This window comes from Malania oleifera, chromosome 9 (assembly GCF_029873635.1).
Source record: "Malania oleifera isolate guangnan ecotype guangnan chromosome 9, ASM2987363v1, whole genome shotgun sequence".
In the NCBI taxonomy this organism is placed as follows: Eukaryota; Viridiplantae; Streptophyta; class Magnoliopsida; order Santalales; family Ximeniaceae; genus Malania; species Malania oleifera.
The window spans coordinates 82,350,388-82,422,476 of record NC_080425.1 but is presented as its reverse complement, the minus strand read 5'-3'; the positions used below and the strand labels follow the sequence as shown (position 1 = coordinate 82,422,476).

The 72,089-nt window shown below is 36.9% G+C and overlaps 2 protein-coding genes across 4 annotated transcripts; one reads left to right on the top strand and one right to left on the bottom strand.

Moving 5' to 3' along the window:
- The first annotated feature begins 15,108 nt into the window (after positions 1–15,108).
- Positions 15,109–60,511, top strand: LOC131163864 (U2 small nuclear ribonucleoprotein B''). Of its 3 annotated transcripts, none has more exons than XM_058120670.1 (10): positions 15,109–15,467; positions 29,052–29,114; positions 29,725–29,806; positions 29,943–30,017; positions 30,269–30,347; positions 30,494–30,536; positions 56,980–57,089; positions 57,265–57,334; positions 59,947–60,029; positions 60,159–60,511. In XM_058120670.1, the coding sequence occupies exons 1-10, from the start codon at positions 15,261–15,263 to the stop codon at positions 60,187–60,189; spliced, it is 843 nt and encodes a 280-aa protein (XP_057976653.1). In that variant the 5' UTR covers positions 15,109–15,260; the 3' UTR covers positions 60,190–60,511. The 3 variants fall into 3 exon arrangements, with proteins under 3 accessions (XP_057976653.1, XP_057976652.1, XP_057976651.1); XM_058120669.1 differs by having other exon boundaries at positions 30,491–30,536; XM_058120668.1 differs by having other exon boundaries at positions 30,491–30,536; positions 59,947–60,511.
- Positions 60,512–63,065: 2,554 nt separating this feature from the next.
- On the bottom strand, positions 63,066–70,776 carry LOC131163863 (inactive protein kinase SELMODRAFT_444075-like). The gene is made up of 10 exons (XM_058120666.1): positions 70,125–70,776; positions 68,895–70,020; positions 68,128–68,282; positions 67,950–68,044; positions 66,688–67,724; positions 66,018–66,178; positions 64,983–65,059; positions 64,679–64,826; positions 64,259–64,408; positions 63,066–63,614 (listed from the first exon to the last, which is right to left on the bottom strand). Exons 2-10 carry the CDS (start codon positions 69,076–69,078, stop codon positions 63,381–63,383), a joined length of 2,241 nt encoding a protein of 746 aa, XP_057976649.1. The 5' UTR covers positions 69,079–70,020; positions 70,125–70,776; the 3' UTR covers positions 63,066–63,380.
- Between the last annotated feature and the right edge of the window lie 1,313 nt (positions 70,777–72,089).

The following is a 72,089-nucleotide window of genomic DNA, read 5'->3' as shown; positions in this document are numbered from 1 at the left end:
GGGTTAAATCTTTTGCATGTGATTGATTAGGTTCAGATCATGGTTTCAGTATTTATGATAATGTTTTGCAAGTGTTATTAAAATGATATTTATAAACGTTATGTTAGCCACACGCTGCTTTTAATATATTGTTTCTTCCCTTACTATGATGTGTCTCACCCGAATATGATTATTTCTTTTTCGGGACATCCTTGAGGTCAAGCTTAGAGAGCTCGAGGGTTTTTAGCATTTTTTAGGATTATAAAGAGAAAGGGTATATTTTTTATAATATTTTGGGGATGTAATATTTTATGTTTTATGTTTTTATTTTAAGTCTGTTGAGAAAGGAATGATTGTGAATATTGAAATGTTTTGGAGATATATGTATATATGGAAATGCATGTGATGAATGAATAATATGGATTGTAGATAGGAAATAGTAGACTATGGTATTATATGTATGGAGATTATATTTATGTTTTTCGCTGCGTATGTATTGATTTATGGATTATCAGGATTTTATCAGGTATAACGCACCGAACCGAGTTCAAGGAACATCCACTAGATCCCCTAGAAACTACTCAAAAATACATCTCCCAAAATCACTTACCCTACAGACAGGGCAGTACAAGGGTCTCCTCTATCTCCGAGCCTGATCTGCTCGTCTAACCAGATCACCTGAAATGTTTATTAATACTGGGATAAGACAACTCTCGGTAAGATGAAATATGTTATTACCAGTGTGTGGCATATGAGTTTATGTGAGCATTATATTTATTAATCAGGTTATAACTAAGATGACATATAAAGATAAGATACATCATAACTCACACCTATGTCACTTAAAGTACAAGTGTTTATTAACTTTCTACTTAATCATACTTTTAGCTACTTTATATATATATATATATATATATATATATACTTTCTATTTTTATAAAAATCTATATATATATATATATATATATATATGTAACTATAAAAACTTCCTTAGATGAATAATTGTATGTCATGATTTAACCCCTCATGAAAGGGTTGTGCAGCCTGTGGGTTGGATTTAACACTAGCTGGCCTACCAGGATAAGTCAACTAAAACCTCTATCGTCAGATTGGCCGCCTCAACCTCGACTACCAAGGAGTCTTCGTCTCTCCCAAGGCACAATCGACTACTCATAAATTCCACACTCTATTTGAGATGTGTGGTTGCACTCTGAACTATAATAGCTACGGTACCATGCTCTGTAATTTGATTTGGTCCATCAGGGCCTAATACCATATTATATTGTTATATATATTTACTATTTTACCATGATTCTATTATAAACTGTGATAACCATGATTCTGTAAAATTGTGTTAACCATAACACTGTAATCAACTAATCTGTATAAACTATAATATTTGTATGTTATGATTTTGAAATATCTGTATATCATGGTTCTATAATCTGAATATCATGGTATTGTGAAAACTGTATATCATAGTTCTGTATAAATAAATTTGTATAATCTGTATATCATGATTCTATAAAAACTATATAATCGTAGTTTTGTAAAAGCTGTGTAGAATTTTGTACTATACCAATATTCTCATGTCACACAATAATTAAAACTCATTAAATATAATCTATAAAAACTGTATAATTTCTTACTCTGAATTATTTAAAATCTTACACTAGAAACTTATAATCATATACTATATTTTACTGGTAAAAATCTCTAATTTAATTGGCATAACATATTTCTCTTACCTGACTAACTGAGACTCATTTATTATTTACTAATTCACACCTACGTCATTTGTGATTCCAAAACCCCAAAATTATATATATATATATATATATATATATATATATATGTATTGTTCCCATCCAATCAACAGAATTTCCCAGAATAATTATCCAATTCACATCTTTTCCGAACCGCATATTCATAATTTCCTAGACTATAAACTATAATCATCTTTACCTGAGTTCCTGAGGAAATATCCACTAGGATCCTTATCTTGTGCCGGCGATGTTTGCATCAAACCTTGAAACCACATTAATCCCAATTTAATCAACTCAAACTCCAATATTTTGACATCTAATACATTTCTTGGGCCCAGACATACCTAATAATCATGAAAACTTTAAAATAACCCACTTGCCCTGATTTTGGGATGATGCCCAAGAACTCCAAACCAACAATCTACTCCAATAGTCTTACAGAGAATCTCCCCACGAACCTCATGGTTGTTCCTGATTACGCGTCAAAAGTGCATAATTAGGCATTTAAAATTATTAATTAAATATTATGATTTTAATTAAATGCTTAATTATATTCAGTATTTCAACATTGATCTCAAATTACAATATTTGATTTTTATTTGATAAATTGCAAATTTTTATACTTAATTATTGTAGGGTTGTCTTGGACAATTAAAGGAGAATCAAGGAAAAGAAAAGAAGAAGAAAAAAAGAAAAATATATTGTGAAGCCTTGCAAAATCGAGTGAAGACGTGGGTTGGCTGTGTGCATTGTAGAAGGCCGCATGTACGTGGGCTTGGAGTGCAGCACAGGCGTATGGGCTTCACGCTGGGTTGGGTCTTCACAAATGGAGGGAGCAAGTGAGAAGCAAATGAAAAAAAAGAGAAGAGATTAGTGGGTCGGGTCTTTGATGTGATCTGGCCATGCAAGGCTACAATGGGCAACCCATGTAAGTGTGTAGGCGCTGGGAAAAGGGGCAGCCCGTGAGGCTTGGTTGCATGCGCTGAAGCAAACCCAAAGACAGTAGGTGAGCTGGAAGGATGAAAAGATAAAGAAAAAAAACAAAGAAGGGAGCTGGCAGTGTGGTGTGTGTGTGTTGGCCGTGTGAGGCGCTGGCAGTTTGGGGGAAAAGCCAAAAGAAAAGGAGGGTTTAGCTAGGGTTTTAGAAGGGTCTTTTTAGGTTGTTTTTAGAGGACTTTTGGGGGGCTGCTGTGGGAGGTATAAGGAATGCGCCGCAAGAGGAAAAAACGCTGCAGCTTTGCTGCTGTGGAGACCCGAATAGCTCATTCTCTCTCTCTCTCTCTCTCTCTCTCTCTCTCTCTCTCCTCCATTGATCTCCCTCACTCTCCCTCATTCTCTTTTTGAGTTATTTTATTTTAATATATGTTGGAGCATATTAAATCTAGTTGTCTTTTTATTTAATGTCACTATTGAGTTTAAATTTCAGTGGAATTATTTATATTAATTGCTTTAATTCTCGCTTTTGTTTTGAATCTTAAGTGTTTGGTTGAGTTAATATTTATTATTAAGTTTAGTTTGTTTCTTTATTTGAAATCTTTGTTGGAATGAAATTTTATTTGAGTTATTCTTATTATTAAAGTGAATTTGTTTCCCTTTTATTTAATGTTAGTAAATTTAATTTAAGTTAGATTATGTGTTAAGTTTCTCTTGCTGCGTTTTACTTCATTATCATTGCCACACTTATTTTAATATTTACTTTGGGTTAGATATTGAATTGAGCATTTTTGTTTGAGTATTGTTAGGCTGTTATTTCATTATTTTGTTTAAGTTTGTCATATAGCTTAGTTTATTTTTGTTTAAGATCTTGTTTGCTTTATTTCTTTATGTAAGTTATCATCATATTGAGTTTAGTTTGTTTTTGAATGAGTCATATTTGCTTATATTTTGGCGGTCAAGTTATCATTGTGTTGAGTTGGGTGTTTAATCTTAAGTCATTATTGAGGTTTAATTTTAGTTTATCTTTGTTTAGTTAGTGAGTTGTTTGGTTGGTTTTATGCGTGTTAAATCTTTAGTTTAGGTTTTGCGTCATTTCAATTTCATAACAAACTTTCAAAAATCCCAAGATCTCGAATCTGAACCATGTTTAGTAAAATTTGTTTTCTTATTTTCTTCTCCTATTTCGCACTAGTTTAGAACTAATCTACATTCCCCATAGAGACTATCTGGCCTATTTGGGCTAATTATTACACGATGTAGCTCCTAATGCTACTCTTTTTTAGAAGTGAGTCAAGTTCTTGGCGCCGTTGTTAGGGAATGTAAGTTTTAGTTTCAAACTAGCGTTTTTCCTGTTATTTTAATTTTTCTCATAAAAAAAAATTAAAAAAAAGGGAAAAAAAGAAAGAAAGAGTTTTGAAGAAGAGACAACTGCACCTGCACAACACAATCTTATCGATTTTTTGCAGCCTACATGCACCATTACACCATCTTACACCGCTTTATCTGATAACGCACTTAATTTCATGACTTAGCGTGGGAGGACGTCATTGATACCTTAGTTCTATAGGATGGAATCCAAGTGTCCTTATCGACACCCGAAGGAGTTTGAGTTGACCTCCAATATTTTTTTTCCTAGTGCTACAACTGATGAATTTACTAGATTTCGTTTATTTACTTCCTTTTTGAAGGATGGAGCGAAGATGTGGTTTAATTATTTGATGCCCAATTCTGTCTCTAGTTGGAATGATATGGAATGTGAACTTCTACATAAATTTTCTCCCTTACAAAGAACTCAATTTTTTTAGGAATAAATCAGTCATTTCAAGCAAAGAGCTGGCGAGAAATTTCACGAAAGCTGGGAGTGATTTAAAGATCTAGTCAATATGTGTCCCTACCATGGATTTGAATCATTGCATCTAGTCAACTACTTCTACACTGCGTTGACTCCTAACTTGAAACAGTTCGTCCATACTATGTGTTCAGGAGATTTCTTCGACAAAGAGTCTGATGAGGCATTAAGTTTTCTGAATCATTTAATTGACTATACTCGGCAGTGGAATACTAGGATTGACAGAAGACCAATTGCAGCTCAACCATTGAGAGCAATACATGGTGGAGAGTGGTATGAGACACCTAAAGTTACAACGGAGACAAATGAAGTCAAAGAAAAATCAGAGGAAGTAAGCCCAGAATTGAAGAAGTCAGTTGATGTGGAGGCCGAGACTAGTAAGGAGTACCAACTTGTGGTACCTTATTCTCAGAGATTGGCAGCCATGGAACCGTCTCTCCCTACTAAAGTAAATGCAAAGGAGTGCAATGCTGAAGCAAATCTCTATAGATGTAAGGTGACTGGTATACTAGATAGGGAGGATGAGCATAATGGTGAGAGCTTAAATTTCAAAAAACTAGGTAAAAATTCTAGTGTTGATGTTTCTAAAGAACTAAAGGTAACTATTCCGACACTTTTTCGTCAGAGACTAATTCTTAAAGAATTGAATTTCCTGGAAAATATACTAAATAAAGATAATTTCTTATTAAAACAAGGAAGCCAACCTACACATGTTTTGTCTTTTACCTTAAAGAGCATTGATTTAATTGAGGCTAACTTTTACATAGGTAACAAGACTGATTTATTGTGGCGACTCAAATTTGGAGACTCGCCAATTCAATTTATAGACTTGCACCCACCAAATGAAATTCCTCCCAAGCCTCCACCGGACATACTGTGATGTTTTTCTTTCATTTGTTTTTCATTTAGTTTTATTTTGTCTTATTTTAGTTTATTAGCAGGTACATTTTCCTTTAGTTTCAGTTTTTCTTTTCCCTTACTGCTCTACCTAGGTACTTTTCTACTTCCCTTATTATCATTCTTTTGCTTCTCCTTTCAAATATTGAGGACAATGCTATATTTTAGTTGGGGGAGAGCATTTGTATATGATATTGTGTGCAATTGTGTGCTTCCATGTGATAAAATTTCAATGTGAAAATTGCATGTAATGTCAGCATGTTAGTTAGGTCCACCTTTTGGGAAATACTGTTATTGAGCTTAGAGCATGCTAAATTCCTCATTTGTGAATGTTACATGCCAATTTTTTTTTTTTTTTAGGATATGGAACATGTAGGATGTAGTGCAATCAAAGTTTGAATCAAAAGAGAGTTTTATCCATTACATATAGTTGTAACCAAGAGAAGGATGTTGAAAGTCTTGCTACATACACTTCACACGTTAGAAGACCTAGGAAGACTACCTTAGATCATTTCTTGTTGATATACACTTCAGTTGTTTAGGACTCTAATGATCCATATCCTATTGGCTTAGAAAGAAAGAAAAAAAAAGTTTGAAGCAAATGAAAACAAGAAACAAACTAGGGATCAGTTGCAAAAAGAAGAAAAAAAAAAAAAAAATTTTAAAAAGGGAAACAATTGTGTATTGGAAATGGCTACCTATTACTGGGGGCCCAACTAAACAAAAAAGTGGGTACCTTTTAAAGTGTAGTAGCGTGAAAGTCATCTTTGTACATTCATGCATTGGAAACTGCTACTTACTACCAGGGTCCTAACTAATCAAGAAAGTGGGTGCCTTTTAAAGTGTAATAGTGTGAAAGCCGCTAGTACAATGGTTTTGAATTAGAGTAAGATCGTGCGGTTGTCTCAGACTAATTGACTGTGTTTGAAACCGTTAATGTTTGCTAGTGGTCAATCTTAGAATTCTAATCCTCTCTTGTACACGTGAGTTTTGTTACACTCCATTATCTTGGTTGTTTTACTAAATGGTGTATAAATCTTCCAATTGAGATTTAACTTGGATTAATCTGTGTCCTGTGTTCCTAAACTCATTAAGCATATTTCATGGTATATAATTTTCATAAGTATTGAAATTTAGTCCTTCTCCCCTAGTTTGATTGCATTCACGTTATTTGCTAGGGACTAGCGAAACGTTAGTTGGGGGGTGTGATTACGCGTCAAAAGTGCATAATTAGGCATTTAAAATTACTAATTAAAGATTATGACTTTAATTAAATGCTTAATTATATTCAGTATTTCAACATTGATCTCAAATTACAATATTTGATTTTTATTTGATAAATTGTGGATTTTTATACTTAATTATTGTAAGGTTGTCTTGGACAATTAAAGGAGAATCAAGGAAAAGAAAAGAAGAAGAAAAAAAGAAAAAAATATTGTGAAGCCGTACAAAATCAAGTGAAGACGTGGGCTGGTTATGCATTGTAAAAGGCCGCATGTTTGTGGGCTTGGAGGGTAGCATGGGCGTATGGGCTTCACGCTGAGTTGGGTCTTCACAAATGGAGGCAGCAAGCGAGAAGCAAATGAAAAAAAAAAGATTAGTGGGTCGGGTCTTTGATGTGACCCGGCCATGGAAGGCTATAATGGGCAACCCAAGTGAGTGTGTAGGCGCTGGGAAAAAGGGCAGCCCGTGAGGCTTGGTTGCATGCGTTGAAGCAAACCCAAAGGCAGCAGGTGAGCTAGAAGGATGAAAAGATAAAGAAAAAAAAGAAGAAGAAGGGAGCTGGCAGTGTGGCGTGTGTGTGATGGGCGCGTGAGGCGCTGGCAGTTGGGGGGAAAAGCTTAAAGAAAAGGAGGGTTTAGCTAGGGTTTTAGGAGGGTTTTTTTAGGTTGTTTTTAGAGGAATTTTGGGGGGCTGCTGTGGGAGGTTTGAGGAGTGTGCCGCAAGAGGAAAAAATGCTGCAGCTTTGCTGCTGTGGAGACCCAAATAGCTCACTCTCTCTCTCTCTCTCTCCTCCATTGATCTCCCTTTCTCTCCCTCATTCTCCCTTTGAGTTATTTTATTTTAATACATGGTGGAGCATTATTAAATCTAGTTGTCTTTTTATTTAATGTCACTATTGAGTTTAAATTTTAGTTGAATTATTATATTAATTGCTTTACTTCTCTTTTTTGTTTTGAATCTTAAGTGTTTGGTTGAGTTAATATTTATTATTAAGTTTAGTTTGTTTCTTTATTTGAAATCTTTGTTGGAATTAAATTTTATTTGAGTTGTTCTTATTATTAAAGTGAGTTTGTTTCCCTTTTTATTTAATGTCAGTAAATTTAATTGAAGTTAGATTATGTGTTGAGTTTGTCTTGCTGTGTTTTACTTCATTATCATTGCCACACTTATTTAAATATTTACTTTGGGTTAGCTATTGAATTGAGCATTTTTGTTTGAGTATCGTTAGGTTGTTATTTCATTATTTTGTTTAAGTTTGTCATATAGCTTAGTTTATTTTTGTTTAAGATCTTGTTTGCTTTATTTCTTTATTTAAGTTATCATCATATTGAGTTTGGTTTGTTTTTGAATGAGTCTTGTTTGCTTATTTTTTTGGTGTCAAGTTATCATTGTGTTGAGTTGAATGTTTAATCTTAAGTCATTATTGAGGTTTAATTTTAGTTTATCTTTGTTTAGTTAGTGAGTTGTTTGGTTGGTTTTATGCATGTTAAATCTTTAGATTAAGTTTTGCGTCATTTCAATTTCATAACAAACTTTCAAAAATCCCAAGATCTCGAATCTGAACCATGTTCAGTAAAATTTGTTTTCTTATTTTCTTCTCCTATTTTGCGCTAGTTTAAAACTAATTTGCATTCCCCGTGGAACTGATCTGGCCTATTTGGTCTAATTATTACACGACGTAACTCCTATACTTGGGATAACCCTAGTGTTACTCTTTTTTAGAAGTGAGTCAGTTCCTGATCGTCAAATCGGGCTTGAATGAAGTGAGGATCGTAGAGAGAAGGTGTCCAGGCCTAATTTTAGAGAGAGAATGAGAGAGAGATTGTTGTTCTCTTGTAAAAAAAACTGATTTTCACATATATATATATATATATATATATATATATATATATATATATAGATGGTTGGCCACGTGACTTCGTCGATGAACCCAATAAGGGATTTCGTTGATGAAGGTAGCAAAATCATCAACGAACCATTAAGGTTTGAAATCCCCCTCTCGGTATCTCTTCGTTGATGAAATTCAGGTACTCGTCCACGAACCATACAAGTAAGTTCGTCGATGAAACCTAGGGGTTCGTCGGCGAACCCTGATTTTGCCTTTCTTTTGAATTTCTTTTCTCCCATTTAACTCCCTTTTCCTTATTATTATTTAATTGCTATTATTTTTTCGGTCTCTACATCAAGTTTCTCCTTCTTTAGGGTACGTGTATATGTCTGAAAACTAACCCTATTCTATTTTTCGAGTATACAATCCTCACACATGTCAATCTTTACTAATCGTAGATCACTCAATTTTCCCTTTGAGTGCATCACCCTGAGTCCCTTCTCACTCATGTGACCGAGTCGTTGGTGCAAAATGTTGTTATAGTCATTTCCTGTAGCAACTGAAATAGACATGCAGATATTAGAGGTCACATAAAGTGTTTCACTTTTCTTACCTCGTGCAATCGTTAGTGCGCCCTTTGATATCTTCCATTAATCGCCAATGAATGTTGTGGTGTATCCCTTAAATGCCAGTTGTCCAACTGAGATCAAGTTCTTTCTCAAGTCTAGAATATATCTGACATCCTTCAACTTTCATACAGACTCGTTCATCTTGATCTTCACAATTCCTTTACTAATTATGTCGCAAAGGTTGATCATTGCCAAGGTATACCTTACCGAAGTCACCTGGTGTATACTCCTCTTGGCAATCTCTACTGCAAGTGGCATGAAATGAGGCTCCAGAGTCAAGAGTCAAGACTCCTTCTTACTCTCCAAAAATCATATCAACATATCACTTTTTTTCTGAAATAACATTGGCTTTTGTCTTTGCCTCATATTATTTCCTTGAACCTTTGCACTGATTTCTGTAATATCCGGTCTTTCCACAGTTCCAGCACTCAGTGTTTTTTGTACCCTGAGAACCTCTGGGATTTCTAGATCTAGACTATCTGTCCTAAATTTGTCGCTATTGTTTGATCGTCCACGCCTACTTCCTTTCCATTAATCTTTCCCTCGACTTTCCACGTTCAAGGTTGAATCTTAAGTGAAAGCATTGTTTGAATGTATCCTGATCTTTTCCATCACAATCATACTAATGACCTCGTCATACTTCAGCTTTGATTCTTTGTAACGAACCCTTTCCAATTATCAGACAACTGACTAAGAATCAGTAAGGCACGAATTTCACTGTCAAACATGATTTCAACTGTGGCGAGTTGATCTGACAGCTCGTTAAAATTGTTCAGATATTTACTAAAACTTTCACCTGCAGGCATGTGTATGGTAATTTTTTTTTTTCATTAAGTGTACCTTATTGGCGGTTGATGACTGCTCGTACATGTTGGAAAGCGCATTCATAAATGATTTGATGGTTGTCATGTGCTTGATGTTGAAGGCAATAGACTTTGCCAGCGTCATCCTGACAACTCTAAGAGTTTTTTGGTCAAGCAACCCCCACTCGTCCTCCTTTATGGATTTTGGCTTTCTATTCAGTGGTAAGTGTAACTCCTTACCAAACAAGTAGTCCTTGATTTGCATCTTCTAGAAACCGAAATTGGTGTCGTCAAACATCTTGATCTTCAAGTTCTTTTCTTTTGACATCTCGATTCGCTTATCTATAGATGGAATTAGCTCAAATGGACAGCACGATTGAATCCATAATGGTCAAAAACCTTAAGAATGGTTTGGCTCGTTTGAAAACGGACCTGAAATGACTCCAAAAAGCCTAGTCAAGCTTTCAGGTAAAACTTCGTTAAACTTAACGGAATATCCTCTTTTTTAAAAGAATATGCTAACGTTGTTTGCTAACGTGGAAAAGTGGGGCCCAGATGATGAAATGGCAGCTGACATGGCAAAGTAGGTCCCAGTTACTGATGTGGCAGCTGACGTGGTATAGTGGGCCCCATCAGCTGACATGCCAGCTGGCTGGACTACGATTGCAACTACTGACGAGGCGATGACGTGGACGCTGATGGGGTTGCACGCTGACGTGGACTCTGATGTCGGTTCTTCTTCAAGCTGCAATAGGCGTGTGAGAGACACGACGTGGGCTGGTCGGTGCATGGGGGTGCGTGAGGTCACGTGCTGGTGACTTGGTGGCGCATGAAGGTGCGTGACGACGATGGCGAACTGTCGAAAGTGCGTGTGGGCTTGTGGAACCTTCGTTCGAACTTCGATTTGCACCGTTGGCTTTGTCTCATTGAGAGGAACATGCTGGTGTGCTCAAAACTTGATTTTGAGATACTGGGCAGAGACTTTGATTTGGTGATTTTGTTTTGATCTGACGGTTTTGCTCTAATCTAGCTCTGATATCAATTGTTGGGGATCTAGGAGCAACAATCACACCACAAGAAAAAATAAACAAGCAAAAATGAACACCAAGATTTAATGTGATTCGGTCCAAACTGACCTACATCCACGAAGCACACCAAACTTCACTAAAACTGGTAGAAAATGCAAGAGGAGGAGGAGGCAACTGCACTCCACTCAACTCAACTCACTCTTTCCCACACCTCTCTCTCTCTCTCTCTCTCTCTCTCTCTCTCTCTCTCTCTCTCTCTCTCTCTCTCTCTCTCTCATCTTCAACTCAATTACACTCACACATCATATTTCATGCACACACATCTCCATTTATGTAGATGGATAGGGATGGATATAAATAAAAGATGGTAATGAGGTTCAATGAGGTGATTCAATGAGATGAGCTGAGATTAGCATCGACACTACAACACATCAAAGCCACCATTCTACAGCTCATCAAACCTATCTCTTTACAGCTCATCAAGGCTTCGTTTCCATTACAACTCAACACAAACCTAGTTATTTGGGAACGCATCATTTGTGTCTTGTAGGTGCAAAATATATATTACCTCAACAATATTTGCAAAATATGTAAACTAAAAGGTAAACTTGGTGGGGGTAGGGGGTTGTGGAAGGGGCGCCGGGGGGGGGGGGGACTAACAATTTCATTATGATTGTCGTCATCATCATTTTCTTCTTTTTCTTCTTCTTCTTTTCCACTGTCTTTCTCTCTCTCCATAACTAATCATGATTCTCTTCAAGCGACACGTTTGCTATTTCATTTAGCATACCAAAGCCATCGAGTCTTATTATTCTTGTGCAATAAAAAGGTTTGGTATTAGGATTCTATGGCCTCATCATCTTGTTGGGACTAACAATTTCATTATCATCGTCGTCGTCGTCGTCATCTTCTTCTTTTTCTTCTTCTTCTTTTCCACTGTCTTTCTCTCTCTCCATAACTAATCATGATTCTCTTCAAGTGATACGTTTGCTATTTCATTTAGCATACCAAAGCCATCGAGTCTTATTATTCTTGTGCAATAAAAAAATTTGGTATTAGGATTCTATTGCCTCATCATCTTGTTGGGACTAACAATTTCATTATCATCGTTGTCATCATCATCTTCTTCTTTTTCTTCTTCTTATTTTCCACTGTCTTTCTCTCTCTCCATAACTAATCATGATTCTCTTCAAGCGACACGTTTGCTATTTCATTTAGCATACCAAAGCCATCAAGTCTTATTATTCTTGTGCAATAAAAAGATTTTGTATTAGGATTCTATTGCCTCATCATCTTATTCCAATGGCAGCTTTTGATTATTTTCATGGCAATTAGTTCTAAATAATTTGACCTCATATATATCATAATGACACAATTCATAAGTTTTTAGCAATATATTTACATACCTTTTATCATATTTACTTAGTTTTATTCACATATTGTCTTTTTTATTTGGCTAATTGGATCATTAGATGTTATGTGCTTTGTGATATGAGTCAATTAAGTTGGAAGAAGGAAATTTGTAATGAAAATTATTTAGATTTACAAGTGAATTCACTCACTAAAGTCACTTATCTAGATGCTTTTCTAAATTTTGATCTCAAAAGACTAGTGAATTTGGTTGATGATATATAAAATGATGATAAATACATGGTATAATTATTTAGTACTAGAATCTAAATAATTAGCTTTGTGGTTTACATTTATTTTGTAGTTAATTTGTCTTTTCAAGAGATCAGGTGTTGCATTATGAATTTAAGTTAGTAGAGCTAGCTAGTTGCACCAATAATGTTGTAATTCCAAGTTACAACAATCTCATTGCACCAACAATGTTACAAATAATCCAAAATAAAAAATGGCTAGTTTCGTAATCTCATTTTGATTTAGGTTTCAATTGTTTTTAGTATGTCTACAGTACTCCCCCCCCCCCCCTCTCCAAAAAAAACAAAAATAGCTAGTTCCTAGCTAACCATGTTCCCACTAATCTATTTTAACTAAATCAAGCTTAATCTTAAGGTTTCTTAACTCAATTTTATCCATTAGTTTGAATTGAACTTCTTATTTTCCTTCTACTTTTTTTTTTTTTTTTTTTTATAAAACTGGCAAAGGATGCTATATAACTTTCATAATATTACTATAGTAACCTTTATTATTGCACATCATATATGTGTATGGTGGGGATCAACATGCCTTATGTATCCCTTTTACTGATATGATGACACATGGATGACCTCTCGATGTCCACTCCTTTGCTGACATGGTGACACGTGAACAACCTCCAGATGTCCACTATTGTTTATATCTATTTTGCGAGAAAACATGAGATTAATTGAAGATCTTCTACTTCTTTGATGGAAGACTATTTTTATATGAAGACTTTGCTATTGTGTTAATTTATATTTTTCGTGGATATGTTATTTCAAGATTATCAGGTGCTTAAAGGCCCAAGTGAAGTATTGAAGTAAAATCCAACTCAAAACCCATGTGGGCCCCACATGGCTCTAATGGGTCCCACACGGTTTTGGCCTTTCTTTTGGAATATGTTTAAATTTCAAATTTGAATTGTAATAATACAAGACAACTAAACTTGACTTGTGTGCTTATAAGTTAGAGTTCCTTGTTTTTTTAGTAAGTATTAATTGTGTTAAGTTAATAGTTGTTGAAAGTTGTTGAGAGTTGTTGTTGAAAGTTGTTGAATGTTTAGTGTTTTGTCTCCTAGGCTATGCTTATAAATAACCTTCTTATTGTAAGAACAAAAGATATGAAGTTGAAGTTGAATATTGAAGAAACATCTCTTTGCTTGAGCTTGTAAAGCTTGTTTCTCTCCTTGTGAGTGTGTGAGGCTACGACGTTCTCTCCAGAAATCAAGTGGTGAGAGACACTAAACTATCCAACGACTCCATCAACCCTTCCTCCATCTAATACTCTCACGGCCCCCATCAACACCACATGGCCAGTATCTTCATACACCCACACGACGATCATCATCTACACTTCATTGCTGTATTCATCTTGTGATTCAAAGCTTGTACGAAGGACCTACGGTGTAACCTAACTACGTGTGGAACAACGTCAAGTCATCCAAACCAATTTCTTGGTAACTTCAGTACTTGTGCTTGAATCTTTTGCTATATCTTGTGGACCCTTGCTAGTAGATTAAAATCACATCTTTGAATAGCCCATTTGATCCATAGATTATAATATTGGTACTTGCTAGTTAAAATTAATTGTATGAATATTAGTTTGCTAACATAAAACTTTTATTCTTGAATCTTTGAAATAACAACTTTTCAGCATATAACTTTATTCCTTTGTGAAAGAACCAATTGAGACTTAATTGCTGGACAAGTCATACACCTTTTAAAAATCTTTGAACATGTGAAATAAATCATGATTTATTGTGTTTATGTTCAAATAATTAAAATTTTAAATTAAAGTGTTTAAGTGTATGTGTTTGTGTGAGGGTTGAATCATAAGACATAGGTCGACCATTCCCGTCCTACATTAGTGCATATATATATGTAGCTTTAAGAGCTAACTATTTTGTCATAAATAAATTCCTTACTTCATAATATTGTAAAATTGAATGAGAATTTTTCTCCTCCTTGAATATATGTATTTTTTTTGCAATAATAATTAAGGCAAGCAATTTTTGGGTGAAGTGGCTTATGTGATTATTTAAATTTTACTTTTTTATTAACTAGTTTCATTTCATTTCCTTCTTTTTAATGGCTCATTTGGATAAAAAAATATATTTGGAAAGGAAAGGAAAGGAAAATAAAAATGAAATATATATTTTATTGTACTTTTTCTCTACATCAAATAGTATTAAAATAAAATTTGATTGTAATGTTATTAAAAATTAAGGAAAAAGTAAATGTTAATCATATATAAAATAAAAAATTTATTAATTGATTTTTTTATATATATATTTTATTTTCTTTACACTTTCATTAATAAAGGCCAAAAAGACTTACTTATCAAAATAAATATTAATTATTCTTTATTACTAGATATTAATAATTATTTCAAATTAATTGTCAGTACATTTTCTTTTTACAATTATTTATTCAAAATAAATATACAATTTTAGATGTAGTAAGAATGAAAAAAAATAAATAAATAAATAAAAATCAAAACTTATGGTTTATGTGGAGGTGTAACAAGTTAATAACAACACCGTATAGCATAGTTCCAGTTTCCCTTCTCATCCCCCCTTTCCCCCCACACCCTCTCTCCCGTCGCAAGCCACTCCACGGTCGCGCCTCCGCGGCCCCTCCTCCGGTGATCCTCAATCTTCGCCGTACGCGTCGCCTCTGCAATGGCTCAACAGCCTTACGATCCCTACTACCTTCATCACCAACCACCGGAACCACAAGAGTACGGGGGCTTCCAAGACAGGAACATCAGCACTCTCTTCGTGGCAGGCCTCCCCGACGACGTTAAAGCTCGCGAAATCCACAATCTTTTCCGCCGCCGCCCCGGCTTCGACCATTGCCAGCTCAAGTACACTGGCCGCGGCAATCAGGTCTCTCTCTCTCTCTCGCTCGCTCGCTCGCTCTCCTCCTCTCTGCACGCTTGCCCTTGTCCGTTTTTGTTTTTTAATAATTGAAGATGAACTTGCTTCAACTATGATAAATGCACAGCGAGGGCACGTTTGCGCGGTGTCTGTTGTAAAATATGAGAAGCTGTATATTAACAAGCTTCGGGAAGAAAAATGAAAGAGAACAAGAATCAAAGTATTTCTTTTCTTGAAAGATCCAATTACAATGCTATACAATTGGTTCACTTATATAGGAATAATGACGAATTACAGCTTTACATTTGGACCACTAAGATAATGAACAAATAAACTAATTTAACTACTCATAACAGCCATAACAAACTTCTTGTAAAACTCTAACACCCCCCCCCCCCTCTCAAGATGAGAGTGAATATTAATCATTCCCATCTTGTAAATAAGATGATAAAAATTTAGTGAACCAAGAGGCTTGGTTAATATGTCAACTAATTGATGTTTTGAAGGAATATGTATGATTTTAATTAAGTCTTCTTGTAACTTTTCTTGAACCAAATGACAATCCAGTTGACTATGCTTAGTCCTCTCATGATGCATAGGGTTAGAAGCAATTTCAGAGGCTAGTTTACTGTCAGTGTATAATAGAGCAGGTTGAGAATGTTGAACATTTAGATTAGCTAGGAGATAGATAAGCCATTGAATTTCACAAGTGGTTGTAGCTAAAGCTCTGTATTCAGATTCAACAGATGATGCTGATAGTAGCCTGTTTCTTTGATTTCCATGAAATAAGAGTCTCCAATAAAAACCGTGAAGCCAGTTACACATCTTCTAGTATCCAAGTAGCCACCCCAATCACTATTTGAATAAGCTTTCAGATGAAGAGACGAATTTGCAGACAATAAAATTCCCTGACCTGGTGTAGCCTTAATATATCCGAGTATCCTTTCGGCAGCTCGAAGGTGTATCATGCTTGGATTAGCCATAAACTGGCTCAGTGCTTGAACAAAGTATGCTATGTTTGGCCGAGTGATAGTCAAGTACAACAAGCGACCTATGAGTCGTCTATATGATGCAAGATCATTTAGAGATGGTGAAGAATCTTTTGCACTGAGTTTCAGATTTGATTCCATAGGAAAGGCTGCTGGTTTACAACCAGAAAACCCACTATCTTGTAAAATATCCAATGCATATTTTCGTTGAGAAAGAGTAATACCTTTAGCTGATCGAGCAATTTCCAATCCCAAGATGTATTTTAGCTCACCAAGATCCTTGATGGTAAAGGAATCATGGAGAAATTGTTTGATTGAATTAATTTGATGAAGGCTGTCAGATGCAAGGATTACATGATCAACATAAATGAGTAAAGCAATAAAAGCTGAGGGGGTTTGTTTGATGAATAAAGAAGAATCTGATTTTCCTTGAGTGAAACCAAGCTGCAGCAAAGAATGAGAAAGTTTGGAAAGCCATTGTCTTGATGCTTGTTTCAGTCCATAGAGACCCTTTTTGAGCTTGCAGACACGAGGGTCAGTAGCTGAAGAATAGCCTGGTGGCAATTGCATATAAACTTCTTCATTAAGATCTCCATGCAAGAAAACATTATTAACATCTAATTGATGTAAGTGCCACTGTTTGATAGCAGCTACAGCAAGTAAAACTCTCATAGTTGTCATCTTAGCAACAGGAGAATAAGTATCAAAAAAATCTAAACCCTCTTGTTGAGTTTAGCCCTTTGCCACTAGTCTTGCTTTATACCTTGCAATTGTGCCATCAGCATTAAACTTGACACGATAAACCCATTTACAACCTATTGCAGTCTTGTTTGGAGGTAAAATAGCAAAATCCCAAGTTTTGTTTAATTCAAGAGCCTTTATTTCTTCTACCATGACATTTTGCCATTGAGGATGAGAGATGACTTGTTTAAAAGTTTTGGGTTCAAAAGTTGAAGTAACAGCAGCAACAAAGGTTTTATATTTAGGGGATAATTGAGAAGTGGAAAGATAATGAAGAATGGAATGAGGCTTACCTTGAGTAGAAGTGGGAGATGATTGATAAAGTGAAGTTGTTTGGGTCATATTACCACAATAGAAATTCTGTAAGTATGCAGGAGGGTTTTTGATCCTTTGAGACCTTCTGAGATTTTCAGATTGGGTGGTTGTAATTGCAGTATTTTCTTGTTGAGGAGTTGATGTAAAAGGAAGTAAAGAATTATTGGTTTCTGAAGATTCAAAAAACTGAGGAAAATTGGAAGAGACAAAAGGTGTATGAATTTTATTTGGTATGGAAGGAAATATAGTTTCATGAAAAATTGCATTTTTGGAAATAAATGTTTTGAGAGTAACAAGGTCCAGAAGTTTATATCCTTTTATATGTGGTGGATATCCTAAAAAAATGCATTTTGAAGCTCTTGGTTGAAATTTTCCTCTAGGAGCTGTAAGAGTGCTAGCAAAACTTAAACACGCAAAAACTTTAAGATAATTGTAATTAGGATGTTTTTGGAATAAAAGGAAGTATGGTGTTTGATTATTGAGAATAGAAGAAGGGGTTCGATTTATAAGATGTGTTGCTATCAGCACACAATCTGTCCAATAAGAGAGTGGCAGTTTTGATTGAAAAAACAAGGATCTAGCAACGTTAAGAAGGTGTTGATGTTTTCTTTCGACTCTACCATTTTGTTGAGGTGTTTCAACACAAGACAATTGATGTATTGTGCCATGGTCATTATAGAAATCAAGCATGTTAAACTCTTGGCCATTATCAGTCCTTAGAATTTTAATAGTTGTTTGGAATTGAGTATGAACATAAGAAACAAATTTTGTGAGAATGGTACGAGTTTTTGTTTTGGTTTTCATGAGGTAAAGCCAAGTAAATCTTGAATAGTCATCTACAATTTTTAAGAAATAATGAAAACCAGAATATGAAACAATTGAAAAAGGACCCCAAATATCACAATGTACTAACTGGAATTCTTTATTTGAATAACTATTTGATACAGGAAATGCAATCTTCTTTTGTTTTGCTAAGGACAAACTTCACAGATATGATTCTGAGGTGCTGATACATTGGAATCTATTTCACTAATGATTTTTAATCTGGTAGGAGGAATATGTCCTAGTCGAAGATGCCAAATATCAACATTGGTGTTACAATTATTTGCTAAAGGAACAGAAGATGCACAATTGAAATCAGTTTTGCTCCTTGTTGGAATAGAAGGTTGTTGTAGGTGATATAGGCCAGATTTCACTTCAGCAAGACCAATCATCTTCCAACTGATTAGATTCTGCAAAATACATTTGGATTGAAGGAAAAACAAACCAATGGAATTATCTTTAGTAAGTTTTGAAACAAATATGAGATTAACATTGAATGATGGAATGTAAATGGCATTATGTAAGATAATATCAGTTGAAAGATTTACATTTCCAGTAAAGACAACAGGAGCAGAATGGCCATTTGGTAAATAGACCACAAATGATTTGTTTGGTAACTGAATGGAATTGAAAAAATGGGGAGAACAAATCGTATGATCTGTTGCTCCTGTATCAATGATCCATGGGGAATTATTTTTGTCAGTATAGACAATATGACATGATATAATACCTGTTGTAGAAGCAGCATTTGCTGTGGAATTGGAACTTATGGGTGTATGGGACAAACTATTTGCAAGTGACAGCAAGTTTTGAATTTGCTCTTGAGAAAATATGTTTGAGATGCTTGAATTTGACTCCAAAGAAGAAACAACATTTGCATTGGGTAAATTGGTGTTTGTATTTCCTTGTTGAACAGGAAAATTTTTCTTTCCTCGTGATCCTTTCCATCCAGGTGGGTATCCAATTAAGTGGAAGCACTTGTTTGCAAGATGACCATTATATCCACAATGAGAACAAGTGACATTTCCTTTGGTTTTTGGTTTTGTGAAGCGAATACCACTCGTGGAAACAGGTCTTTGTGTTTGTGCAGCAACCATTGCATGAGAGTCTATGGAAATACCAACAACATTAGATAGAGACCTTTGGCTTCTTCTTGCAGTAATAAGGAAAACACTTCGCATCATAGAGTATGAATCATGCAGGCCAATGAGAAACTTCATCACAAAATCTGATTGCTGTCTGTCTAAAAAATTCTTTAAAAGATTGCAAGAACACTAGTTGAGAATTCCACATCTGCAGCTGGGAATTGGCTTGTAACTGATATATTCATCCCGGAGGGTCTTGAACTCATTAAAATAGTAAGTTACTGATCTTGATCCTTGAGAAATTGAACTAAGTGACTTTTCTAAGATGAAGACTCTTGGACCATCACTTCAAAGATATCTTGTCTTAAGTTCTTCCCAAATATCATATGCAATTGTGAAGTACAGCAGACTCCCACGAATTTCTTTTGCTATAGAATTCATTAGCCCAGATAGAACAATATTATTGGCTCGCAACCAAGCAATTTGAGTCTGAGAATCACTAAGATTAGATTGAGGCAGAGTACCATCTATGAAAGCAATTTTGTTTTTAACTGTAAGGGCAATAGAGATTGATCTACTCCATGCAATATAGTTTTCACCAGTTAAAATTTCTGAAACTAGGAGAGCTCCAGGATTATCCGATGGATGCAAGTAATAAACACTTGAAGAATCATCCGATGGATTTCTTGAAGAATTATCAACATTTGCCATAGAAACAGAATGTAAAGAAGATTCAGTTTCCACCATAGAAAAAAAATGCAGAAAATTTGAAGAAGAAGGCAGCAAAAATTGAATTAACCAGTCTCTGAGATTCGAAAATCCCTTTGGCTAATCACATCTGCTCTGTTTGTAATTATTTTTCTCTTCCCTGGTTTCCGGCGAGAGAATTGATGAAGATGACAAGCTCTGTGTAAGAGCAGTAAGCTCTGATACCATGTAAAATATGAGAAGCTGTATATTAACAAGCTTCAGGAAGAAAAATGAAAGAGAACAAGAATCAAAGTATTTCTTTTCTTGAAAGATCCAATTACAATGCTATACAATTGGTTCACTTATATAGGAATAATGACCAATTACATCTTTACATTTGGACCACTAAGATAATGAACAAATAAACTAATTTAACTACTCATAACATCCATAACAGACATCTTGTAAAACTCTAACATCTGTTCTGCTCGGCATGGTTGCTTCAACTCCTTCCCTCTCTCTCTCTGTCTCTCTGCTTTTGTATACCTTTTGAAGTTTTCTTGAAAACTCATGAGATGATCGAGAGTTTGCTTCTTATTTTTTTGGATTGTGGTAGTTTTAGGGCTTGGTTCAAGCTACTCTTGTGTATTTATGTTGAAGTGTTTCTGTGTTGTTTTATGTTTTGATGATCCAAGGTATTGCATTGCTTGCAAAAATGATTAATTGTGAATTAATTCTAATGGTTTTGGTAGGTTCCGTTGTTTTATGCCTCCTGTTTTTTGATAATTTGAGGGCTTCTTGAATTGCTTCTGTAAAATTATTTAAGATACAGTTAATCAGAGTGAAAAGAGGTGTAATGGACACTTTATAACATCTGAGAGACCCTTTGTTCAAGTAGAAGTCCTCCAAGCTATTAAAAGCTGCAATGGGGATAAAGCGGCTGGTTGTTTACTCCTTCGCTTTCTTTCAGGCTAACTGGAGCCTTCTCAAGCACAACATCTTAGATGTGTTTGAGGAGTTTTATAGATCAGGAAGATTTATCAATTGCATCAATACCACCTTTGTCACTCTCGTTTTGAAGAATTTGGGGCTGTTAACATAAAAAATTTCCCTCCTACTAGCTTGGTGAGGAGCATTTATGAAGTCATCACTAAAGTCCTAGCTGAGAGGATAAAAAAAAACAATACCAGAAGTTATTGGTCAATATCAACATGCTTTTGTGGCTAGAAGACAGATTATGGATGCTGCCCTTATTGCTAATGTGGTGGTAGATGCCTATCTAAAGGAGCAAAAAAGGTGAGTAGTGTACAAACTGGATATGGAGAAAACATTTGTTCATGTCAACTAGAACTTTATTCTTTATCTCCATAGGAAAATGGGTTTTGGGAAGCTTTAGTGTAGTTGAGTTGCTCAATGCATCAAAACTCCAGGCTTTTTAGTGCTCATAAATGGCTGCCCTTTTGATTTTCTTTACTCCATGAGAGGTTTGAGACAAGGGGTCCTTTGTTCCTTTGTTTGTTTATTTTGGTTATGGAGATGCTAAGCCTCATGTTGATGAAAGCTATTGAAGTATGGATCTTTAGAGGTCTCAAGGTGGGCAAAATGGAAGGCTTACAGAAGTTTCTTATCTCCTTTTCACAGATGACACTATCATTTTTTGTGAAGATGATCCCCTTCATATCCTCAACTTCCAATGCATTTTGTTAGGGTTTGAGGCTGTCTTAAGCTTGAAAGTGAATCTTGGTACAAGTGAGCTTATTCCAATTGGAGAGAACACGAGGGACCTTCCTTGTTGGTCTTTTGAGTTGCAAGATGGAATCCTTTCCCATTAATTACCTCGGTCTCTCCCTTGGAGCCAAATTCAAAGACAAAGGAGTCTGGGACCCCATTATAGATGATAAATTTCTTATCAAAAGGAGGCAAGCTCACCCTTATAAGGAGAACTTTGACGAATCTTCTAGTCTAGTTCATGCCCCTTTTTCACTTACTAGCCTTAGTTGCTAGGAGATTGGAGGAAATAAAGAGAAGATAGCTTAGGGGAGGAGTTTAAATATCATCTTGTTAGATGGGGAGTGGTTAAACAACCCATGTGTTTGGAAGACTTGGGCCTGAAATCCCTCCTCACTTTTAATAAAGCCTCCTTGGGAAGTGGTTGTGGAGGTTCATGAAGGAGAAGACCACTTTTGGTGGGATATTATTGTTTCTAAATATGGGCTTGAACATAATGGTTGGATAACACACAATAGTAGGGGCCCTATGGAATAGGAGTTTGGAAATTCAATAGGAAAGGATGGATTGATTTTTTCCAATTTGTGAGATTTCAAGTGGGAAATGGGGCCAACATTTACTTTTGGCATGATGTGTGGCAAGAGAAGTGTAATCTTACAGCTGCCTTTCCTTCCATCTATAGCTTGGCTTGTGACAAAAATGCCCTCATCAATCATCATCTCCAAATCATTGATCAGGGAATTTTTTGTAATATTCTTTTTACTAGGAATGGGGCAGATTGGGAACTTCATGCACTGACTTTTATAGAAATCTCTATAATTTCCGTTACCAAAACATCCCTAACAAACCAAAATGGGCTCTGGACAAAAATGGTGTTTTCATTGTTAATTCTTTCTACAAGAAGCTCTCCTTGTTGGGAACAAATTGTAACAACTCTCCTTGGGTTTATATTTGGAGGATGGCAACCCATTCAAAGGTTGCCTTTTTTGTTTGGGAGTACACATGGAAATATTTTAACTCTTGACAATCTGCAGAAAAGGGGACTTAAGTCACAAATGGATGTTTTCTTTGTATGGCTAATGCAGAATCAATCAACCACATTCTTCTCCACTGCCCCTGGACAAGGAACTTGTGGAAATATGGTTCTATCCTTGATTGGATATCAGTGGGTTACTGCAAATTTTGTTAGGGGAGAGATTTGGGCTTGGAAAGGCATTAGAGCCACTAAGGAGAAGTGAAAGGCTTTGAATCTTATCCCTCTCACCATCTTTTGGTGTGCTTGGAAGAAAGAAATAAGAGAGCCTTCAAAGATACAACTAGTCCACTTATTTGCAAAGAGCTGTGGATTGCTGTTGTTTCCAGCTGGCTTAGTGGGCAAATTGTTAATGATATTAATGTAATCCTTGATGTTTGTGACACCTTTCAGAGTGGTTGTTTTGTACCTTGAGATGGTAACCCCTTGATGCCCTGCTAATATAAATTTCTCTTTACTGATTAAGATAAAAAAGAAAGGCTCCTCCTTTGTGCATGCACGTGCACTGAATTTTTTAGAAAAAAACTCTTTTTTTGTTTTGTGGGGGGGGGGGGGGTGTTGGGTGAATGAGTGTTAGGCGGCAGTGATAAACTGGTATATCACTCAGGATAAAACGAGATCCTGGCCTTGTGTTGGGGGCCTAGATGTAGAGGCTAAAGTGCTAAGAATAGTAGTCAAGTAAGACTTTTCACCCTTCTTGGAGGGTGGATTGAAACATATGAGACTTTCTAGTGCTCTATTGTTATGTGAGGTGGGACTGTGGGGGGATTGCTGACTGCATGGCATCGATTACTGTTGCTATATCTTTTAACAAAGATATGGAAGAGCGATACTGGCCAATGGGCATAAATGAATCAAAGAATTAGGTGGTGGAATTCGAAAGGAGAAAACTTAGCTATTTAATAAATTGACGAAAGAATTAAACTAAGATTTAGTGTGTCAAATGAATGGCATGTCAAATGAGATCGTGGTTCATATTAGAAAAGCAACAAAAGATGCCTTTGATGGACTAAAGGACTGGCAACAATGGTTTGGGTACCACATTTATGTTGCTTAGTTGTGTACCTTTCTGATTTTTATTTGTTTGAGTGTGTAATACGTCGCAAAAATAATCCACGTAATAAGGCATGAGAAATATTTCAGGGGCTTCATTGTTTTTTCCATTAAATTGCATGAGGAAAAAAACACCCTGCACAAAGTTCTAACTTTATCAAAACAACTAACTATGACATTGAACCAACATTATAGCTCTAAGAAATTAAGCATGCATGAAATAGTCTTAGATTTTTAAAAAATATAGCAAAAATAAGCATGTTGTTATCTAAGAGGGTGGATCTTATGTAAGGATTGTTAATTTTTCCAAGGTGAAGGTTTAACTACACACTTGCTCTGCTATTCAACCCAAGTCTGGCTGAGGAAGAGTTATGAGGTGTAAAACAACATTGATTTTTATTGTTACATATATATAAAATCAAAGAGAAAGGCTAATATAAATTAATTCTAGAAAAATTGGTGGTGAAGCCTAGAGGGAGAAAATATAATAAAATTTAAAGAGAAAATGACCTTGTGGTGATTGGAAAATATTAGTTTAGATGCAAATACTCTCTGGAGTATGATAGCTAGCCCTGTTAAAAATATAGCAAAAGAGATTTTAACTGAATTTGAAAGATTCTCAGCTTGTAAAGAGAGTTGATGCAAAAAAAGAAAAAAAAAAGCCTCCAACAAAACTAAACATAGAGCATATAATAATTTATATGCTAGACTAGAAAGAAAAAAGATCGAAGAGGCATTTTGAAACTTGCTAGAGCTAGAGAAAGAAAGATGGACATAGATAAAATGAATACAAAATGATGATGATAGTGTCTTGGTTAAAGAAGAAGATATAAAAGAAAGATGGTGAAGTTACTTTAATATGTTATTTAATGAAAATCTAGAAGGCTTAAACTTAGAATAACTTAGAATTAACAAATGAAGAAAAGGCTAAAAAGTTGAGATTTATTGCAAAATTAGAGTTAGTGGAGTTAAGTTGGCATTAGAAAAGATGAAAATGGACAAGTTATTGGACGCAATGACATCCCAATTGAAGGTTGGAAATGCCTAGGTGATAATGGAATTATTTGATTAACAAATTGATTTAACACAATTATAAGGACTCAGATAACGCTAGACTAATGGAAGAAAATCACTTTAAAATAGTAGGTGTTCAAAATTGTAACAACTATCTTGGAATTAAAATTACAATACATGCAATGAAGCTATAGGAAAGGATAATTGAACAAAGGCTAAGGTTAGAAATGAGGATTTTGGAAAATCAATTTGATTTTATGTCTAGGAGATCAACTGCAAAAACTACGTATATTTTGAGAAGATTAATTGAAAAATTTAGAAAAAAGAAGATTGACTTGCCATTTGCCAATGGTTTTTATTACTTAGAGAGTGAATTCTATGGTGGGTTCTAGAAAAAAAAGGGAGTATGCGGTAGGTAGACCTGTGTCATGAAGGATATGTACTATGGAGTAACGACTAGTTTTTGGACTAGAGGTGGAGAGTCTAGGGAATTTCCAATCACAATAGATTGATATCAAATATCTGCTTTGAGTCCTTATCTTTTTGAATTAGTGATGGATGAAATTAGTTGGAGTATCCAAAATGAGGTTTGTAGACGATATTGGCTTGAATTTTTGATTGATGAAACAAGGAGTGGAGTAGAGTCTAGTTAAAATTATGGAGAGAAGCTTTAGAATCTAGAGATTTAAGGGTTAGTAGAAATAAGATAAGAGTATAGAAAATGAATTTCAGTCATAGGAGGAGGAATATTGGAGAAAAGATTTAACAATCAAGAAATTAATAACACTAGAAGATTTTGATACTATGCAAGATGAAGGACCAATCAAAGATGACATAATAAATGGAGTTAAAGCAGGGTAAAATGGAAAAGTGCTTTAAGCATTTTGTGTGATCGTAGAATACTATTAAATTAAATATAAAGTTCTAGCTTGGCTATATGCTCAATGATCAAAATGTTGGGCAACTGAGAAACAATATATCCAAAAGGTTAAAGTTGCTAAAATGAGAACATTGAGGTGGGTGAGTAGTGTAACTTTATAAGATAAATTAAGTAATGATCAATAATCACAATAAGTCAGGCATAGTACATGTGGAAGGTAAGAATTTTAAGGTGGATGAGTTGTAAAATGTTAAAAGATTAATTAAGGAAGGACCATATTCTCGGTAAGTTAGGCATAGTGTGTGTAGAAAATAAAATAAGGAAGAGGCAGCTAAGATGGTTTGGGCATGTGAGGCCAAATAGAGCACTAGTGAGGAGTCATAGTTACCCTCAGTGGTGGTAGAAGGGCCAGTGATAGTCATAGAATAACTTGGAAGGAGATAGTATGGATTTAACAACCCTCAAGTTGTCAAAGGAAAATTTCCAAGATTGTGTAAATAGGCTGAAAAGGATACATGTAGCGGATCCCACCTAGTTAGACTTAAGGCTTGGTTTGTTGTTGTCCTTGTTATAGCCGGATAATTGAATTCAATGTAGCAGCTCAAAGAATCAGTGTGTGCAGATTATGGAATTAATTGTGTGAAATGAGCTCATAATTGAATACATGCAGGAAACTGGCAAAGTACTGAGAAATTACTATTAAGGAGAGGAATTCTCCACAAATTAAAATTCGAAACTAGATTTTTTAGTGAAACCATTATTAATCAAATCAAAGACATCCTGGGCCAGAAATATATTTGAGAGTTGTTGGCACCATAATTTTTATAGCAGATAAATTATGAGTTATTAATTGGAAATAATGATGGTGGTTGATGGAAGTTAATGGGAGTTATCCTGCAACAAATGGAAGGACACTTGGCATGTGGAAGAGCTCCTTTGGAGATGTGACTTCATATAGTGAGATGCTAGAAATTCAAGTAGTTAACGTTGGTTATTGGGCACTACAATTGTAAATATCTACTGGGTTTAATTGTCATGGTTGGATTGCGGATATCTCAACATGATTGCTGTTGTATGTGGTTCAGATAATTGTCTCAATTCTATTGTAAATATCTCAATTGATCAGGATTATAGTTCTTTCAATTTTAACAATTGATCAATCTGTTGTAATTTGACTAATTAGAATTTGATTTGGTTGAGTTTTTGTGGTTCATTGGTTGTATCTATTGACTTAATTATCAATTGCAAGGAGAATTTGGAGTCGTCTTCATTGAGGCTAGCACCAGACCTATGACAACTTGTTTAAATTGACAAATTTGACCCCTTCAACCCTCTAATTTATTTCAAGGTGGTTGCGTGGGCCAAAAAAGTGGTTCAAGAAAGAGTGTCAAGAAATGAAGCCAAGCATATGTGGGGAAAGCCTAGATTGTGGATGCTAAGAGAACATTTTGAACAAAGTTTGTGAGAAAGAAGATGAACCAGAAGATGGGTTAATCTGATTAAAGAACAAGCATAGAAAGTAGAAGGTCTTTTAAATAAAGTTCTTGGTTAATTTTGTTAATGGTTGTGGAAGGGGTAAAGATGTTGGTATACTCTGGAGATTTGTGGGTTTTGCTGTATTAAGGGGTATTCAGTTGGAACAAAATGGTTGCATTTTCACTGGAAAGGGGTTGAATTCATCTTTTCTTTGGGATAGGATATGAATCGATATCTGGCTGCGCTTTGGGCTTTTGCAGCTTGCTGTTTTAAGGGAACGTTTTTTGGGATCTCCAGCAGGATTGACAGGCCCTATTATTATGATTCTCTTTTTTTCCCGTATTTTTTGGATTTATTTTATTTTACGAGGATTTCTTATCATTCTCTATGTGTATATCCTTCTCTCTTTTAATGAATTTTTCTTTTTTGTGCAAAAAAAAAAAAAAGAAAGAAAAAGAAAATCTGTTAATGATGTAATGGTAGTATGAATGAGATATTAAATATACTTAAATTGCAGTTGAGCAAAGGAACTGGAATTGAGATAGGGACATGGTTATACATAAGCTATGCATATGGTCTTGTGAATTCTTTGGATTATGCTCTACTTGCCAATAATTCTTTAGAATGTTTTAGAGGGAATATTACAGGTTTAGGGTGATGGGAGAAGGAGTGAGCAATGCAGACTTCAAGGCATTTGGAATAACCATGTCAAAGACGAATGATATGGATAGGGTTACAAGGGCAAGAGATATGGATTTGAACGCTTGTTAATCCAGATTCTAGACTAGACTATCTGCATAAAGTTGTATGGAAGGCTAAAGTCCCTTTTAAGATTTGAGCTGTCATTTGGACTCTGGTTCTCAACAGGGTTAGCATGAATGACTTGCTCCAGGCTGAGAGGCCTCGCACAGTTCTCAGGCTAGATGTTTGTATGATGCGTTATGAGGTGAATGAGACTAATTGTCGTAAATTTTTTTATTGTGGGTTGGTGATATTTTTGTGGAACAACCTATTTCCTGCTTTGGTGAGGTTTGGGTGGTACCGCCTATTTATGAGTTTATAGCTGTGCATTATTGGGGCTTTGGAAGGAATAGAAAAGGGAAAGCTTTTGGAATTGCAGAGTTTTTTCTGTTCTATGGGAACTCTGGCTTGAAAGGAACGCTATAACATTTTTAAAGAACAGTAGACTCCCTTGAATTTGATATGGGAGAAAGCTACGTTTTTGGCTTCCTTTTGGGCTCAATCTTTTGGGGTTTTTCAGGGTCTTTCGCTGTCCGACATCCATAGGGACTGAAAGGCAGCATGTATGTGAATATTTTGTATTTTTTTTTTGTTTCTTGCTTTACTGAATTTTTGTTATCTGAAAAAAAAAAATCTAGTCTCTTGCACTTTTCATCATCTAACTTTTAGTTCAAATTTCAATGAGTGAAACCAGCTAATGCAACTTCTTCGTTTAAGAAAGCATTAAACTTTTTTTTGTTGTCAGAGAAGTGTGAAATTCAAGGTTTATTTCATTTGATGTTCCCCACTTTTGATAGCTTTATGTCATATTTAACTTACCTGCAAGAGTTATAAATTTTTAGTCCCGGAAGGATGCCTGTTACATGATGATAGATAAGATTGGTTTTGTTTGATATTCTCATAAGGGCTCTTATATTCATTATAAATCAGATTTTTAGTTTTTTTTAGTTTCTCGACCCTTCATTCAATTTTCAGAAAAAATACAGTTTGTAGATGATACCTCATAGGTTTCATTCTTGTTTGCAGGTTGTCGCATTTGTCACATTTTTTAATCATCAGACAGCAGTAGCAGCACTGCATGCATTAAATGTGAGTGTTTTCCTCCACATGGGTATCTATGTTCCTTTAGATGATATTTTGCCTTGAGAATGGAGGTGATACTCATGCTTTACTGTATGTTTTTTGCTTTATTTAATGTATTAAATTAAAAACGAAACAACAGCAACCAAGTCTTAGGTCCCACTAGATGGGGTTAACGTATTAATAAGTTACGAAAAGTTATTTGGAATGAGAAAACCTATATACTTACAATTTGTTTAAATTATGGAAAGTTCTGCTGTGTCAATATTCTGTCCCAAACTAGTAAGACGTTTCAAAAAGGAACATGAACATTTGAATTAACTTCATCTTTCCTTCTGATCATACGGCAGGTGTTTGTGGAATCTGAATGCAAGTTGGTTGAGAATTGAGATTCTGGAAAATGATGATAACAATACCAAAAAAAACAAGAAGGAAGAAGTATTTATAAGCCATAAATAATATAAAAGTTATCTGATGCCATGGCTTCAGTTCTAATTACGTTTCTAATAAGATATCATTTGTTGGACCTGGTTGAAGTTTTTAAATTAAAAGATTTTGTATTTTTCTTGCTGATGCATTTTCAAATTTGTGTTAATGTTCAACCAAAAAATATTATCAGGGTGTAAAATTTGATCCTCAAGCTGGATCTGTACTGCATATTGAACTGGCTAGATCAAACTCAAGGAGAAAACGTAAACCAGGTGTGCAGTTGCATGTTGTCTTGATTGATATCTTAAAGTTGTTCCTAAGTCAGGACTGGCAGTTTCGGTTTAGGTTAAATTTTTGTTCTCCATTTATGTTACCTAATAATCATTTAACTTTATTTCTTGTTCATAGGTGTTGGAGGCTATGTTGTTATCGATAGAAGAAATAAGTCAACAGCTGATGCCCAAGGAATGTCAAGTGATGATGGTATTGTGTGTTTAAATTATCAAATTCAAATCTAATGTCCACACCCCTCGATATTGTGATGTTACTTTCTTTTTCCATGATATCATGGTAATTTCTTTGTTATTTCTTCCTGCTCCCTCCACCCCATTCCCCCTTTCTTTTCTTTTCCCTGAGAATTGGTTATGCAGTCTAGCTTTAACTTAGGGAGGCACTGCTGCCTGATCTTAATTATATGGCTCACCTGCACATGTTGGCACATTTTGCACATTCAGGAGACAGTGAATCTGATGAACCGATTGAGGCCAACGATCCTAACATGGGCAACAAGAGTGATATAGTCACTGCAAAGAGGTTGAACGCACTCACAAAGCACAATAACTGCTTAATTGTGAAGTTTTATTTTACATGTTTGGCAAATAAAGTTCAAGAAGATTTGTTTAGGTTCTTGTAGCCATTCTTGTAGACTGCTAACTCTTGCTTGTTTTGGTACGCAGTAGTGAGACAGAGGTTGCTCCTGACAATGCCATAGCTGCTGCCAATGTAAGTAAAAATCATGAGACTCATGATGCTGATTGATGTTGTGTTGTAGAGATTTCTGTCTGTGTCAAAAAATGAATGATGTGAATTAGATTGACTGTAAAGAGAATGAGTTTAACAACCACATATTTTATGTGAGATTTAAATTGTAAGACAAATAAGCTTGCACATGTAGAACCATATAAATTTTACTTTGATCAGATGAGGAACTTTCTCAATGCGTCATGCCACCCTTCTTTCCTTGCTGGTTGGACTTCCCCTCAGCTAGGACTGCAAATGAGCTGAGCTGAGCTTCAGCATGTTCAGGCTTGGCTTGGAAGAGGAGTAGCTGGGCTTGGGCTTGGTCTTAGGCTAGACCGAGAACCAAAAGGAACCAAAACCAAACTGGTTTACTATCTTCATATAAAATCTATATTTTATAACTCTGCTCAAGCCCAGTAGCTGGGCTTAAGACAGGGAACTAATTAGGCCTGCAAGCAAGCAGGGGACAAGTAAAGTGGGGGATACAAGTAGGTTCACAATCAACAGGCCCACAAGTAGTGGGAAGATGGACTGCAATGTTAGCCTGGACAATGGCTTTTATAAGCTATTGCAGGGCTAACTCTTTCTTGGATTTTCAATGTGGGACATCCTTTTTTCCCAAGCATGTAGATCTCTCCCCCACTTCAATTCCCAATTCCCATTTCCAACATTAGAAGATGGAAGTCTTACTGCATCTCCCCTCTTTCTATCTAAACACCCTTTCCCACTTGTGTTTAATGAACCAATAGTATTAATCATTTGTGAATTTACTGTTTCGGTGATTTGTGTATGAAGCAAGAGATAATTTAACAAGTACAGTACTAAATTTAAAATCTAGCCTCTTAAATGAGCCCATTACCAAGCCTAATCAAGCTGTTCACGAACTGAGCCCGTTTGTGTTCGTGCTCAGCTTGTTTATTGAAAAATGGGCTTGCAAGTCACTCATTTAGATAATAAATGAGCCAAACAAGTTCTTATTGATCTGAGCTCCCGAGCCGCTCATGAGTGGCTTGGCTTCTTTGCAGCCCTACCCTCTGCATCACATTTTCTTGCTTGTTCTCTTTCATGGCTATATATATGTGAGCGGGTCCCCTTCAGATGGCTATTGTGCTAGGAGTCTATGGCTCTATGGCAGGGATGAATTGTTTTCCTTCTTCCTTCTCATTTTCCTACTAGAAACAGTAGAAGCACTCTTAATTTTTTATTTGAGTCAACTTCTCCCTTGACTCATAGTCTATGATGCTAGGGAAAATTGACACATAGCAGGAAGTTTTGTAAGTATTTGAAGCCAGTGATTTGAAAGGCGTAATTGAGGCGTGCCTTGAGGCGATTTTGGCCTAAAACGCACTAAGGCGTAAGTGAAAATGCGCGAGTCCACAAAAGTGTATGCCTCAGGTGAGAAGGCATATGCCTCAGTCAAAAAAGCTTGCCTTTTTACGCCTCAAATGCAAGGCATACGCCTTTTGGGATTCTTGGTTTAAAACATATATTTAAAAAGCCAGAACCCAGAATGCACTTGAAACCCTATCCTCCCTTTCTCTCCCGCGAAGCTTCTTCTCCTCTGCTCTCTCTTCGAAGCCTCCAGTCTTCTCCTCTCTCGACAATTCCTCTCGACGAAGCCTCAAATCTCTCGACAAAGCCCCCAGTCTTCTCCAACGAGTTGACAAAGCTTCGGTAGCTTTCCTTCAGCTCCTTCTCCCTTTCTAACGATTCCTCCAAGCTTCTCGTCTCTCTCCGACGAGTCGTGGACCCTTCCAATTTGATCTGCCTCTATTCATTTTGTTTTATATTCTTAGAAATTAGTGGATGATGCTTTAATTTGGCTTTTTTTATTCTTTTGGATGATTCTTTAATTTGGCTTTTTCTATTCTTTTGGTAATGTGGCTCATGCTTATTTTTTTTAACATCTATTATTTGTGTTTGTTATCTAAAATTGGCTTATAAGATATTTAAAAATTATTTTTTTATTTTTTTCTCCATTATTCTAAAATTTTTCTCATTTTTTTATTATATATAAATTGATTTTATTTATTAATTATTTTAAAAAATACAGTCTCAAAATGCTTACACCTCAATGCCTTGAGGCTTACGCCTCGCCTTTTAAAACACTGTTTGAAGCTATCAACAAATAAATGACTTGCTTTACAGTACTTCCAGGATCCTGTACACAAGTTTTGTATCTGAAGCTAAGGAACAAAATAGTGAAACAATGTTTAATTTATTGAATAACTGAAACAATGGGTATAATTGTCTGTGGATTTAGCGCTTACAAAGGTAAACCTCTAATTCAATCTCCAAAACAGTTGCAATCCAGGCTGTAGAAACATGATCTTGGCATGTGCTGTAGTCTTTGAACAAGGTTATGCAGGTGAAGATTTTAATAGGAGGGGTGACCAAGAGCTTAATCATGAACACTTGAGATTCATTCCATGTTTGACAGAAGAGATGTAAAAATAAACCTCCTTTAGGGGTCAAAATGAGGATTAATTTCAAGTTTGTTGTTGAGTCTTTTTGTTTTTTTGACAGAGTTCTTGTAGAGAGTTTTCCTTCAGATCATGCAAAGCTTTGTTGTGATTTTGGCTTCCCAAAAATGATCCCAAACGATGTGGGTATGCCCCCATTTATAGAGTAGAACTCCCTTGGGATTGTTCCAAATGTCACCATTATAGCCCTTGTGAGTTGTGATGCATGACAATTGTCTGACTATTTTAGTTCTCAATTCCAGTCTGAATAACACCAAATATAGGAGCCTTTTTTTGGGTTTCCAATGCTTGGAGAAGACAAGGAAACTAATTTAGGAAACCTAATTATACTAAAATGCAAGTTTCTTAAATAATAATACCCTAGAATCTTGAAGATATGATGATCCTAATAAAATACCATAAATAAAATTGCTAGCCTTTTGTTTTTGCACTCTCTCTCAATATGTCTCTCTCGCTCTCTTGCCCTCACTTGCTTGTTCCTCCCTCCTCTTTCTATAGTTCTGATTGAAGGAAGGTATGGAGGAGAATCTCCTCAAGCGGTGCTGATTGAAAGCAGTTTTTGATTTGCATACAGAAAGGGCTGGGGAAGGAGGTTTTGTTCATTTGGAGGATAGATCCTGATTCAGGAGCTGGTGGATTGGGATCACTCTTTTGGCCGCAAGATGGGTGCAGGATATGTCTTCCATCTTATACAGTTTTGAGTGTTCCACTTGTCATAAAACATTTGGTAGAATGCATTTTTGGTTGGTGAGTAGATCGAATCACAAAGGTAAGTTTTTTGGAATCGGGAGTGCAATCAAACAATAACAAGTACTCTTATCTTTATTCCAGGGGCCTTGAAAGGGTAAAGTTTGGCATAGTTTTGTTGCATCTTTGGAGTCGGTGGGAGGTTTGCGGAAGGTTCCTAACTTCAAGAGAGGTTGAGAATAAATCTGTACAGCCAAATGATCAATGGAGTTGGAAGAATGCCTTGGTGGGAGATTTTTTGTCAAAAGTCCACCTGGGTGGGTGGTGTTGCGGTACCTGTGGATGTATGGTGTGATCTCTGGTGGATGTGGTGGCGGCTGATAGTCTGGAGGACTTCATGCAGCTAAGGTTTGTAAATGGAAAGGGCTAAAGTCTTGGAGTCCGAGTTACCCAACTATATTTATTGGGCGGCTGGTTGTTTAAGCTAAATTGTCTTCTCTGGGGCAGGCCTAAAACACATCTCAGGCTTAGAAAAAGTTTCCTGTTAGAAATCAGGTCCAAAGCCCACTGAATAATTTCAATGGCTAGCCCATGGATTCAGGTAAGAAATTTCTTAGAAAACAAGCCCGAAGCCCATTTAATTATTTCAATGGGCAGCCTGTGGATTCAGTTAAGTTTCTTTGCAATCAGGTCCAAAGCTCACCTAGTGGGCTGCCATGGATTCTACCAATTCTTCTGTTAAGCAGGCCTGGTCTCCTTACCCAGATTTGCAATATGTTGGGGGCAAAATCAGCTCTGTTTTGCAGCTGGAGAAAGAGCAATCAGTTAATTCCTCTTCACAGGGAATAGATATCAATTCAGCCCATTTTGAGATGGGCAAATCTAAGGATCAAGCTGATTGTTCAAGTGTTGCTGTCAAAGCCCAAGAGCCAGGTATTAAAACCCAGGGGTCTGATCTACTTTCAAACAAGGACAGGGGTTTCTTTTAGTGGGGTCAGGCAGGGGTGAGGCCCAAGAAGATCCTTAATTTCTTATAGCAAGAAAATCTAGAGGAAAGCGTAAGTTGAATCTTTTGGAAGGGGGTAATGGTTTGAGAAGGGAGTTTGTAGCTGAAGACACAAGAGGGGGAAATTTCTCAGTTGGAGCAGAAAATTCAATCACATGGAGGGGAGAATGCCGAGAGTTTTAACGTTGGTTCATGTCAAGAGGAAAGAATTTCTGGGAATTTACAGAATGAAATAAATGTAAGACAACCATGATTACAAAGGTTTGTTTACAAGTGTCAATCAGCAAAGAAGGGGAAAGATAAGAAAAATATGCTTGTAAATAATTGCTTAAATTCAAACATATGGGGAGAAAAAATTTTAAAGGTAGATAAAAAAAAGGGGCATCCATGGGCGGACAAAGCTCCCCACTCTGTGATGGTAGGTGGAGGGTCGTCACAATGTTGCAGCCTTACCTCCTGCTTTTATGCAGAGAAGTTGTTTCCTTGGACCATAACCTGTGACTAACCAGTCACAAAGGAGCAAATGCTGGGAATTTTTATGCTGAGGAGTCTCAAAATCATGGTTTTAAATAGCAGATTAGCAGTAGTGGGTAGCATAGTGTGCCACAGGCCACCTTGTGAAGTTTTCTATGGCACTAGCTAAAGCATTCTTGCTTAATTAGTTAGTCAAAGTTTACCATAGTTTACCAACAAAACACATTCGTTGTAGTTGAATGAAATGTAAGCGGAAGCAATAAGAAATTCATGAAAGTAATGACAAGCAAGCAGTGAAAATTGAAGCAACAAAATTCATTAAGCAACACCTTCATTAATAAGGTGTGTCTAGAGAGGGAGGCAAGTAGGCTAAACACGATTACAATGACTAGTGACTTAAACAAGATTGATGAACACTCACCCTCCCCTAAATGGCTTTATGTGCTATTCTAACTCCGGCTCTAGGAAACATCAAATTGTTTGAGGAGTCATACTCCCATTTTTACATTGGGACAAAATAACCTTAAATTAATAAATCTATACAAGTATTTACATAATGGTAACCCATACCATGCACACGAGACAAGCAGTCACAGACAAGCATAATGCCCTAAGCAAGCTTGGCTCGTGACACTTACCGCTTATTCGGTCGACGTCCTTGTAAACTTTGACACTAGGTACTCTTCAACTTTGTCCATGAAAGGTTGTATATCTTTTGCAGAAATCTAGCTAATTTATTCATCTCTAAGGCCTTTCCACTTCACTAAGAACTCGTGCTGCCTCTTCCTTGATGATGTGAACTCTCTGTTTGCAAAGATGACTTCAACTTTTCTTCTGTTAGTTTGCGTTATCTTCATTAGTGCGCTAGTTAGGGGTGAGCAAACGGTCGGCGAAATTCGGTTAATTAACCGAATTAACCGAAAATTTCAGTTAATCATTTCCATTAACCGAGCCGATCAAATAAGGGATATTAACTGAACCTCGCCGACCGAATTTAACCGAAATTATTTAAAACTAATTATTGAAAACATAATATAATTATAAATTACCATGGGAATCAAGCCCTTGAAATCAGCTAATCAGATTAAACTTGCTGAAACCTTTTGATGATTTTCAACATCACAGTGTCCAAATTTCTTACTTCGGAAGAAAAGCAACAGTGGCTGTAACAACAAAACCGAAAACATAATTGTTACCCCAAATTTTCCATTCATTTCAGTTTTAGAAAAAAAAAATAATGTCACATAATCATTGTTTTAACAAAAAAAAAAAAAGCCAAATCAGTAATATAATTGTGAACATGATACTATTTTCAGTTCAGACCCAGTTTTAAGTAATGGAAATGGTACAAAACCAAAACAACCATAACTAACCAAGAGGGAGAATTGAGAGGGATTCGGAATAGGTGAAGTTGCGAAGAGGGAGAACTGAGAGGGATTCGGGAATTAGGACGTCAGGCGAAGCTGCAAAGAGGGACATCAGGTGAGCCGATTAGCCGAAGAGGGACGTCAACTGCGGCAACTGCCGAACTGTCGAAGAGGGCCATACTGAAGACTGAAGAGGGAGAACTGAGAAATGGAGAAGCCGAGAACTCGAGAAGGACCGAAGGAGAAGTGGAGGGAGAACCCAGACCAGACTCCAGAGCCTGCGGCGCAGAGGTAAAGGAGATTGGAGAGTGGAGAGGACAGCCTCTGCTCCACCTTTTTTCCCCCTATCCCTAACCCTAACAAGTAACAAACTAACATATATTAATTTATATTTGAAATTTAATTAATTATTAAATCGGTTAATCGGTTAACCGAATTTATATTTCTTGTTCACCGAACTGAAACCCTATTCACCGAATTTTGGTGAAGCTTAACCGAACAGACCGAACCGGTTTTTTTACCCGAACCGAACCGACCAATTTCGGTCGGTTAAATCGGTTAGTTCGGGTTTTCCCAAATTATGCTCACCCCTAGCTCTGGTTGATTGACTTCTGCTTGGATATTTAGTGTTAGCATTGAATGACTTGAGGCAACTGAGGTGAAACATAGGATACGCTTTCATCCAAGCTGGAGGATCAACCTTGTAAGAGGTCTTTTTGATTTTAGCCGAGATGGGGATTGGTTCTTCATATTTGCAAAGTAGTCTTCTATTTAGACCTCGTAGTGACTTGATCTGCTTAGGATTGAGCTTAATAAGCACCAAGTCACCCACGTTGAAGTGCATCAACCTTCTCCCCTGGTCTACCCACTTCTTCATCCACTTGGAAGCTTTCTCCAGGTAGGCTCAAACGATTTGTGTATTTTGTCTCCATTCTTTGGTGAAAATGTATGCTCTGAGACTCTTTCCTCTGTATGACTCTTCCACTGTGTGAGGTGACAATGACTATTGGGCTGTATAAATCTTTAGAGGACTTTTGTTAGTGGTTGAGTTCTTTTAGGCATTGAAACAGAACTAAGTCATATCAAGTAGTTGCACCCAATTCTTTTGGTTGGCGTTGGCTTAATGGCAAAAGTTCTCTTTTGGTAAGCTATTGAATCTTGTCATCTGTCCATCTATTTGCAAGTGATAACTCGAAGAGATGTCAAGCTGTGAATCAAGAATTCTGAAAAGTTTTGCACATAAGCTGTCAGTAAATCTTGAGTCTCACGTATTGATTAAGTTTTTGGGGAACACCCAGTATTTCACAATATGTTCAAAAAATAATTGTGTCGTCTCCTTTGCGGAACAATATTTTGGTGCAAGCATGAAAGTACTGTACTTTGAAAACCTATCTATGATCACAAGTATAGACCCTGCATTTCCCACTTTGGGTAGGTTGGTGATGAAGTCTTTTGAGAACCCTCCCATGGTTTGATTGGTACTAGTAAGGGCTCTAGAAGCCCTGTAATCTTCTTCTGCTTCGCTTTGTCTTATTGGCAAGGGAGACATATTAAGGTATAATCAACCATGTCATCACACATGTGTAGCCAATAATACCTCTGCTTTAGCAATGCCAAAGTGTGATGCCATCTTGGATGTTTTGCCGACATGGTGTCATGACACTCTCTGAGCAATGTCTTCGTTAGATCTTGTGCTCGTGGCACAAAGCGTAGACTATCATGTGTCACTAACAATCCATCTTCTATTTGGAACTTGCGTGCTTTGCCCTCTTCGGTCAACTTTATGAGGTTCTGGGCTACTGGATCTTTGGGAAGGTTTCCTTAATGCTCTTCCACACCGTCGTGGTAACTATAATTATTGCGAAGTGAGTTGCCATATGTAAGGCGGCCAGCTTGGCCTTCCTACTTAGTGCATCTACAACTTGGTTCATCCGCTCCACCTTGTGCTTAAACGAGAAATCAAACTCTGCAGGAATTCTTGCCAACAACCCTGCTTGGGTGATAACTTTCGTTGTGTAAAGAAGTGACTAACAGCCAAGTTATCTGTTTTTACCACGAATTTCGATCCAAGTAGATAATGTCACCACGCTTGGAGACAATGTATCACTACGAGCATCTCATTCTCTTGAGCTGTGTACCTCCACTTCAGCTTTACTAAGCTTACGACTCTCATACACAACAAGATGTGACTCCTCTAAGGGCATAGTTCAATGCATCTATTTGTACCTCAAATGATTTCATGATGTTTGGAAAAGCAAGTACCGAATCTCTCGTCATGGCATCCTTTAAGTTGTCCAAGGCTCCTTGGTGCTTGTCTGTCCAGTTCACCCTTGATCCTTCTTCAGTAGTTCTGTTAAAGGAACAAATTTCCTCGAATAACCCTTCATGAACTCTCCATAATAATTGGCAAGTCCAAGAAAGGAATGCAGCTCCTTCACTATCGTTGGGATCTTCCAGTCTTTAATGACTCTTACCTTCTCCATATTCATCTTGATACGACTTTGCTCTTCACATAGGGATTATTATCTTTCAACTTGTCGAACACGTTTCGTAGATGCTCTTTATGTTCCCTAGAGTGGAATTGTAGACAACTATGTCATCTAGGTATATCATGACTAATTTGTCGAGGTACTCATGAAATTCCTAGTTCATTAAGGCACAAAATGTTTTAGGCATACTCGTCAGCCTGAATGACATCACCAAGAACTCATATGCCCTATATAGTGTCACAAAACTCGTCTTCGGTACATCCCCATTTGCTATCCTTGCTTGATAGTGGTCAGACCTCAAGTCAAGTTTGATGAAGTAGCATGATTCAATTGATCAAACAAATCAACAATTAGTGGAGTAGGGTATTCATTGTGCATTGTCACCTTGTTGAGCCCATGGTAGTCCATACATTGGCATGCTCCCATCATTTTTCCTCTGAACCAACACTAGTGCTCCAAACCAAGCTTTGGAAGGACTTATATATATCTTGCTTTGAACAATTCATCAGGTTGTTTTTTTAGCTCTGCTAGCTCTGGAGGCGCCATCAGATATGCCCCTTTAGCAGGTGGCTTCATTCCTAGGAACAACTTGATCTCATGCTCCACACTCTGTCGTGGAGGCAAGTTTTGAGGTAGTTTCTCTGGCATCACAACTTTGTACTCATCCAACAATGTCAGCGTGGATGTTCATAGGGACCTGCTCTTGGCCTACTTTTTCATCTACCACTAGCATGGCTAGATATGTTTGTTTACCCCGTAGTCCTTTCTTAAGTTGCATGGCAGAAAGGAACTTCTCATAGTCACCTTTCTTCGCAATGGATTGCATCATGCAAAGGTGGTCTCCCATTAGACAGGGAACTAGCAAATGACATCACTGCCACCTTAGTCTCATTTAGGAATTCCATTCCAAGAATGGCTTGGAAGTCATCTAGTGGTACAGTTGTGAAATTCGCATGTCCTATCCACTATCCAAGCTTCATAGTGTCTTAGTTGGCTACTTCCAAAGTAGGTTGAACTACAGAGTTATCCGCTTCCATGCATTCTGAATCCTTTTCTAAAAATAAGTTGAGTGTCTTCGCTTTTTCCTATGAAACAAAGTTATAGGTAGCCTTGGTATCTCAACCATAGAACGGGTGCTTTTGCCGTTGATTCACAAGTCAACAAACATTAACCCTTTTGATTGTATAACTTTTGGCTCCTTTGTCTGCCTCTCCAATGCGTTCACTAACTTTTGCCTGCAACCATTGCCCCCTCTGCAATGGAAGCTTGTATAGCTTTGAGTGATAACTTGTGTAGGCACCCGCAACTCCGTGAGGGCCTCAAATTTAGGAACAAGTTGTCTTACCCTTACCATTGGGTGTGTTGGATGATCAGGATGAGGGAGCTTCTTTTGAAGTTGACGCCTTCTTGTCAGCTCTACGGCTTTTGGGTTTGCCTTTCTTGAAAGACTTTTCGCCATTTCCACCCACACTACTCTCTTTGTATGTTGGGGAACTCTTTCCAACATAGTTAGTTAAGCGGTTCATGACAGCTTGTGTAGTAGACAAGTATTGAACTATGAAGTTTTGTGTTTGCCCATGACTTCAACCCCTATAGAAAATAGAACTTGTCTTTCTCCAACATGTCTCGGACATCCAACATCGAAGAAGAAAACTATTTCGCACTCTCTGATTGACCCATTGTGCTTAAGGTCTCTTAATTTGTGCCGAGCATTATTCTCAACATTCTTAGGAAAGAATTGGGCCTTGAGCTCTCTCTTCAAGTTTGCCCAACAATCAATGACACAACATCCATTCTCAATCTCATCATACTTGGTACGCCACCACAGTTTAGCATCACTAGTACATGGTTGCAATATTTACTTTCACCTGTTTTGAGTTTGTCCTCATTGTGTGAAAGTACTACTCCATATCAAACAAGTTCTCCAACTCCTTGGCACCATGGGCACCCCCAAACATTCGAGGTTTTGGCACCTTGGTTCTACTAAACTTTGGAGTGTGGGAGTTTCCCATACCAAGAACCATCAAGTTCACCTTTGTAGTCAAATCCTCCATGTGAGCCTGCAAGGTCTCTACCATATGGTGGAGATCCTCCATCATTTCCACCATGGAACTTTTGATGCTCTTGTGATCCCTCCAAATCATCGACATGTTCAGCAAGTCAGGCCATCTCTGTCGCAACTTTATTGGTTGTCTCAACCTGCACCTCTAACGCTTCAATTCTTTCAGCATGGTCTCATACCGATGCGTAATGCAATCCCACAACGTAGGCAATTGATTTCACATAGCACCTAATCAAGCTCTGATACCAACTGTCACGGGTTGAGTATTTCATACCTTGTGAAGGGCTTCAGCATTAGATAAAACACTCTTGCTTAACTAGTTAGCCAAAGTTTGCCACGGTTTACCAACAGAACACATTCATAGCAGTTGAATGAAATGTAAGTAGAAAAAGCAAGCAATTCATGAAAGTAATGGCAAACAAGTAGTAAACATTGAAGCAACGTAGTGTTTTAAAAGGCATTATTGAGGCCCTCCTTGAGGCGATTTGGGCTTAAAATGCACTAAGGCACAGGTAGAAATGCGTAAATCCCAAAAGGCGTATGCCTCAGGGGAGAAGGCGTATGCCTCTCCTGTAAATGCTCCTCTTTTACGCCTCAAATATCAAGGAATACACATTTTTGGCTTCTCGGTTTAAAGCATAAATTGAAAAAGAAAACCTAGATCATCTAAAACCCTTTCCTCCCTCTCTCCCAAGAAGCTTCTTCCCTTGCTCTCTCGACGAAGCCTTGATGAAGCCTCTAGCGAGTCTTCTCCTCGACAATAGCCTTAGCTCTCTCTTCGACGATTCCTCCACCACCTCCTCTCTCTCCAACGACTCGATGGCTGCTTCCAACGATTCCTTCAAGTTTCTCGTATCTCTCCGACGAGTCGACGTTCCCTTCCAAACTCTGATCTGCCTCCGACGACTCCTTCTGACGTATTTTTTCCCTTCGACGAACCCTTCAGAGTTGTCGTCTCTCAGCAGCGACCCTTTGCAGTCTCTCGCCTCTCTCCGCAACCCTCTCATACTCTCTACCACTGTTGGCTGCAGCTGGCTTTTAGAAATTAGAATCTTGAGGCATTTTTAATTTGGCTTTTTCTTATGGCTCATGCTTGTTTTTTTAACATATATTGTTTGTGTTTGTTAGTTAAAACTTAAAATTGGCTTATATGATATTTAAAAATTATGTTTTTATATTTTTTCTATTATTCTAAAATTTTTCACATTTTTTTTAATATATATAAATTGATTTTATTTATTAATTATTTTAAAAAATACAGCCCCAAAATGCTTGCGCCTCACTGCCTTAAGGCTTACACCTCGCCTCGCGGAGGGTAAAACGCCTCGCCTTACGCCTTCGCCTTTTAAAACATTGAAGCAACGTAATTCATTAAGCAATACCTCAGTTAACATCATGTGTCTATTGAGGAAGACAAGTAGGCTAAACGTGATTACAATGACTAATGAGTTTTACAAGATCGATGAACACTCACCCTCCCCTAAAGAGCTTTCTATGCTTTTCTAGTTTTGGCACTTGGAAATATCAAACTATCCAAGGGTCATACTCCCATTTTTACACTAGGACTGAAATACCCTTAAAGCAATAAACTACTAGCATTTACATGATGGTAACCCATCCCATGTAGACAAGACAAGCAATCACAGATAAGCATAATGCCCTTAACAAGCTTGGCTCGTGAAGCGTAGTGTAATAGTAATGGTTATAGCAGGAAGCGGGATTAGCGTATGTTACTCAAAACTGCTCAAAGTCTGATATAAATAAAGGAGATAATTAGAAGGAGCAATATTGGGGGGATATCTTAGAAAGGGTAGTGAATTTGATTGTGACTTCGGTTGTGATAGTGGTCTATGGTGGGATGAGATTCATGAAAATTTGGATTATAATTCCTATCTCTCTAATGCACTGTGGGATATTTCTTATTTGCTCCCTTCTTCGCTCGAAGGTATAGAGAATGTGTTTATTTTTGAGGTGGGGGGTTTGGGGGTGAGAATTTGGCAGTGAGTAACAAGTGTAAAGATGGGATTCTCCCTACCCTTGTAGAGAAGATTAGTGAGCAGAATGTTGCTGCTTCAAACCTTTTTGATGGGATGGGATTTTGGTTGGTTGATCCTGGAGGAAATGAAGTTCGATTGGATGGATCATGGATCTTAAAGAAAAATGAATTAAGGTTATTAGGAATTAGAAAGGTTTCAAATCTCTGTCAACTAAGGGAAGGGTTTAAAGAGGGGTTTTCTTAAATAGGGTTTGTTAGATCTTTTTTTCATTTGTTTTTATTTTCTTTTTGGTTTTCTTTTAATTTAATTATTTTTTTATTTTCCTCGCCCTGAGGACCTTTTGTTCTCTTTTACATTGTAATTTTCTCTATTCTCTTTCTTAATATGTTTCTTTTGTCATATTGTTTTCCTTGCCTGCTGCATTACCTTAACTTGTTGAATGAGTTTTTTTAGTAAGCCTTGGCTTGGTTTCTCCTCCTCCTTTTGAGATGTGGCCCAATTTAGCTTTTGGCCCTATCCACTTGCCTTAGGTCTAGTTAGATCTGGATTAAATTGTTTGAATTCTGCTCAGTCAAGCGCACACTCAGCTAGGCTATCTTGGGTTTTATTTTTCTTGTCCAAATATTAATCAAGCTAATAATATTGAGCTTAACTTGGTCTAATCAATTTTGACTGGTACGACTGATCAAACAGTTCTACAACTTCTTAAAGTTTCGACTTTTTTAGCATTTTGACTCTCAATGAAGCATTGTAACATCTTTGTTATCTACAAATTGGTCCCCACTTTAGGGAACAATTTGCACATGTATCTTGACGTGTGTTAAAAGGCTTGAAGTTTTTGTTTATTTATTTAATTATTATTATTATTTTTTTTTTTTTTGTTGTACTAGGATTGGGGGTTGGGGTGCACAACTACTAAAGAGGTTCACACTTTTTGAAGGTGCAGTGTGCCGCACCACATTCAAAGTTGCATTTGTTGCTTGGTTGTGTGCTATGTTCTTGAATGCTTTGTGTGCTGACTCATCATAGCTTGCATGTTGCCCTTTCCATAATTTAACAGTTTAGAGATTGCATGTAGCATTGAAGCGACTACGTTTTCCATTTTTTTTTTTCTTTAAAGGAAAAGAAGGAATTTATGTGTGATCTTTTCCCTAGAATCTAACACAATGTTTTAAAAGACTCAAACAAGGCTCACCTCAAGGCAAGGCAGGCCTAAGATGCCTTGATGCTCAATCCAAAATGCCAAGCCCCAAAAAGGCTAATGCATTACATGCTAAGGCTTACGCGTTAGTACAAAAGGCACGCCTTTTTGCACTTTTTAGTTGAGGCTTAATCTCAAGTTAGATTTGGCTGGAAAATTTTAACTCTAAATATATAAAATGAATGCCATAATATGAGTTGATTTCAAAAACTCCTGAATCTCAACCTTTCCAAAATAATTGAGAGTTTTATCTTAGATCTTGAAAATAATTTGAACTATGTAATGTAGCTTTCTCTTGTCATGACTTGTGTAATGAATTAAAATTAGCAATTTTTGAATGCCCAACAAGGAGTTTGCAAATTATATTTAAACTTTTTTAACGTTATATTTGTGAATTTATTATTTTTTCTTTATTTGTAAAATATATGTAACTTATTTACGTATTTTTATTGAAAAATAAAATTCTCAAAAAGCTTACGCCCTAAGTGTTAGAATGCCTCACCTTATGCCTTCGCCTCTTAAAACATTGATCTAACATATTTGTGTTGGTAGGTTTGATGACCAGTCCTGGCATCATAAGCATCAACAAGAGAGGAATTATCTCCTTTTCCTTATCAAAGGATGATATTGGGACAAGTATATTTGTAAAAATCACTGAAGTTGTCCTTGCGTCCTTATATATATGCATGTATGTATGTGTGTATATATATATATATATATATATATATGTATGTATATGTATGTACTATATATATTCCCCCAACTTTGGCAATTGACAACCTTTCCTTGGCTTGGCATTCAATGATTTGATCTTGCACGTGTTTGCACATGGATTTGCCCTCACTTTGTTGTTTTTTAGTTTTTACCTTCTGGTTTCTTCCATCTTTTTGGGGGAGATGCCATATTCTCATTGATGTAAATTCTTCTCCTATTAATGAATTATCTTTTTTTTCTATAAAAAAAAATTATTGTTTCGCCCCATGCTTGCCAATGATATATAAGTTGAACTGAACAACTAGCAGATGTTTTTGCTGACAACTTTTTATTCTTATTTTGTAATTGCACTGCATCACTGTGCTCATTGTCTGGGCCACATGATAGCTAGTGCTCATATTAAACATAATAGGATGTGTGTATACTTTCTTATCAGCATATTATTTGGTAATCCTTGCTTGATCACTTAGGAATTTTATTGGAAGAGAATGCCTACTTTGTTGACTGAAAAAGAGTTCTAATTTAGAGCCTTTCAAATTGTATTCCATGATTCCATCTTTGACTGGGTAGCTCCATTGGGCATGGCTTGATGTTTTTATCCCTTGTGGGGGGACTACGGTCTGACATCATTTGCAGTATTTGGATGCTTCTAGTGTTTGAGCACAAATTCATTAACTTTGTTAATCTGGAGTGCATCTAATGTGTCAATCCATTAGTATCCTTTATCATAGCAAGTTAAGAGTTTGTTTGGTATTGTTGCTGTTTTCTGTTTTCTGTTTTCTATTTTCGGTTTTTAGCTGTTTGCGAAATAATTGAAAACCAAAAATTTTAATATCTATAAATTGTTCTTTTGGATTAAACCATTCATTTTTTATACTTTTAAATTAAAATTAAATATAATTAAAATAAAAATAGACATAAATCTCAAAAAATAATAATAAAGCCAATTACAAAATATTTTTACTATTGTTCAATTGTCATGTCCAATTAATTTTTATTATAAAGTAGGTTTTGGAAGTATAACAATTAAGTAAAATAATTTTAATAATTATTATTTTTATTATAATATTTTTTAAAATGTGTATTATTCTGAAATTTTATTATTTTAATAATATTTTTTGTAATATTATTTGATTTAAAGATGAAAATGAGCATTTTTTCAATTAAGTTCATAATTTTTATAGAATAATACACATTTTAAAAATATTATAATAAAATGATAATTATTAAAATTATTTTGCTTAATTGTTATGTGTTTGATGGACTAGTCAATTCGAATACTAGTCCTAGAGGATTCACTTTTATTAAGGTAATCTCCTTGGTTATTTTCTCTTGCCATGGTTCTTGAATGAGATCAGTTCTTTCGGCCCTTCCAACCAGATGGAATTGTGTTTAATAGGTCATTGACTTTGATACTCAATAAAGAGCTCAAATGCAATTATTTTATTAAACACTCCAACTAAAGACATCAATGATGAGACAGTTTCATTGGATATGGCCTTCTCCTATTTCCCTTTTGGATAGTGTTATCCTTTCTAGGAAACAATGTGTACAACTATTAAACTACTTGTACCTCAGTCATGGTTTCCTTCTAGTGCTTCAAGAATGTCCCTATGATCATTTTAGAGGATGAGGTAGATACCATCAATGGGGAAACCACCTTGACTACCCACTTTTTTCTTGGTACTGGAAACTATTGTTTGCTGGATGTTTTGTTCCATTTACTATGATGGTTGATTGAATCCACTTGTGCTTTGGTCAAAGACTCAAAAGCAGATTGAATGCTAGGTCCTTGTAACTAAAATAATCTCACCACAAGAATATTGGCACAATCAGTCACTTTGATCTTTATTGGTCACACAATAAAGCATGGGATGGATGATTGAGGGGTGGTTAGATGAAGTATTTAGTAGCAGTGGTGATAATGCTGAAACATGTATATGCCATTGCTTTTAATTTTTTTGCTTCCCTGGTCTTGTATGACCATTATTTTGTGTCTTGGGCCTTTTGTGAGCATTGATGTTCTACAACAAGCACATTTCACACATGCCTAGGAGAGTCTCGATCTCCCTTTGGGATCATTAACAAATAAGTAGAAAGATGGGATGGATGATAGATGGTATTGGTTTGTTCCTCTTGCTCGTAGTTGCTGCTAGTTATTATTGGCTTTTCGCTTACTTCATAAGTGAGTCAAGTTTGGTGAAAGGTCAATAATTGCATTAGTTTCTACTCCAGGGGCTAGCCTATGTACCAAAGAACCGCCAAGAAAGCATTAAAAACAAAACCATAGATCAAGGAAACTCATAAACTGACAGTATTGATCAAGCTTGAGTCTGGGGCATGCAAGAAGAGGAGGTTTTCGATGACTCGGAGATAAAAATTCACGTTAAGGTTTTTCTAGCTGCATTTTCTCATGTTGACTTTGTAAATTTGTTCATCACTCAAGAGAAGACAGGTACACAACTATATCAGGCTTGTGCATTCAAGGTGGCCAGGGGAATGACATGAAGTCACCACTTTTGCCAAGTAGTTCCAATGCTTGCCAATATTTTCAGAGCACTTAAGCTGTAGTGTTCCTCTTTCTAATTCTCAACAAACTGTACTATTTCCCCTTTGGGCAAAAATTTTTTGGGACACATTTTTAACTAGACAAATCTCTACCATGCACTATAAATGTTTAAGAGCCTTCAAGAGCATAAAACAAAAAGGTTGTTCAAAGACTTGAAAATTCCTTGATTTGCATAGAATTTTGGTCTTGCTGCACTTTTGGTGTGTGACATTAAACTTGAGTTCCTACAACCTGCGCATATTTAGTGAGTGGTTTTGGAATTTTCAAGATGTCCTGATGAACATTGTGACACATAAATATAAATTGTTTAGCATTGGAAATCTTGCACGCATAGTTGTTAGAATCTTAAGAGTCACGATTCAATTCATACGATGTGAATCACTTCTGCACCAAATCGATTCAAATCTTACTAGTGTATCTAAACACAATTGAATTGCCAAATTTATTGATTTGATTGGGATCTATCAATTCACATGATTCTGGACCTATCATATCTTGACAAGCCCAGCTAGTTTGAAACCCCCAGAACAAACTTTTTTTTTATTGTTTTTATTTTTACACAATTACCATCACCATTCCTTGTCTATGTCAGTTTTGTACTAAAAAAGAGGAGAAAATAGAATTTTAGGTCTCATGTTTTCTTCACAAAATCATTCTTCACTCTAGGAGGAATATAGTGTTCTGCCATTGAGAAGAAGTGGTAGAACACTCACCGGCTATGGCGGTATTCTTGTTTCGTTGTGTTGTTGAGATTTAGTTGGTTTTTTACATAGTTTGTTAAATTATTATCATTTTTTGGTTTTTTTTTTTTTTTTTATTTTAATCCAAGAAAGAATGTGTGTAATATTATTATTTTTTTAATTGTCGATAAATACCAAAAATTCAACTTTTTATTATTTTTTTCTTGATTCCTTCCCTTAAACAACACAAAGTTCATTTTTTTATTAATATTTCCTAACTCATTTTCTTACTTATCATTTGTTTAGGGAAAAGCATACAAATGAAATATGAGTTTTTTGTTGTCAAAATTTAATTGTGTCTTACTTTTTCTTGTTTGTATATCAAAATGTGCATGTCATTAGAATTGATTTTGGAAATTTATATCGAATTGTATGATTCGATTCGATTCCCAAAATTGGAATTTTGATTCACGTTTCAAATCTCGATTTGACAACTATGCTTGCATATGCTAGAGAACTCATTTAGCGGTGTTAGGGGCTGAATACTTCACACCTTGTGAAGGACCGTGTAGCACTGGTTGTAGCACTCTTGCGTAACTACCATGGTTTCATCACATGAACAAATTTACAACTATCAAATGCAAAGCAATAGGAAGCAAGCAAGCATATAAACAAATGAGAGTCACATGGTAAACTGCAAAGCAACTCAATTCATTATCACTCCTCCATAGACAACGTGTGTTTAGCAAGGGAGGCAGGTAAGCTAAACACATTTACAAAAGTTAGTAAGTTTTACAATAATTGAACATCATCCTCCCCTAAAAAGATTACTGTGCTATTCTAGTTTTCAGCTAAGAAACATAAAATGGAGTCAAAAGGCATACGCCCATTTTTGACTAAGGCGTTATCCTACTCAAGAATAAAACGTACACTCTATTTACATGATGATTACCCATCTCATGCCCACAAGTGGTCATTGGCAAGCATAATGCCCTGAATAAGCTTAACTCATGACATTCTCTCCCACTTATGTGGTTGACACCCTCATAGACTTTTGACGCTAAGTACTCTTTTACATTGTCCAAGACCGATTCCATGTCCTCTGCTAACATCTTTTTTCATCTCCAAAGCCTTTCCACTTCACCAAGAACTCAAGCTACTTCTCACTTGATGGTGTGAACTCTCTACCTGCAAAGATGACTTCAACATCTCGTCTATTAGGTTGTGATGTCTTTAATGGTGTTTTGGTCGATTGACTTCTACTTGGATTTTTCATTGTCGGCTAGGTATATACAAAAATTTCTAGAAAACCAAAAATCAGCTTGAAATTGGACCAAAATAAGTTCCAATTCAATTTTTTGGTTCTTGGTTTCAATTGAGGCTCTTGCAAATTAAAATGTTCATTTTCAATTTCGGTTTTTAACCCAAAACCAAACCAAAAGGCCGACAATTGAATTTTTTTGTTTATATATATTCATATACAACATTCATGCAGGACTCTTATTGAATATTTTATGATTTTATTCGAAGTATTTTTTTCTTTATTTATTTATAATTTATAATTTTTTAATAATTTTTCTTTGATAAATTTGATTTATAAAAAATCAAATATCAAATAGATAATAATAAGTGCACTTTGGGGGACAAGATGGGCTTTTATAAAGGTGGTGCCCATAGTCACTAGAAAACTAACACCCTAGTAGACCACGCATTGGTATGGATGTTCCAAAACGTGGTACATTTTCGTTCCAAAACGCTAAATCTAACGATCCAAAGTTCTAGTTCAATATTTTTCACCTAACATAACTTTTTATTAGGTAAAAAGGGGTAATCATTACATTTTAATTCGATTTCTATCTTTATTAATCTATTCCACAACAAAAACTCTCTTCTAGGTAGATTTAGAAATAGCTCAACATTCTCTCCAAAATATATAGTGCCCTTACATTTTTTTCACTAATATATCTAATTAAGTATATCTCTAACATTCTGCAGTTTAGAGCATGTCCCATACTGCAATATCGTTTCTGTTCCACGAACCAGAACGTTCCATGTTCTAGGTAACATAGGGTGGGGAGGCTCTCCCAACTTACCAAGTTTTCAATGTGGAACGAGAAGGTTCAAGTTCAACCCTCAACCGTTGAATCAATATTTAGTTGGCATGAAAACCATTGTTTGCAGTTTGTAGTTTTCAAGAACCGAGTTTTTCGGCTTGGTGTTCAATGTTGGTTCAAACCGAACTAATTTGAACTGGTTACACCCTAGTGCCAGAGATGAATGGCTTGAGATAGCTGATATGAAACACAAGATGCACCTTCATCCAAGCTGAGGGATCAACCTCAAGAGAGGCCATCTTGACTTGGGGGTGGTCCATATTTGTGAATTGCTCGTATTTTGACCTTGTAGTGACGGTCTATTCTGGATGGAGCTTAACAAGCACCAAATCAACTACGTTGAAGTACAACGATCTTCTCCCTTGATCTACCCACTTCTTCATCCCCTTGGAAGCTTTCTCCAAGTATGCTCAAGTAAACTTTGCATTTTGTCTCCATTCTTTGGTGAAGATGTATGCTCTTGGATTCTTCCTTGTGTTCCCTCTATACAACTTGTCCGTTGTGTGAGGTAACATTGGCTACTGACATGTTACTAGCTCAAAAGGACTTATACTGGTTGTTGAGCCCTTTTTAGCATTGAAATAGAACTGAGCCACGTCAAGTAGATGTACTCAATTCTTTTAGCTGGTGGTGATGAATGACGCAACTACTCCTCTAATAGCCTATTGAATCTCTTTGTTTGATCATCTATCTGTGGGTGGTTGCTCAAAGAGATGTCGAGGATTGAAAAGTTTTTTCTCAAAGTTTCCTATGCATCTCGTGTCTAGTCATTGACAATATCTTGGGAAACACCTTAATACCTCACAACATGTTTGAAAAACTACTATGCCATCTCCTTTATCAAATGGTACTTTGGTGCGGTTATGAAATTACCATACTTAAAAGACATGTATATCACAATTATAGACCCTATATCTCTGGTATTGGGCAAGTTGGTGATGAAGTCAATTGAGACACTCTCCCACGGCATCGTAAGGTTCAGTAAGCATATGACTCATATGTAATAGGATGCCTATCTTGTAGCAAGACTCCACCAAGGGCATAGTCTAATGAATCGGTTGTTCCTCAAAAGGGCTTTATGATCATTGGAAGAGTAAGTACCACATCTCGCATAATGGTTTCCTTCAAGTTGTCTTCCCCAACACTCTTCCGTCCAATTTCACTATGACTTTGCTTCAACAGTTTAGTCAACATGTTAGTCCTCCTATAGTTCCCCCCCCCCCCCCCCCCAAGATGAACTTGCAGTATTAGTTGGTGAGTTATAAAGAAATGCAACTTCTTGACTGTCGTCGAGATATTCCAATCTTGAATTGCTCTCACATTCTCCATATTTATATAGCTACAACCTTGATGCTCCTTTAAATAAAAGAGTACTTCGCTTTCTTCACATAAATCTTGTTCTCCTTTAGCCTACTAAACACTTTACATAGATGCTCATCATGTTCCTCCAGAGTGGAATTGATAACAATATTGCCATCCAAGTATTCTAGGACAAGCTCGTCGAGGTAGTCATGAAGCACCTGGTTCATTAGCATGTAGAAAGTTGTTGGTGCCTTCGTTAACATGAGGGACATCATTGAGAATTCATATGCCTCATATTGTGTCAGACAAGTAGTTTTTGCTCATCACCATTTGCTATCCTCACCTTATAGTAGTTTGACCATAAGTCAAGTTGGCGAAGTAATTGGCATTTAGTTGATTAACAACAATCAGTGGAACGGGATACTTCTGCGCATAGTCCTAGCATGTTTTTTTTTTTTTTTTAAATAACGTTAGTGCTCAAAGTGGTGCTTACCAAAGGATGTATAGATCCTGCTTCCAGTAACTCATCAAGTTGCTTCCTTAACTATGCTAGCTTTGGAGGCACCATCTGATATTGACCATTAGCAAAAGGCTTCACCCTTGTAACAACTCATTTTGATCCTCTGTACCTCATTGTGGAGGCAAGTTTTGCAGTATCATATTCAACATTATAACTTTGTACTCATTGAACACAATTTGCATGGTAGTAGGAACCCACTCTTTTCGTACTTCTTCATCCACTACTAAAGTGGCAAGATATGTTTGCTCACCCTTTTTCAGTTCATTTTTGTGTTGCATGGCTGAGGGGAACTTCTAGTCACCCCTTTTCTTCGCAACAGTTTGCACCATGCAAAGGTGATCACTTATCGAACAAAGGAAACTAGAAACTCTTAAGAATTTCATTCCAAGTATCACTTGGAAATTATCCATCGGCACGACTATGAAATCCCCATGTCCTGCGCACTATTCAAGCTTTAGTCACTTGCTTTGCTACTCCCAAAGTAGACTGAGCTATGGAGTTAACCACTTTCTCTCCAAGTTCGAGTTGATCCTTTGCGCTTCCCCTTGTGAGACAAAGTTATGGGTAGCCCCAGTATCCACCATAGCACAAGTGCTTTGCCCATAGATCCACAAATCCACAAACTTTAACCCTTTAGCTTTGGTAACTTTCGATTCTTTTGACTGCTTATCCAATGCATGGAGTAACCTCATTGCACCCATCCTGGGGTTTTCCTTATCCTTATCATGTCCTTGTGTCCCTGTGGCAATGGAAGCTTGGAAGGTGTTGAGCGTAACTTATGAGAGCAATCAACTACTCTGTGAGGGCCACAGTATAAGATGCATGCCAACTTACACTTACCACTGGATGTTTTGAATGATCATGACAACAAAGCTTTCTTTGAAGGTGATGCCTTGTCGTTAGCTTCCCCACTTTTGGGTTTGCTCCTCTTGAAAGACTTCTACTATTTCCACCCAACATGGCACTCTCTTTGTACATGGTGGAACAATCTCCAACATAGTTAGTCAAGCATTCCGCGGCAACCTATGCAGTAGGCAAGTCTTGAACTCTTTTTCAATATAGTTCAACCTTTATCCATAGTTTCAACCATGTAGGAATTAGAACAACTTATCTTTCTCTTACATGTCCCAAATATTTAACATCAAAGCGAAGAATTGTTTCACATACTCCCTTATCGTACCAACGTGCTTAAGATCTTGTAGTTTGCGCCGAGACTATACTCAAAATTTTCAAGAAAGAATTAGGGCATAGAGATCTCACTTCAAGTCTACCCAATTATCAATTATACACGTCCATTCTGAATCTCATCTTACTTGATATGCCACCACATCTTAGCATCACAACTCAAGTACATTGTTGCAATGAATACTTTCACCTCCTCTGAATTGGTCTTCACTATACAAAAGTATTGCTCCATGTCAAATAAGAAGTTCACCACACCTTAGCATCACTGGCACCCTCATATGCTCTGGATTCTATCACCCTTTCTCTTCCATACAAACACCGTAGAGTTGGAATTTTCGACAACATGAACCATGAGGTTCATCTTAGCAATAAGCTCACCCATGACAATTCCATAATGGAACCTTGTTGGTGTTTTTGTGATTCCTCTAATACACAAATACATTTAGCAAGTTCTGCCATCTCCATGTTGATATTGTGACTATCTCATTTTATGCCTCTAGCACATCAATTCTCTTGGTATTTGTGCACAGTATGGTCTCTCACCATTGCTTCGCATAATCCCACAATACGAAGGTGACCAAATTCATTAAGCAATTAACTAAGCTCTCATACCAAATGTCACGGACCGGACACTTCACACCTTGTGAATGGTTTTGCAGCACTTGTTATAGAGAGATTGAAGAGGATGTAATACTTAAAGCAAGTTGGGTACAATGTAGGAATGCTTCAAGCGTGCTATGTGATCATAGAATACCTCTAAAATTAAAAGGGAAGTTCTTTAGGACGATTATAAGACTTGCCATGCTATATGGATTAGAATGTTGGGCAACTAAGAAACAAAATATCCAAAAAGTAAAAAAATTTAAAATGCGAATGCTAAGGTGGATGAGTGGTCTAGTAATAGAGGATTAGGTAAGGAATGAACATATTCACAATAAGTTAGACATAGCACTAGTAGAAGATAAGATGAGGGAGGAGTGGCTTAGCTAGTTTTGGCATCTAAAATGCAGGCCCAATAGTGCACCAGTGTTAAGTGATCTAGTTAATGTTACCGGTAGTATAAGCGGTAGGGGTAGACCTAAAATAACATGGAATAAAATAGTGAGAAAGGATTTAGTAACTTTTATGTTGTTTGAGGAATATGCCCTTGATTGTTTGAATTGATGGCAAATAATTCATGTAGCCAACTCCACCTAGTGGGAAGTAGTCGTTGTATTATCATACTCAAAGAATAAAGCCCGCACCACTATCTACATGATTATTACCCATCCTATGTACAAGACAAGCTATCACAAACAAGCATAATTCCCTAAACAAGCTTGGCTCATGACAAGCAGTGTTATTACCTCATTTGTCTATTTTGGCTTCACTTTTTGTCTCGTAAACACATTCTAGGTGATGGTCTTAGATTATAGTGATTATTTTTGGGAATAGGTAGCTCTCGTTTAATAGAGTGAACATTGAGCTTTTCCAAAGTACCATTAAAGGGATGAGGTCATGTCTTCTAAGGATGTTGCTTGACCATTGTGCCTGTTGGCCAACCACTGTCTATAGTGTTTCTAGACCGTGTCGAGGAAGCACCTTATGCTTCTACACATGTTTATAAGGCTAGAACATTGGTGGATGTTCCAGTGTTTAGACCAAAATGGGAAACATATAGGAAAAGCAACTAGCTTCACCTACCAGAGAAACATTTCAACCCACCAAATGATACATTTAATTAGGTTTGTGGCGAGTTACCAATGCCTAGTGGCAAATTTGAGATGAGGTCTTTTCTTCTTTATAAATATCTTTGGATAGGATTTTTTGTATTATGCTAGCATTCTTCTCCTGCTAGAGAAACATTTCAACCCACCAGATGATACATTTAATTAGGCTTGTGGCGAGTTACCAATGCCTAGTGGCAAATTTGAGATGAGGTCTTTTCTTCTTTATAAATATCTTTGGAACGGATTTTTTGTATTATGCTGGCATTCCATTCCTTTCCTTTTCACAAAGAGTCAGCGTTTTGCAGCAACTATTCTATCTTAAAGAATGGTTTTGCAACGAGACACCAACAATCTTCTTGGTTTTAGTGGCTTCATGAGATACTTGAGTCTTCTTTGATGCCATTGAAAACTAGAGAGTTGAATTCCGAAATTTGGTTGTAGTGCAAGAGATGAGACTTGAGAGGCAATAAAAAAAACTTGCTAAAAATTGTACCTAATTAAATCCATGTCCTAAAACTTTCAGTGGTCACAAATTTTTAAAAAAATTCAACACTTTGAATCCAATTAACCAAAATAATCAGGGCAATATGGTCTCCAAAATTTAACCATTATATAGTAACAATAGTAAATAATAATTATACTTTCATTTTTATTAATAATTTATTATTTTAAATACTATAATAGTGTGCAATAATATTACATTATGGGGGCATTGACGTCCAACGAGCCAAAATAGGGTAGGCAATTTGGTTCTAAAGGTAAGATTTCCATGGATATGGTGTACCCATGAAACTTTCCCGTAAGGGAGGAGGGAGGATGGAACTGGGATGCCATATTTTATGGGAATCTTTCATTCCCAAGAATGTTAAGATGCTCACCATGTTAGATTCAAATGCCCAAACAAGCAAGGCAATGAGATGCCATGGTGGTCATCACATTTATGAGATTGTGGAATGATGCTGTGAACCAAGTGCCTCCTTACAAAGAGAGTTAATATTCAAGCTTGTTGAGCCTTTGTTTTGGTAGAGATTCTATCTCTACAGAGAATTCTCCTTTGGATGATCCTGCAAAGCCTTGATGTGACATTGGCTTTCTCCAAAATGAATTCCAAATAGAGTGGTGGTGCCTCCATTTATAGGGTAGAATTCCTTTTGGGATTGTGCTGTGTCATCTGACTTGAATATGTTTTCTTAATGGATATTGGCCAAGTTGCTTTTTCTGGACTTGGCTAAGTTTAGTTTTCAGCCAATCCACTTGACTTAGGTCCAGTCCTGTCTAGATAAAATTTTTTGAATCATTCTCAGCCAAGTGAATCAGGTTATATCATGGGCTTAATTTAGCTTATCCAAATATTTATTAGGTCATTAATATTGGGCTCAGCTTTTTTGTTTTTGGATATAAAAAGAGGAGATTCCATTAAAGAATAAAGATAAAAGAATGTACAAAAAGGAGCATCAGAAATCCTCCTATGAAAAGAAGAGAACAAGAAATAAACAAAATCAAAATAACACAGCCAGCTGATCACCTGTAAATCTAAAAACACATCCTTCTAAAGCAACAAGCAGAAAATGCCCATATACTGAAGTTATTGGGCTTAATCTAATCGATTTGGACTAGTGCAACTGATCAAATGTTTACTGCTGCATCTTGAAATTTGACTACAAGAAAAAAGAAAAAAGAAAAGAAAATTGACTGTTTAAGAGACACTGTAACATTTTTTTATGCCTAGTGTTGCATTTTAGTAACTTGTCCATGATTGCATAAATTGGTGGAAAAGGATTCATGTAGCCGACCCCACCTAGTGGGATTTAAGGCTTGGTTTTGTTGTTGTTTTTGCATTTTAGTAACTGTGTGTTGCTGTTGCAGGGGCAGACAAAGAAGACTGTTGAAGGCACTGTTCCACCTTGTTCTACTTTGTTCATCGCCAATCTGGGTCCAAATTGCACTGAAGATGAATTGAAGCAAGTCCTTTCTCAGTAAGTTGAACTTTCCTTCTTTGCTTGACCTATGTTTTTATCATAGTTGTATTGTTGGTTATTTGAGGTGCTCAGTCCCCTATTTTGCTCACATAAATCCCCATTCTTGTGATCTGTTTGTAATCTGGCGACACATTGCTCTCGAATTTGATGGTTGTGCTCCTTTTGTTGCTAGATATTCTGGATTCAACGTGCTAAAGATGCGTGCTAGAGGTGGAATGCCAGTGGCATTTGCTGATTTTGAGGTACTGTGTATTGTGTACCGTTGTTCGATAAATTGAGGCTCAGTTTGTGAAACATTAGCTTTAAGTGATCTTGCTGGATGTTTGTTAGAATACTACATGCTTTGGCATAGACAGAAGGAAACTCACAGTATTAGGGACAGATAGATGTCATTTCTTGAACAGGATTGTTCATATTAAAGGTCAATCTGAGAGCTCCTTTCTAAGAAGCATTATTTGGTTACCTGTTGACCCTGTAGCTTCTGGGCTGGGACTTCATTTCTGGTTTGAAATTAAGGATCAAGTTGGGTAAAACCAATGTTACCTAGAATACACAGAGTCTCTATTTGTGGAATGGCAATGGGATTGCAGTAGAGTACATGCTCTACAATGCAGTACATGTGTTTATGCTTCTGTTTGAATATAGGTGAAAATGTGTAATTGCTTGTATATTAAGGGACAATGTTGAGGTATTTATAAATTAAGAAATTTTCTTTGGAGTAGATTGATAATGACACGGGAGAAAATTATAATGCAGCAATGCTTCTCCTTTTCTAATAGAAATTTCATATAGAAAATAGTGGGATAAACTTTGGTTTGCTAGATTTAGTATTCGGAAATGAAAATATACCATCTTTCAGAACATTAGTACCAGTTTGTGGTTGACTAAGATATTACCATTTTCTAGCCCACAGGTGAAACCTTTTGGAAGAATTGATTGTGATGGCCAGCTTATTGAGAAAAAAAGAACTTATTGTGGTGGTCTCAAGAATGTTGGCCCTGATTGGTGGTTGCAGTGAACTGGGGACATGCAAAAGAGGGAGTTTGATGATTCTGGTGGTTGCAGGGAACTGGGGACATGCAAAAGAGGGAGTTTGATGATTCTGGTATTTGTATGTGGAGAACGGATGTCCAAGAGGGTGGTACAAGACTGGAAGGCCTGGGGAAATTTTTGGCTATGCCCATGGATTGTTATGAAGAGAGAGCAGTAGGCACAAAAAACAGATGGAGAAAAATGTTTTACTGATTAAGAGAAGGATCAAAGCTCAGCTGTAAAGTGAGCAATTGAATTGAAGAAACTGTGCTCTGCAGGAGGCTGGAGGATGATGATGAGATGACTTTTCAACAATAGGTAGATTGGAAGGCGATTTCATTAATTGGAGTACAGATGAAGTTTGGCATGGTCTCTTGGAATGTTTAGATCCAAAAATGAACTATTTGTGATGCCAATGGCGAAGCCAGTGATTAGCAGATAGCAACTGGACCTAGTTTGCTTTCAGGGAACATAGATGATGTTACTAGAGTGTGTAGAAAAGCCTTAGGGGGGTTGGTTGGTAGGTGACATGAATCTCTCCTGGAGGTAGGGTTATGGCTGGAGGGATATTGGTGTTGTAGTATATGAGACTTCCTACTTACGGGGTAAGAAATGTTGAATGTTGGTATTTTTTGGGAGTACAACGGCCTAAGTGCCTAATGATGATGCAGAGAGAACAGAACTGTTGTTGGAACTTTCAAGTGTAAAAGCATGCTCAAGTAGCCATTGTGTATTGGTAGTGACTTATTGTTTAGTAACCCGAAATAGAAGGAAGAGAAGAGTTTATGCAGCCATGTGGGAGCTACTGGATTTTATTTTATGTGTTGGTTTACCTGCTTATGAATGAGTTTAATTTACCGGGATCTAATAACAAGAACATTCTATGCCTGAGTCAGACATGCTTTTGATCTGTCCAGGGTCAGATTTAGGCTTTTTGGATGTGGTTCAGAAGCATCTTCCAAGGACAATCTATGATGTCGTATCAATTTTCTAGATAATGATGAGGTTTGTGGTGGCGAAAAGGCCTTTGAGGTTTGAGAACATGTGGGTTAGGGAGGATGGTTTCGTGGCAACAATTGGACTTGTTATAAGGGAACAAGTTAGTGGCTTACGAATGTATGAGGTTTGAAGTTTGAACAGTGATGGTGCTATAAAAGACTATTTGAGGCAGAGTGTTAAACCATATCAAAAGACTTATAAAAGACTGTTTGAGGCATAGTACCAAATCATATCTTTTTATGCAGTCTTGCAATCACTAAGTGCTATCTTCTCTTGTGGGATACTTAATCCTTTCCAATACGCGAAGGTTTTTTATATCTAAAATGCACGTGCAGTTTATAATTGCAAGAATTGCCCAAGAGTAGTTTGGGAGGATGTCTCACTGTCTCGTTGATCTGTTTGAGGTAATACTGAAGCTTATTTCGGAATTAAGTTGTCAAAATATTTTTCATGAAATCTCTAACGCCTCCTCAAGAAGCTGGTGTTATTTGCTGTCTCTTGGATTGACTTCCAAGTCTTTGAAATGGGGCCCAAGCAAAATTATATGCTAATATTTCTAAGAATCTAGTTTTGAGAGCAATTAAAATAAAAGTGATGCTAATGAATACTAAGGTTTAATTTAGTCCAGCTGCAAGAAGGCATGATTGAATGGATTTCTTTTGCCACACCAACAATTAGAACTTCCTTTACAATAAATCAATATGTTATTACAAGCCTATCATCCTGATTCCAACAATGCCATATCCGAAAATTCAAGTGATGGATTAGAATTAATTGTCTATAACAGTATGTTATCTTCACCAACCTTTTCTCTCCTTGGCAGGACGGGGAACAATCTACCAAGGCGATGAACGAACTTCAAGGCAGCCTGTTACCATCATCAGATCGGGGTGGCATGCACCTCGAGTACTTTTCATCACTTTTTAATTTTAAAATTTTCAAATACTTTATTAAAATTTTCATTTTTCATTGTGACTACTGCTAAGATGGTTTTCTTTCCCTACTCCCCCTCTTTTTTCCATTTATGCTTTTTAGATATGCAAGGTCTAAAATGAGGAAGCCCTAGACAATGGGGGAATGGAATAACAAAAAATTTCAAGCAGCTCCGGAGCTTGTGGAGGAGTGCTGGACACTGCACTACTTGAAGAATGAGATTAGTTCCCAACATTATGAGGCAATGACCTTCATGATGTTTAGTGCGCTTTCTTTGACGATCAGTATGCACGCTTAGAGAACGTTTCTGAGCTTTAGTTGTACTATATTTTTTTTTAGTCCATGTAGATTTAACTTGAAATTTGATATTGTGTGTTTAAAAATGAAATCTTACTGTAATTAAACGGGCTGGTACTGAAGAATTTCTTGAGCAAAAAGGGAAATATTGGACGCAAGCTAATGTGTTAAACGAAGTTTTAGTAAAAAGGCCTAGTAATAAATTTGAGCATCAAAATGTAGGTGGCGCGGGAAAGGAAAAAAAAATGAGATGGTGGAAGGCAAGTCCTGTCACTTGTCTCTATCTTATAGGCTGAAGCCAAAATTTGTGAAAATTAGCAATTTAAAATTTTCATCTACTAGTTTTATTTTTTATTATTATTATTATTTTTTGGTTACGCGGGGTGTCCTGGCGATCTCGGCTCATCTAGCTACATGGTGTATGATCACTGGTGGTGTCATAAGGTACTCAGACTAATCCCTCGCTCATGTTGTCTGGTCTCACAGCCAACGCAGGAGGTAAATCGGGTTTTTGGCTCAGCGAGGCAGGAATTGAACCCGGGCTTATACTGTCAAGCAGCCCACTGCAGGTCCTTCCTAGCATCTAAGCCCGCGCCTGGGGGCTACTAGTTTTATTGTATGGGGATCTTCATGTGCGTAAAATGGGAAGTCTACTGCCCAAGTTTCATGCTTTTGTACAAGGTTGAACCATTTTGATTTTTAAAACCCCAGGCCCCAAACACTGTCCAATTATCTTTAACAGTGAAATAGGCACTAAATTCAAAGAATTAATCTCACTTAACCAAGCACGGAAGCAGTGTCTGAACTTAGCCAATGAGCGACTTAATTAGAATAAGATATTTTTGTATATCACAAGTCACCTACAACTTAGGGAAGACATGTTCTCTCAACAAGGGAGAGGGATGTGCTCCATGCTCCAAGGATGCAAACATTTCCTCAATTATCTATAAATTGCCTCATTATGCCTTGTGGTTAACCCCATTAATTGATAACTATTCTTAACATTTTCATCACTATTTGATTTCATGAGGACTCCAAAGGAAGGCAAGTCATCGAACCTTATTGTATTCTCTCTTTTCATCCTTGCATTCACTCGCCAACTTGAGCATCTCGTATCTAGCCGCTCTTTTCTTTGTCGGGTCCTTGTGTTTAAAAAGCTGTAGCTCGCACAATGTTCTTGTTATCTTACTCACAGTACTGAGCCCAATCGCATCATGTGCCACACAATTCTTGCTTAGGTTATGGTTGAGGTTGTTAGCATCCTTATTCTTTGTAGTCACCTTAGCATCCTTGTTCACGAGGACACTATCCTAGAATTTTGGAAAGAAGTCAATTCTTGCCATTATGAAGAACAAAGTGACACCGAGCTTGCTCCTAGGCAAATCCTGGTGCTGAATTAAGATGACCCCGGACCCTAACGGCCAAAACCCATGAATTGACATGTCTATGCAGGCATTTAGAATGATTCTATTAGTTACACGAGAACCTGCCCACTACTCAGCCTAAGATGGCATTAATCACGCTTATTAGGTTCTCTTTGTTCAAGCTCTAACTCATTTCTACTTGCATAATGAACCTTCTAAGCAACCTCGACACAATTGCATTTATTTTGCATGCATGCAGCCCTTCATATACATATTGGTTTAAATTTTTTTTTGAATCGAACTGTTCAATTCAATATTCTACTATAGAATCTATAAATTCAGGTTGGTTCCAAGTTTTACCCCTAAACCCATAAATACAAACCAATTTCAAGTTCTATGCGAACCTGGAAAGAACCTATGCTAGAAATTCTAGAGCAGTTCATGCATTAGAAAGCTTCTACTAAATAATACTTGGTGAAAAGATTACAACAATAAGTTGCACCGTGGTTTGTGACTTTCTGCTTATTTTTCTTTTGAATTTTTTAAATGGCCATGCATACAAGCTAGAAGTCCCCCAACTTAGACTGTCAGGATGGCTTGGCAGGTTGATTTTGGATTGAAAACTGGTGGCTCAATTCCAAGTTATGGGAGATTCCTCGCAGGTGAATTCCCACAACTTGAAATCAACTACCACTTCTCAAATATTAGAACCAAAACCGACCTAAATATACCTTAGAATCACATCAAAATCAACCCACCGATGAGTTCACCTTCGGTTGGTCCAAAAATACTCAAACCGAAAAACCTACTGAAATAAGCCTTAGAACCACACTTAAACCGACCCACCAAGAAGCCAGTTTCAAACAGTCTAGGACTACTAAGAGCCAATATACTCGACCCTAAACTAATAATAATTCTCTTTATTCTTCTCTCTCAATATCTAAATTCACATCTTGGACTTTTCCATAAGCACGTTATCTCATCTTGATATTTTATTTCCCCAGGTGAAACAATGGGTGAGACGTTTCATGCCAAAAAACAAGATAGGATTGCTGGTGATTGATCAGTCAGTATCAGCAATGGGTCAATTTATGACACCAGAGAAAGGAACCTGACCCAGCATGTGGGGGACCAGTCAACCGTTCATACAGGCAAGGCCTTGTCAGTAGACAATCATTTATGTTCATTTGGCTCATCATCTGCAGAAAAACAAAGATAAAAAATACCAGAAGCAGGTTCCAGTGTTCTCCCACAATCAGAGCTTCCAATTTTGATCATGGTTGTCCTCTTCATTCCAAAAGCAGAAAGAAGAAACAAAAAACCAAAACAAAAGCATTCCACAGCGAGATTCATTCAACGCTATTCAGGCTTTTCATTTCTCCAATTAAAAACATATTTCTGACGGCAGTCAAAAGAACACCATCCATCAGCATTCAAACATTGCTCATTCAGTTCCCTCCCTTTGTTTCCCAATGAACTACAAAACCTCACTATCCCTACTTCCCTTCTATACAAAACCAAAAAATTTAGCTGACACTTGGATTCGGCACAAATTCGAAAGACATGGAAAAAATTAAGCAAAAAATGAGGGCAAGTAGACTTTTGTGTATGCCCATGTAGTTCATAGTGTGAGCTACCTCTTTACAAATCATCCTCCTCTCTGTCACCTCGGCCTTTCCCTTTCCCAGAAAGTGGCTCTTAGTGTGTCAAGGTTGAGCTTTGCGCTAAACCCTTCCACTCCATTGCTTAATATTGGTATTGGACCACTGTAATGGTGTTGTTGCTGTTGCTGTTGCTGCTCAATCCAAATACGTCCACTGCGGCTGCCAACATCAAACCCAGCTGTTGCCATTTGATTAGAGTCCATGACCATGTCACCCTCCAGTATGCGGAGCACCTTAACACATACACATGAAATAAGCATAAGCCTCCTGTTCCCAAAACAAGTGAAGAACTAGAACGCTGTTACTCAGAAGAAAGAAGAATTGGAATAAGTTGAGAAGCAAAATGAGAAATGAGGGGCAGCTTCCCAGTTATTTTTTGTTAAAAAAAAAAGAAGTTTGAGTGCTGTGAAAATCAAAATTGTCCTCTGCATTTGAGGGTCCATGACTCCCTTAGCCATGACTTTGTATTCCGCTAAAAATCAGAAATTCTAGCTTCCTCCCTGCACCTGTGGCCTCTTTTCTGATGTTCCTTGCAGGCTTCTCTTAGGTTTGCTAACAATCTTTACTAGTTCTGTATCATGTTCCCACATTCTTTGAAGTTCACAATATGCACTTCCATTTTCCTCGTTGCCCATTAGAAGTTTCCAAAGCATTAACAAAAGAATTCTGGCAATTCAAAAATTAATTCTTGTCTGAAATAGTGCAAAACAACGTATGTTTTATCCCTTCCATTTTAGTTTTCATCTTTTTAAAAGCTGACCACAAGAAGAGTGTAAGAAATACGTGTTTTGATTTCCAAAATTTGGGAACATATTTCCAACAATATTCAGTGTTTTTGAAAGATGATATCTATGCTCCATAAAAAAATTTCTCCTACCTGTGACATGCGAGGCCTTGAATGAGGTTCCCGCTGTATGCACAAGGATGCAGCATGCAACATGCAATGAACCTCATGCTCTGAATAGTGCTTTGCAAGTCGAGGGTCAACCAATTCATCAATGGCATATTCTTCCAATAATGGACGGGCCTGTTTCACGTTTAAAAACATAAGACAGAAAAAAGTAAAAAATATGTACATGTCAAAGAAAAACATTCAAAATAACCTAGTCTGGAGGAGCAACAGGAACTAGGTGACTGCCGAGCAAAGAAATGAATAAAATTTAGTAGACAATGGAAAGTACTTTCTCATGCTTCTTGAAGATATTTATATTAACTTACTGAAAAAGTTCATTATTTACACTCCTAAATAGCCAAGGCCAAAATAAAATACAGATGCTTAGAATTCTTCAAGTCATACCCATTCAGTGAGGCACTGCTGGCCCTTGGGCCGGTTGAGGTCAACAGCTTTACGTCCCGTAACAAGCTCCAGCAATACCACCCCGAAAGAATAAACGTCAGCTTTTTCTGTAATTTGGCCACTTTGAGCATATTCTGGAGCCAAATACCTACATTAAGCAAAATATCATGCATGATTCTTTTAATGAATGGACAGCAAACCAGCACCAGTAAAGGGCAGAAACTATTGCATCAAAGCACAATAGCTTATATAATTCTATAGCATCTTGATGCCACACATCCAAAGCAGAAATGTTGCACATTACCCAAATGTTCCAATTACTCTTGTTTCCACACCAGTGTCTCCATCAGGCTGCCACCTTGCCAAGCCAAAGTCCCCAACCTTGTAAACCAAGAATGTTAGAGATTGAGAGTTACATTCTATCCATATATGCTGTTTACTGAAACAAACATTTCATATGTCTAAACAAAAACATAATGACATCTCAGTCCGCTAGAGGCTCTAGATAACCTACAAAAGTTCACCTTCAGAATTAATTCAGGTCATGATTTAAAAAAATAAAAATCTCAAATTTCAAAGAAATAACCTGTGAGAAAGTGATTTAATTTTTAAAATGATCCAAACATGGGCATTATTTTGAAAACAAAAAGGAGAATGTTTCCAAGTTGAAATCAGTATATCAACAATGTAGTTTTCCCAATTGAATTAAGTCATTTTAGTGTGTACAATGGAGCAAATGTGTAATTCACATAAATGAAGTCTTCAAAGTATGTTCAAATTCTGGGAAGAAATAGAATAATTTACATATTTAACAATTGCTGTCATCCCATTATTGATAGCAATAGAAATTTAATTATGCCTGTATTAAAAAAATGTAATGTTTATAAGGCCAAATATTTTTTACAATAGACACTTTAGGAACTGTTAATAAAATAGAAATCACAGACACCCTTTAGTCTCTACGCCAAGTAAGGATCTATTTCGTGGAATACTTAAATTTTTAACCATTAAAAACTTTTTAGGTGTAAAGATCCACATTCCACAGTGAAGCTCCAGTTCTTGTGCTAAAAATAATAAATAAATAAAGAAGTGGCCAAGATGAATGGTTTTAAATACCTGAATCAAGAATATGCAACATTTTCAAATCTTAGCATCCCTATTTTTTCTTATTAGTCCAAGACTTCTTATTTGAATTAATAAAATTAAGAACAACTTCAATAAGTTTTAATAAAGAAAAATACGAAGGAAAAAATCCAACAGAGGATGAAAGAAGCAACAATGAAACAATAAACTAAATTTAGGTTCAACTTTTCAAATTGAAGTTCAATAAATGACATACTAGTGGTTCAAAATCATGCGTGATGAGTATGTTGTTTGGTCGCATGTCACGATGGACAATGCAACCCACTCTACATTCTTCATGAAGGTATCGTAGCCCTCGAGCAGCTCCAACAGCAATTCTTTGTCTAGCAGACCATTCCAATGGCTCTCGATGACGTCCTGAAAAGATCCAAAGTCTTAAAAAAAATTTTTAACTGCTAACCTGTGAATTAAAGCTTCACAATACACTTAACCAAAAATTTGTCTTAAATTTGATTAGCTCATACAGTGAATATTTTGAAGTTCAGAAACTGATTAAAAACTTAAGATATGTTTTCCATACGTTTTTATGATTTAGTCTAACCAAAGACAAGGCTCACTTAAAGGAAGAGTGGCAAAGGTTTTCTTCAGTCAATCTCAATAGTTTAAAAAACACTTCAAGATAACAAGAATAGTAAGAAAACTCTCCTTGGATGGATCTCAGATACACTATTAACCTATAGACGTGCCAAGGGTTCTGTAGTTATACTGAACTACACCTACATATATTTTCAAATACCAACACTGTTTAGACTAGGTGATTCTACATGATGGTTGACAGCACACGGTGGTTATCATTAACTACCACATATCAAGTGCAATTTCATTATGAAACATTAAGTTTTCTGCAGTTGGTGTAAGAGAATTACCCCATAGATGAGAATCCAGTGACCCATTGCATATATATTCATAAACTAGCAATCGCCTGCTGTCCTCAATACAGTACCCAATCAGCATAACAACATTTCGGTGCTGAGCACAGCTAAGAACTTCCACTTCTGAGCAAAACTCAAGATCACCTTGTGAGCTAGCCAATTTGTGTTGCTTTACAGCAACTGCTTGGCCATTTGGCAGGACGCCTCTGTGGACTGATCCAAATCCTCCTTCTGCCAGGAAATTTGCTTGTGAAAATCCACCTGTGGCAAGCTCCAGCTCAGCATAGCTAAACCACCTAGGAGGTTTTCCAAACACAGGTGCCTTATGCTGACATATTGAACACAATGGAGGGGGACCAGGTGGCGCACTTCTGGATAATGAAATTGCTTCCCTTACGTTTCCACTGAAGTCCTGGTCAGACCTACAATTCAGCATTCTAATCCCAGCTTCTCGATCAAGTTTTGAAAACTTCTCTACCAAAGATTTAGATGTAAATGTTTGAGCCTTATCAGTAAATCTCTGCGAGCTTTCTTCAAATTGTTGTGAGGATTGACGATGAGAATTGAGAATCTCGGCCATCCATGGCTGGAACCCAAATCGTGTAGAAGGGGACAAATTTTCACTGTCTGTATCTGAACTTGATTCATCAAGTTCTTGATTTGCTTTCATGACTAATGATTCCTCTTTCTTGTCGCCATTTATTTCAGAGATGAAAAATGGTGATGTTCCTGGATCTGAGCTAGAAATGGATGAAGTTCCAGCATCAGTGGCAGTAAACGGTGTCCCCATTTCTGGACTACTACTTGGAGTCACAACTGGCCCTCGAATGGACTTTGATGAATCATTATTGTCTTTAGGATCTTTTCCAGAAGCTTCACCTAGCTCAGATGGTACTGGACCGGTTGGTTCAGATTCATTTTTAGGTGATCCTACCAAATTTAGACGGAGAACTTTGGGCTGGGAATGCTTCATAACCACAATATTGCATTGAAGCTCTTCCATGCAGCGTTTTTCCTCATTTCTGAGTTGCCTACACCAAAAAACCCAGTGAGGATTGGCATAAAAAATGAATACGAAGTACAAAACAAGTGCTTCTGCAAGAAATTGATAAGAAACTGCATCAAATTATCAGAATTCTTTGAAGCTAAAGAGCCATTCCACTTTATAATTCTATATTCCTATTCAACAAAAGAAAAAAAAAGTTGCCAGCCTTGAGAATATTCTTTTCCTCAAAAAAATAGAAATAGAATATTACTTGTCCAGTACAACCCAACTAGCTTGCGCTCTCTTGGCCTCCGCAGCGACCGCCCCACAAGGGGATCCAGAAACAATTTTTATCTTCACATTTATCTGCAAAGAAATAGTCAGGGCAAGACGCAAGCATCAGCAATCAAGGAACATGCAACATAAAAAATGGATATCAGGGCACTTGCCTTATTTGGATCATAAACATCATGAAGCTGAAGGATCATCTGGGAGCAGGAATCGGAAATGTCAGATTTTTGCTCTGAACTTGCACCAGAATGAGACTTCCGATGACCACTGGCGCAGTCCCCTGCAAACCTTGGGAAGACCCATAATTTTCTACCTGAAGAATGGGAAAAAGATGATGCATAAATACACTTCAATACCATACGTATCAACTTCAGTTAAACCCTTGACGGACATTGTCTTCCAACATAATCAATAAAAGCTGTTAAGCTAATGATAAAACATTGATGTCTTACAGACTAGCTTGTGATACTGGAACATAGTTGATATACAGAAAAACAGGCCTCCTTTCCAAGGTATGCGAAACAATAAAGAAGAAGTGGAAGATGACATGCTTAACACAAACCGAATTAATTTCAAGCTTTGCCTCTATTACAAACTGAAATTCCCCAGAAATTTGACATTCACAAACATTTATCCAAATGTTCAAACTTCAGAGAACGCAGCAACCAAAATGAAGATGAACCTATTGATCAAGGAACACATTTTATTTTTCTCCCATGACAACAATGAAGGGCTAAAATACAAAGTGAGTAGTCCAACGACAACGCATTCTCAAGGTTGAAACATTCGAATCAAGCGTTGACAAGAGTACGGCAAAACACAATTAAACCAGAAACAAATTTGCATAAAATCAAAATGGCAATGAACAATGTACCACACTTCGCAAAGCTGCAAAAATCAAAAGAGACATAAATGAACAATGTACCAGAATTTTGTGAGGGGACAACTACAAGCAGCGTAATGCAATCCCCGGGTTGAACAACATGAGTCAAAGCCCACACTAGGGCTGTCTTGGGAATTTCCTTCGACGCCTTCACGGCGACGACCACCTTCTCGGCGGTGGCATCCGAGCCCTTCTCTGGCTTCCCTCGCTTCTGTTCCCGACTCATCGGCACGCCGAATGGTATCAATTATAGCCAAAACCCCACTTCAACAGATCCAAACCTTAAACCCTTCACACCCACATCATGATTTCAAGGAAAAAAGGAGACCCCTCGGGCTAAACTAAAAATGTGTTCGACAAGAACCAACAAAACATCGTTGTATTATTGCTCTGCCTTCACTGAGAAGTGAGATTCGCAGACATGTACCTCTGACATGCTGGCTGTTACATCCAATAATAGACAGAATCCCTAATGATAAGACCCTTTTAATCAGTTCACATGAATTTCTCGGGAAAAATCAGAAATCGCTAGAAAGTAGCGGGCAAATTTGGCCCTCTTGGAGACCTCCTCTGTTTCTCACACTTTCCTTACTGATCCACCAGAGAAATGCTGCATTAAAAAAATTCCGAAATGGTAAAAGCAATCGTCGAGCGGATCTGCGGGAATTTTTCTTCAGAAAATGGAAACAAAAGCAAAGTTTCTGGTCCTGGGAACAAGAGATTCAGTCTCTTTTCTGGGGTTTATCTTTGGTTAAGAATTTCGAGATGCCCTTTTGAAGACTGGGAAGAAACAAACAAACAGAAACTCTGTTTTGCATGAGATGTACCACGGAAAGAGACACATACCCAACGCAGACTTCCCTCACCGTAAAAGAAACACGAGAGCTGCTTTAGAGCTCTCAAATCACATAGTCAAAATGGTTAAAGAAGGAGCCAGTATTTTTGGTACATGATTCTCGCCTCTCTCTCTTCTCTCTATCTCTCAATGGATGAAAATGAGCAAAGTTTCAATCAGGGAATCTGCTACAGAAACAAACTATAGCTCCACATCTTCATGTACAACCGAAAAGACCATATTCACCAAAAGGACAGCCTCTGTTTCACGAAATGACTGAAAAATCTCTGCCTAAAATACTCAACCTTCAAATCAACCCCTGTTCTACAACACCTGCACAGCCATTAACCATCAAAAAAGGGGGAGAAAAGCTAAAACAGAGGGGCAAATCACAAATCAAAAATCAGAAACCACACAAGAAGAAGAAAACTACTCACCTCCTCCTTAGAACTTAAACCCAAAGCAAGAACACAGAAGCGCCAATAATGCACCATTGAGACCAACTGCTAAGCGAAATCACGTGAAAGGGGCGACTGAAAACTGAGCAATCAGAACAACAGAATGACGATCCCAAGGTGTCTAGACGGAGAAATTATTGAAAGGGAAAACGTGGAAGAACATGGGATTGGGGGAAGGAGCGAAAGGGGCCATCCAGCCTAATCCAGACACATGCTGTTGCGTGTAGCTCTGCTTTCACATCACAAGAACAGAGAACCAAGCGGATCGGGAGAAATTATAAAAAGGGAAAAAAATTCAAAAGGTGGGGTTTGAAAGGGAGGGAAGAGCTCACAAATTGAACCAAAAAGCTGAAGGTAGTTCCAGACAAAACAAAATCAAATCGCCATTAACATTTTTCGGCTCAACCACTCTGCTGATCCAGAGAGAAAGAAAGAAGGAACAATTGGAGAGGGCTCACCTCACTACCTCAGTCTCCGTTTTCTTTTTCTTGCCGATTGCTGTCGAGTGCAGGGCCAGCGTGTCTGCGGGTGCATGTGACTCGCACGTGTCAGAACACCTCTCTCTCTACCCCCTCATGGGATTATTGCCCTTGTATTTGGGAAGAATTACGAAACTAACACGTGCAAGAGCGCCCCTGTTTCCGGATTGTCTTCATCCCACACCGAGGTCGGCTTAATTAAGGACCTGTTCGGATTACAATCTTGTTTTTGTTTTTTTTCGTTTCTGTTTTGAATTTTTTTGTTTCTTTGTGCAGTTGAGCTCAGCAGCATTCAAGTTAAAGCCACTCTCTTATTTCCAACAAACCAACTTTTTTTCTTTTTACCTCTTTGCTTTTGTTCCCTCACAAATCCAAATATGTTTTAACTTAATGTAATTCAATATAATTATCTAAATTCACAGAGTTTAAATTCATAATTAGAGCTCAAAACCCTAGAGCGTAAGAGTTATTTTCAAGATTCATAATTTTTTAATTTAAATAATGCTCATTGAAATATATATATATATATATATATATATATCGCACACAAATACATCGTTCTTGTAAATTAATTAAGATTGTGTTTTAAAGAATATAAATTTTTATATTTGTAAAGATTTATATGGGATTCAAAATAATTTTAGTTGTATATTATTTAAATTTATAAAAATTAAAAACTAAAATCTAAGCTCTAAACTCCCTAGTATGAATAAACTCTAAACCCGTATGAACGTCACAAATTCGAGATTTGGATATATATATTTTTATAAAAATATAAGATAAAACTGTGTATTATAAAATCTACTCCTTCCAATTCTATATGCATGTACAATATCGGATTGAAATTCTATTTCATCCAAATAAAATATAAATTTAAATTCAATCCTAAAATTTTTGAAATTTGAATTGAATTATGGATTGAGATGAGAAAGTGGATGCGAGGGAGTCCTTAGCCATACATTTCAAATTTTGCACAGGCAAGAATTTATGGCAAAAGGACATTCCGGGATCCCGAACCGAAGAGGGCAGATACAGATCAGGGGGCTGCCAAACAAAGCCCAAATCCAGTACGGCGTCGTATCCGATGGGCAAAGCCCAATTGAATTGACTGCCTCGGAATTTTGATATTTTTGAGAGGGGTGCAGCGCAGCGCCCAATCCCATTTTTTATTTTCTATTTCAAAGGGGCCAAAAAAAAAAAAAGTTGAAATTTGGCATTTTTCGGGGGAGTAGGCGGCGGCCAATCAGAGGCCGTCCTCAATGTCAGTGTCAGCGGCTGTGACCTTTTCTTTTTAACTCACAGATCAGTTTCAGCCGTCGGATCTGATGACATTTTGCTCTTATTTAATTCCGACGGTGATGAGCGGCCTGCGGCAACCAGCCACCGGAATGGAATGCTCGCTTGAATTTAAAAACTCTTTGCCGCGTTTGGCATTTTGCTTTTGGAAGTGTGTTTTTTATATTTC

Coding starts and splice junctions, on each gene's coding strand:
- LOC131163864 (XM_058120668.1), top strand. CDS start 15,261: ATGGCTCAACAGCCTTACGATCCCTACTACCTTCATCACCAACCACCG. Junction 29,115..29,724: donor CAGCACTGCATGCATTAAAT/GTGAGTGTTTTC, acceptor AAATATTATCAG/GGTGTAAAATTTGATCCTCA. Junction 29,807..29,942: donor AAGGAGAAAACGTAAACCAG/GTGTGCAGTTGC, acceptor TCTTGTTCATAG/GTGTTGGAGGCTATGTTGTT.
- LOC131163863 (XM_058120666.1), bottom strand. CDS start 69,078: ATGAGTCGGGAACAGAAGCGAGGGAAGCCAGAGAAGGGCTCGGATGCC. Junction 68,283..68,894: donor TGTCCCCTCACAAAATTCTG/GTACATTGTTCA, acceptor CCCATTCTTCAG/GTAGAAAATTATGGGTCTTC. Junction 64,409..64,678: donor AGCAGTGCCTCACTGAATGG/GTATGACTTGAA, acceptor AACGTGAAACAG/GCCCGTCCATTATTGGAAGA.